The following is a 72,089-nucleotide window of genomic DNA, read 5'->3' as shown; positions in this document are numbered from 1 at the left end:
GGAACTAGAGAGGACCTTACACTGTACAACAACCAGGTTTGCAACCAGCCATTTTTCTGCATAAAGTGAAAAGCAAGCTTCCTGTTGGAGGCACCAGCAGGTTTTCATTGTCCATAATAAAGTCACAAATCATTCACTTCAGCCTGGGCTCAGTGAGATTATTATTCATAGCAGTGTGCGTTGGCCCAGGCTTCCCAGAACATTGTATCTTGCCTCTCTGTAGTTTTGTCTTTGCAGCCAAACAATAGTATTGCCCACTTGTCAGCTAAGCCTCTTCCGTGCCTTCCAATTGCTCTGCTAACTTGCCCTTCCTTGGAGTCAACTTTTCTGTTCGCATGAAGGGAGTGGAAACCATACCACAGAGAATATAGGCTGGACTTAGAAAGTAAGCTGTGGCAGAAAAGAGTAGGCTTTTTGAGTAGGAGGAAAGATAAGCCAGTGTTTTGAATACACTTATCACTCACTAAATGAGTGAGGGATAAGTGTACTTATGAGTACTCACTTATATGAGGGACACAGGTACTTACCTTTGTTCACTGGACAAGTGAACTCCCCCCCACTAATATGAGCCTTACCCCACTTCCCATAGCTCCCACCCCCCACAGCATGAACCCCCACCAGCCCCACAGACCCCAAACCACTGCAGCCTTAACCCCCTACGCTGCCACCAGCCCTGCATACCTAAACCCCCACAGCTTTAACCCCACCACCAGCCCCACAGACGCAACCTGCAGCAGTCTTAACACCCCTCCCACCCCATGGACCCAACCTACCACCAGGTTTTAACCCTCCCAGTCATGGCCCTAAACTTCCCCCAGCCTTTAACCCTCCCCAACCCATCCACCCACTCAAGGTTCATTTACCTTCCAAAAGCAGCACCACAGCTGCCACTCTTTCCCCAAGTTAGGAGCACTAGGAACCAATCAGAGACTTTTACATGTATTTTAACGGTAATTTTGCATCCCCCGAGGAGTCTTCACCTACAAGCAGAAAGCTAGGAACCAGTTGTGCTTGTATGGCAAGGGATGGGTGTATTAACCTGGAGCTTTGGAATGCTGGGTTCAATTCCTGGTTAAACCCCAGACTTTCTGGCCAAATATCTTAGGCCAGGCAGCTCAAAGGATATTGTTAAGCATCTAAGTACTTTTGTGGAATGGTGCCTCATTTCCCCCATGTGTTAAGTGGGGATAATAGCATTTCCCTACATCATAGGGGTGTTGTGAGGATAAATTTATTAAAGTGTGAGATGCTCAGATGTCACAACAGCAGGTACCATATAAATACCTAAGACAGATGGGAAGGATGGATTTTTTTTCTGAGATGGGAGATGCAGTAGAATGCTTAGAGGAAGAAGGAACAAAGCTTTGCAAAGATTTTCATGATGAGCTGATGCACTGCTGTGCCCAGTTCATCCCTTGATGAACATCTGTCTTCCACTATAACTGAGGGAGGGAAAAAACTGGAGGAGGAATGAATAGGCAAATTTTCTTTTCTGCCTGGGTCCCAAGAAAGTGAAGTGAAGGAACATCAAAGAAACAAGAAAGGAGCTTGTCTGAAGGGAGAGAGAGAGAGTTTCAAGTGATGAAAGCAATTTACAGTCTGACATCTGTATTTTGCATTTTAGGGGGCCTTACTGGAGAGAAACACACAGAGCTTTTTAACGGGTTTTGTGTAAGTGTGTACTGTGTAGGCAGTTAAGAATACTTAGGCCAATTATGGGAGAACACCTGGTGTATATGTGAAGAATAATTTAGACAGACTAGCTGAGTATTGAGTCAGGAAATTGGTAAGGTGGATACATTGTGTTAATCTATTATTAGAAATGACAACTTCAAAGGATCTGTTGCTGTTTCAGTATACGGCTAGGATTTTTTTCTAATCCTCAACAATGCAGCAAGAAGAAGGATGTTTGCACTGGCAATTTAACAAAGACCAGGTTTGATAAAATGTGGACATTCTTATGCCGTGGCAGTAAACACACACCTTCCCTTGATATGATGCACAGGCTCATTGCCCAGCCCAGGATCCTTCACAAACAGTTTTAAGCACCTCTTGCTTATCAATATCTCTCAGAGTTTTTTCAGGCCCTCCAATAGGAGTAGGGGCACAAAGGGACAATTACCTCCAGGCCCAGCATTTCAAAGCAGCCTGGGACTCCAACTGCCACCAGGGCCCAAGCTCCACTGAAACACTCTGGAGTGCTAAGGGCTCCTCCACAAGCAGCTCAGAGGGACATGGAGGGGTCCTCAGGGCTGGCTGGCTGCCTCAAGCCCCACCCCTTGTAACCTTAGCCCTGCCCCTTCCAAGGGCAGCAAACTGGCCACCTTCCTAACATGCCCCTGTGTTCTTGGCACCTCTCACTGCCGCTGGTCTTGTTAATGTGATCATTATCAAGTCCCCCTCACGCTCTATATGCAGCAATTCTAACTACACTATCATTCAACACTTTGTTTCCTCCAAAGACACAGCTATCTCACCAGTTAGAAACCTCACCTCCTATAGAATCTGCCAACTCCTCCTTCTTCCTCCTCTATACTTTCTTCCTGCACTTTTAACTAACCTCCACAGCTGGTGGGCTAATTAGCTGCTTAGCTCATCACTGCCACTCCCATCTGCTTAGGCAATTAAGCACTGTCCTCCATCAGGCCTTTCCTGGTGGAGTTAATTAATGTGAAAGTGATGAGCGTGCTGGGCTGGCTACTGGCTCTTAGCATTTCTCTTCCACTTGGTTCTTCAGACAGACAGCAAACTTGAGAAACACCTAGCTATTGACTTGAAGTGTGCTCTCAGCAGAAGGGGTTCCTGAGGCTTCTTCCTCCATTGTAGCAGGTGCTATTATCTCTCCAACTGCAGTCTGCAGCCCTGTGTCAAGGTCTACTCCAGGTCATGGGGGACTCTTGCTCAGTGTTGTCTGCAAGCTGGGTGCTTGTGTAGCCACTCAGGAAAGATTCAAATCCTGCCCAGCTGAGCACCTAAAGCTAGGTTTTTGTTTCTCCTGGTGGTGCACACACAAAATGTATTGTGTACAGGGATGGAAAAGATTAGAGGGAACATTGCTCTTGCTGTATCCCTGCAGGTGCTCTCAGTGCATGTCTGGTCCCGGGCATTAGCCCACCCAAGTGAGTTGTGCTGCACACTCTTAAGCTTCTCTTCCATTGTTAGCAGGCCCCACAGACATGGCTGGGCAGAGTCTCCTGAGCCCAAAGCTGCTCTTTCCCTTGCTGTTCTCCAGTGTGGGGTATATACACCCCATCACAGGGTTTACACTTAGCAAAACACACCATATTCCACTGTCTACTGCAAGGTATAAAACATACTTATTAACTACAGAAAGAGGGATTTTAAGTGATTGTTAGTGGTAGGCAATAAAGGTCAGAGATACTTAGCAAAGAAAATAAAAGACAAACAATCTAAAATGTAAACCTAACTACACCAAGCAGGATTAGATCCACAATTTTCTAACCCACTGGGTGCTAGAGTTCATCATGCTCCAGTTTTCCTCTTAAACCTGGACCAGTCTCCTCAGAAGTTTTCATCTTCTCAACATTCTTGGTGCCTCAAACACAGGTGGGGAAAAGAAGGGCAAAAATATGATGCCACTGTCCCTGGAGGTGGAATCCATCTTGAATTTTGTATTTTCCCACAGTGTTGGGGGAATCAAGGCAAACCTTCTCACCTTAGGGGAGTTCTGTTTAAAGAACTGGAAGCAAATGGTGATTGTCTTCAGCTGGCTTTACAGACTGCTCCCCACCCTGAGCGCAGAGGTGGAAAAAGTACCCAAAAAAGTCACTTGAGTAAAAGTACTACTACTACTTTGAAAAATGTAACAAAGTAAAAGTGAAAGTGATACTACTTGATTAAAAGTACAAACCTATTGTGACTTAATTGTATCCAAGTATCCAGAAGTAAAAAGTAGCTGCCCTATGATAATCTGTGGTTTACCACTTGAGTTATCATAGGGAACCATTATTTCTTCATATATATATATATTATATGTATATATACACACATGCTGTGTCTACACGTGCCCCTTCCTTTTGAAAGGGGCATGTTAATGAGCGGGTTTGAAACATGCTAATGAGACACTGCAACAAATATGCAACACCTCATTAGCATGATGGCGGCTGCGGCGATTTGAAAGAGCGGCTTTTTGAATTGCACACTGCCTGTGGAGACGGGACCTTCCGAAAGGACCCCCCCAGTTTTCGAAAACCCTTTTTCCAATCACTGGGGGGGGGGTCCTTTCAGAAGGCCCCCAGCTACACCAGCGACGTGCATTTCAAAAGCGGCACTTTTGAAATGCACGTGGCAGCCATTATGCTAATGAGGCACTGCATATGCATGACACCACCTTATCAGCATCTGCCGAAGTGGCTCGTTAGCATCCCCCTTTCAAAAGGAGAGTGCTAGTGTAGCCATGGCCAGTCAAAGGGATTCTGAGAAGGACAGTTTGGTCCCATTGAAACTGTGCTCCTGAGTGCTGTCAGGTCCCTGTAACTCAGCCCTCATAGAACTTAGCTGTTATCTTTGTCTTTGTTGCTCTGCTGAGGGGCTGTTACCCAAACTCTCTGCCTCTTTTGGGGAGGACCTGAGCTTCTGGCTCAGCAGGACAGGGTGGTGGGGCACCCCAGAAGTCAGGCAGCTGGGCTCAGTGGTATGATCAACCCACTAGGTGACAGTCTCAAAGGAATCTCCATGACCCAACTTGTCAAAGACACATCATTACTCTAGCAAAACTCCATAAACACAGGAAAAAAATCGCAAAAACCACAAGTACTATGACAAACACTAAGTTTAGTTTTACTAGAACTGATTACAAAGACAGGAAGAAAGCACCACGTGTTTGCTGTTATGAATTATTATCCAATGCATGCATGAAACCAATCTAACTTCAACAGCATATAGAAACAAAACATCAGCAGGTTTGGGGGTCTGCAAAAAATTTTACATTAAAATAAGGGTCCTCAGGAGGCAAAAGTTTGAGAACCACTGACCTAGAAGATGTTTGTCCACATACGTCCTGTTTGGCTTTGTACAAGTACAGTCCGCCAGTGTGTTCTTGTGAAATTGAGAAAGAGTTGAGCTTCATGCTTGGGCACTGGCATTGAATTGTAAATCCCTCAATTACAACTCCACTGCTTATTAAGGGCTATTGAACACCCTCTTGGGCAGATATCCTTGGCTTGCCACTAGCAAATTTATAGCATATGGCAGTAACACCCATACAATAAACTCTCATAACTGTTCACAATCTAAGGACAAGCATATTTGCACAAAACAGGAGGTTTCAGTAGATCTTGACTTTACATGGCATGCTTTGTAAGAAATATCATGTATGAATGATGAATACGAGGGTCCCAGGGTGCTGCTTTAAGGCCCACAGTGTCACACTGGGGGTTATTTAGGATTAGATGAGAGTTTGGGCTGAGCCCTCCATTTTCTCCAGAGCTTTTGCCTCATTACAATGCTGTCTCTCCTCAGCCTTTAACTCTGCTCACATTCCCTTTCACAAAATGTCTCAGATTCAGATTCAGATTCAGATACGCGCACCAGTGCTCCACTCCATGCTTCCTATGCAGAAGGTCGTTTGGCAATTGCAGCTCATTTCCAGAATTCCAACTAGAAAAATTAAGGTACTAGTTTATGTTCTGGAATCACTATTGTACATAGGAAAATATTCACAAGAGCCTCCCTCCCATGGCTTAGTGTGGAGATCCTAGTGTGGCCCCTGAGCAAACCCAAGTGTATCCCAAAAGGAAGGGGAACATCAATAATGGAGGACCAGAACCACAGCAGTGTCATATCTGAACAACAATCCATTGGCAAAGGCACCAAGTCAGCAAAAACCTGAAAAATAAGAGGTACCATTTAGGGCATGATGATTCCAAAGGGCCTGTGGTCCCAACTTAGGCAGCAGTGGTGGCCTGGAGCCCCAGGTCCTTTAAATCATAACTGGAGTCGCAGGTGGAACTGAAGGGCTGGCAGAGGGAGGCTAGCCTCCAGCCCTGCCTCTTCTGTTTGAGTCTCACTCCTTCTGAGACTGCAGAGCCAGACCCCACCCACCATCTTGGCCAGGGGCTGGCAAGTCTGTTAACCCCACTCTATGCTGAGATCTTGAATTGAATTGTTCTTGATCTCACAATGACCCTCCTGCTGGGTCCAGACAGCGGAAGAAAAATCTGCCTTATTTTACTTCTGAGGGCACCAGTACTGGACTGGGAAAATGAGGAGAATGAGGCTACGTCTACACTAGCCCCAAACTTCGAAATGGCCATGTAAATGGCCAATCTGCTCATGGAAATAAGGGAACTTCGAAATAGGCGGGGTCCTTTCGAAAAGGAGCCCCGTTGGGAGGAGCCGCGCGGCGGCGAGCCACATCAATTTCGAAGCACCGCGGCCGCCCGCATGCTAATGAAGCGCTGAATATGCATTTCAGTGCTTCATTAGTAAACTTCGAAATTGCCATTTGAATGGCCATTTCAAAGTTTGGGGCTAGTGTAGACACGGCCTGAAGGTGGGGAAAACTGGTTGGGACAAACAGACTGGATGGAGGAGGTGAGGAAGGAAAGTGAGAGAGAAACTGAGACTTGGAATGGTGGGGAAACTGGGAGCCAAGGGGCAGAGACTGCATCTGGTGGGAGGCTGAATCTGAGAACTGATGAGGAGACTGAGCAAGCAGTCTGGGACTGGCAATACACCTATCTCGTAGAGCTGGAAAGGACCTTGAGAGGTCATCAAGTCTGTCCACTGCCCTCACAGCAGGACCTATCACCATCCCTGCCAGATTCTTTTTTAAATCTATTTGCCCTAGATCCTTAAATGGCCCCCTCACAGACTGAACTCAGAATCATGGATTTAGCAGGTGAGTGCTCAACCCACTGAGCTACCCCTCCCCCCAGGGTGAAATGTGGGAGAGGGTCTGGAAGCCAGTGGGGTGGGGAAACTAAGATGCACTGAGGAGCTGGGAAAACTGGGACTAGCTATGCAAGGAGCCTGAGACTAAGGGAAAAGGAGGTGGGAGGAGAAGGAGGCAGATTTGATGAGGAACGTAGATGTGTCAGTGAGAAAACAGGAACTAGCAAGCAAGCTGATCTGGGACCCAGGAGCTGTTGGGAGCAGAAGAGACACTGAGATTGGACAAGGAGTCCGAGGAGAAAGACTGGGACTGGCAGCAAGTCTGGCTGAAAAATGAAAGCAAAGGGGAGGGTGTCACTGAAAGCTGACATAAGAGTCAGTGTGGACAAGGAGGGAAGAACAGGGTTTAGCCAGTCAAGGAACAGGAGGAGTGGAGGGGAACTGGAAATGAGTGGGCAAGGAAACAGGGAAGAAGAGTCTGAGGGGTGGAAATTGGGACTGGCAATGAAGGAGAATTAGGCTGGGACAAGGAGCTGGACAACAGAACAAAGACAGGTTGGAGTGGTCTGGGCAGAAGGAGTCAAAGCTGGGTGGGGAATAGGCAATGGGTCTGTGCACGCAGACCAAGTGAGTCTTTGCCCACAAAAGCTTATGCTCCGAAAAGTCTGTTAGTCTACAAGGTGCCGCGGGACTGGTTGTTGTTTTTACACGAATAAATAATCTGTAGTAATGTAATTAAAGACTGTATTATAAGGATGTACAGAAAGGGACCAAATGAAGGTTGCCCAGGCAACCTTAATGTTTATATGTATGTTACAATATAAAGGATGATCCTGTGGTTAAAACACAGGCCACAGGAGTTCTGGTTCTGGTCCCAGCTTCTCCATAGCCTTCCTGCATGACCTTGCACAAGTCCTTTGGAACCTGAGTTTCAGAGATGGTCTTCACCCTGTAGCTCCCATGAACTTCAACTGGAGCTAGAAGTGATCAGCATTTTTGAAAAATCAGGCCCCAGACCTTTCTGAGTCTGAATTCCCCCTCTGTAGAGAAGGGATACTACAGCACCTCTCCCTCGCAGGGGTTTTGAGGATATATCCATTAGTGCAGGGATGTGCTCAGAGACTCTGTCAACAGGCAGCACAGAAAAGTTAAAATAGAATAAAAATTAACTCAAAACTCAGGCAAAAAAACCTTTTATGGACTTTGTTTACAACAACAACAAAAAGAAAACAAAAAACACTCATGCCTGTATTCTCCTTGAGAATATGCACCCATGACCTAGCCACCTCAGTTGGTTGGCCCACAGAACAATATGGCTCTGGACAGAGCTGTAATTCAATGAAATCATTTACTGACTTGTCTCTGGATATGACAACTGACAAATCAGCTTAAACTCACAAGTGCTTGTTTTGGAACAACTCTCCTCAGAGAAACCCTAATGCACATGGACTTGCGGTTCAGCTCTCCCTTTTTAGATTCTTGTTCACCACTTAATGGTTCAGCTCAGTGTTTGAGTAGCTGTTTGAACCCAGAGGTCTGAAAACCGCGTGGTAACTCTTGCAAGTAAAACTTCTGAGATGGGTCAAACTGATGGATTTTGCAGGTTCCCCAAACCCTTAAGCTACTTTTTCAGGTTTGAAGAGTCTGCAAAAGCTAGTTTTCTTTGTGAACCTCTCTCACCTTTTCCAAGGATGATTCATGTGAAAGTATATTTTCTTAGCTGAAAAGAAGACTCCAACACAGGAGTTGTATTGGGGCTGGAACTCCTTCACTTCTCATCCTCCACCAACAAAACTAGGCCCTCACAAATGGATACCCTATATTTGGTGACATTCATTTAAACTGTTCTCTTCTCCCTCTCAGCTCCTTTATTCAATACCTCCCTAAGAGGAAGAACTCAACAACTTTAAACCTGAGTTTTCACATTATAACCTAAATAAGTTTGAAAGTGATCCAAATGAGTTTTACTGATCCATAATAATAGAGATTTCTCAAGTCAATCATACCGGCAACAATGGTTCACTAGCATCAAGCCCTTTTGTAGCACTGGGCTTTGGGAGATGCAGGGTGTGCAGTTAGTAGGCGGTAAGCCAGGCAGTGGAGTGTTGGTTGGTCCATCACAGGACAGAGCAGGCAGGAGAGGAGACTTGCAGAGTGCTCTGCCTTATGATAGCTGTCTCATCTTCTCTGCACGACAGTGTTGAATCAAGAGTGGAGCTGGGCAAAATATGGCCTGTGTGCCGACTCCGGCCCACCAAGCCACCAGATCTAGCCAGTGGACACGGTGGGCTCCCTGCTTGCCCTGCCCCCACTTTTCTCAGAAAACCAGCAGTGGGGACCTGTTCATCTTTCACTAGCTGCCCAGGGGAAGAGGGGAGAGGCTTCAAGTACTGCCCCCACTCCCTACACAACCCCATTGGCTGTTTGAAGCAATTCTTCCCACCCACTTAGGCTCACAGACACACATGGCCCCTGTTATGGCCAGGCAGGTAGGGACAGCGCCTGCAAAAGCAGCTGGGCTGCTGGCCAGAAGTCACCGAGGTATACCTCCGAGCCAAAGCCTGCCTCTAGCACCCCAGACAATCCCTTTCTCCAACTCCCTGCCACCCCACATAGCCCTAACCCTCTGCCCCCCTCCTCCCATACCCCACATATCTCTAACCCTCTGCCCCCCTCCTCCCATACCCCACATAGCCCTAACCCTCTGCCCCCTCCTCCCACGCCCCACATAGCCCTAACCCTCTGACCCCTTCTCCCATACCCCACATACCCCTAACCCTCTGTCCCCTCCTCTTACACCCCACATAGCCCTAACCCTCTGACTCCTGCTGCCATACTCCACGTACCCCTAACCCTCTGTCCCCTCCTCTTACACCCCACATACCCCTAACCCTCTGCCTTCCCATACTCTACATACCCCTAATCCTCTGCCCCCTCCTCCCATACCCCACATACCCCTAACCCTCTGCCCCCCTCTCCTCCAATCAAGCCTCACATAATCCAATCCCTCTGCCCCTGCTCCTCCTGCACCTGTACACCCTCCCACACTCTGTATCCCAGTCCCCTTCCTCAGGTCACAATCACATCCTGCCCTAGGTCACAACCCAAACTTCTACTCCCCAGTCCCCTGCCCCAGGTCATAACTACCTCCTTCACCCAAACTCCCTCCCAGATCCCACACCTCCTCCTGTACCCCAATCCCGATCCCAAGCTCTCTTCTGCGCCCAACCTCCGTCCCAGACCCTGCAGCTCCTCCATTAATATCATGGAAGAGTGCAACCCTTGACCATTTTCCAAATTCTTTGAGTGCCCCCCCACCAAAAGTATTGCCCACCCCTGGTCTAGGAGCTCCAAGTAAGATCAGGGTGCCACCTTGCTAGGCATGATGAAAACACCCCAGTCCCGTGCCCTAGATCACCACTGTGCTTTGCTGTCTCTGGCTATGTCTACACGTGAAGCCTACATCGAAGTACCTTATTTCGATGTAGCGACATCGAAATAGGCTATTTCAATGAATAACGTCTACACGTCCTCCAGGGCTGGCAACGTCGACGTTCAACATCGACATTGCGCGGCACCACATCGAAATAGGCGCTGCGAGGGAATGTCTACATGCCAAAGTAGCACACATCAAAATAAGGGTGCCAGGCACAGCTGCAGACAGGGTCACAGGGCGGACTCAACAGCAAGCCGCTCCCTTAAAAGGCCCCTCCCAGACACAGTTGCACTAAACAACACAAGATCCACAGAGCCGACAACTGGTTGCAGACCCTGTGCATGCAGCATGGATCCCCAGCTGCAGCAGCAGCAGCCAGAAGCCCTGGGCTAAGGGCTGCTGCACACGGTGACCATAGAGCCCCCGCAGGGGCTGGAGAGAGAGCGTCTCTCAACCCCTCAGCTGATGGCCGCCTGTTAGCCGGTGGCCAGGTAATGTGCGGTGAGGTACTTTCCTGGGTCCTAAGCAACCCAGTTTTTTACTGTTAGAGCAGGCAGCTCCTAGCACACTTACCCACGGCCAGGCTGTAGTAACCAAATGGTTAAAGTTCTTTTGTTGTGCCGGCTGTGTTGCAGTGACAAAAGGGTTAACAAAATAGTTAGGCTTGGATTTTAACTAGTTACAAGTTTATTAAAGCTACAGTTATAAGCGTGCGGTTACAAAAGGCTATTGTTTACTTTTTATATGCTAGCAAAGTACAGGTGTTAACAAGTTACGTTACAATTCAATACAAAGATATTTGTTATTATTTAACACAATGATATTTTGATACTAGTTACAGAGCTTTAATTTTTTAGCTGTGCATAAAAAAAAGTCAGAGACCTAGCATGGGTGTATCTTACCCTTTTTGCGTCTCTTGATACCAGCGTAGCCAAGCCGGATCGGTCACTCAATTCCGCGGAAAGACGAATACGAGGTTGGGCGTTCCCAGTAGTGGACCTCGGGAGGCAATTACCTGACCCGACCAGCAGGAAGTTGGTTGAAATGCACTCAAAGTTAGAGTTTTGCTGGACCCATTTTTTATACCCCCTTTTGGGTTATGTATTCTCTTTTTTATTTATGGTGCCAGATTATACTGGTTTGTCTTTGTGACTTCAGTTTGTTACAAGGGCATTTCTACTTAGTTTGCACTTGTAAGACAAGAGATAAACAATTTAGGAGTACAGGACATTCTTTTGTGTGGGCGGGGCACGTCCCCTTCTGGGTGATTGTGTGTGCATCATATTGATCAATGCCAGCTGGGGTGATTTCTTGAGGGTTCACCCCCCCTCTTGTTGACAGTCTGGCCTGTTAGCCTTCTAGCTGTACTTTCTGCTTCTCAGGGTCACGATAAGCCAGCATATCTGGGCCTCAATGAGGGCATCAAAGACTGTGCTGTCAGCAGCCATTTCCGTGCCCTGTGTGCTCCTCAGTGGGGGGGGGCAACGAGCAAGCTGGCTTGTAAGGGGGAGACTCTGTCTGGCTACATTCCACCCCCTGATGCACCACACTACATCCCAGAACGCAAGGTGGCGGTGATGCCAGCACCTTTTGCCCACCTTGGGGGAAGTCTAAAAGTGCCCAATGATCCGATCAGTATGTGGGCTATTGCGGAACTGGCTAGGATCACTTGTCAGCTCCATGTATTGGATTTGCATAGAGGAGATAGCCATATTAATTAGTTTTTTGACGATGCACAGTGTTATACAAAACACAACTACTATGATAAGAACAACCAAAATAGTGGTTACAATAGAATGCAGGAATGGAGAGAGAGAAAATCCTAACTGTTGGACTAACCATTTTAGCCATGAGGTTTTTTTAGTCTCAGCTGTAGCATGCAGGACTTGAACTGCATCTTTGATAGCAGAGACATTTTGCTTGATTTGTTCTGAGTGATTAACATAAAAGCAGCAGGACTGATTTATTACAGCACAGACACCTTTTTGTTGGGCTAGAATGGCAGATACATTTTGTTTAATTTGTTTTGAGTGTTTACCTAAAAGCAGTAAGATTGGTTAATTACAGCACAAACTTTTTCTTGTTGGGCCAGGACTACATACTTTGAGACCCACCCATTACTTGCTGACACTTAGACAGAGAACAATTAGACAGGAAGGCAGATGAGAATTATGGTTTAATCCAGAGAGTTTAAACCGGTTACTTTTACCCACACCAGCATGGGTGGGAGGACAGGATGGAAGGGCCCAGCTTAACCTTGGAGCTTTCTTGCACGCGATGGCTTTCACTCCGAGGAATTACAAGCAAGACACTTAGTTTCGCGAAAGTTTAAACTGGTTACCTTTACCAACACCAGCTTGGCTAGGAGGACGGGACAGAAGGGCCCAGCTTAACCTTGGAGCTTTCTTGCACGCGATGGCTTTCACTCCAAGGAATTACAAGCAAGACATTTAGTTTCACCCTTCCAGCACCCGGGACAACAAGGTTGTCAGGGACTCAAATTTCAGCAAGCCTCATTCCGTTACAGGGTACAATAACAAAACCAGAACCAGAACTTCCCACCAATTATTTAGGTTTAGAGGGACAAACTTAATTTCCAATGTGGTAGAGGAGTTTAGCAGGGTACACATCCAGCAATTCGTGGCACCAGCGGTGGAGACGATGGACTGGATGGCATTTCTGACGGGATGCTTAGGCATGGCAGAGGTCAGCGAGGTAGTCAGGAAGATGACGAGGAGTTGAGGTGCCATGCTGTCATCTGGGTTGAAGGTAGCTACAACACAACTAGGCCTATAGCAATTACTAAGAGTCTATTAGTATTAATATGGCATCTAGCAGCATGCATATATTATATACATTAAAGTTTTTTGGTGTGTACTGATGTTACAGGTGGCCATTGCCTTGCTTCCTCCCAGGGAGGTGTATATTTCAGGTGGTTCCTTTTTTTTTGGAGAGAAAACACAAGGTCAGCCGGTCTTGGATGTGATCCAAGCCTCGGTAATGGTTATTGGTTTCCTTTTAGAGTTTAAAGCAGTTTACACCCCCACCTTTGTATGAGTGCAGTACATGAGTCTGTGTTTACAGGCTAGGGTGTTTAATTACAATAGTATTTTCAGGATTAGATTTGGAGTCCTTGAGTGGCGCAACCAAAGTTGAGGAATTTTTCCCTGTAGGGAAGAATTCTCTGCTGATTGGAGTGCCCGTAGGGGTTTGCTTATTGTTTAGTTGCTGCACCACCTTATTTATTCTGTTTTTCCAAGTGTCAGCCGTGGGCTTTAAGTGGCTTTTTAACAGCCCATTTTAGCGCTTGACTATGCCGTTGGATGGGGGTCGGTATGGGCGGTGGTAAGTTCACTTAATTTCATGCTTAACAGCCCACTTTTGTACTACTTTGTTTTTAAAGTGTGAGCTGTTGTCAGACTGGATTTCATGGGGTGCTGGGACAATTGCTGTTAAGCAGTTTAGTCCCATAATTGTGGACAGTCCTGTTGCCAATGGGGCAGGGTGTGCAAAACCAATTTTTGAAACAACTTCCATTCCAGTCAAGAGGTACTTACACCTTTGCCTGGTAGTAGGAAGTGGGCCAATGTAATCAACCTGCCAGGTTGCCCATAGTGTTTTTCCCATCTTTGAGTTTGGCAAATTGCTGTCCTTCAGCTATGTGTTTTTAGGGTTTTAGCACAGATAGTACAGGCTTACAACAGGTCTTTAGCCTGTCGGTGAGTGATAGGCCACCCCCTGATATGTGCTTGCCGTACCAGCTTATCACTCCCTGTGTGCCCCAGAGTCTTGTGCAGCCATAGATACAAACGTTTCCAATTTACTTGGGCAGCAGAGATTTGGGCTGCTGCATCTGCCAGGTTATTTAGCTGTGCAGCTGGGGTGTTATTTTTTTGGTGTGCTGACACATGTCCTATACTTAGGGGTTGCTCGGTGGCATGGTGGTACTTACTAGGCATTTTCACCTTTTATAGGGATTCCTTAATTAAGGTGGAGTTCTGTGCGGTATTAACTTTCCGGCATGGACATTTCTTTTCCCATCCCGAGAACAAACAAACAATAACCAGCACAATTTTTAAAAGATTTACATTTGGGTAGCTAAATGAAGCTTATTTGTAACTTCAGGAACAGTCCTAAAGGCAGAGATTTGGTTGCCAGAACTGTCTTTACAGGTTTGCCCACGTCGTGGGCTTGGCAGACAGGGCAAGCCAGACAGTTGTTTGGGCCACTTAGGAGAATTTGGAAGCAAACCAATTTGCTTGAACAGCAGTAATTATTCCCCTGCTTTGCTTACATGAGTCAGGCTGTTAATAAGATAAGCACAAACATAAAATACAAAACCACATTTTTTATTTTAAAAGGAGATTTACGATGTTTAGGTTGTTCTTTAGTAACTACCAGCTTTTTCTGTTTTTGAAAGACAAAAGAATACTTTTCTACCCCCTTTGGGGTGGCAGGTTACATATTGGAATATTTTATTTACAAATATGCTTAGTTTTTTTTAAACCCTGCAGGCTACTTACTTTGAATTTTTTTTAGACCCTTAGAGTTAAGGACTTACTTACTTACTTTTAACCTTAAATTACATGCTTATTTTTCAAAGTGACATTTTATTGGACATTACCATTTTAAGTATTACAAAAGGGATTTAGATCCTTTGTACCTATATTGAAAGGTGTTCATATTGGAAGGCGTCCCCTTTTTATGGATGCACCAGCAGGACAAACAGACAGACAGACAACAAACAACATTAAACAAAACTCCATGACACATACACATACACCACAACATAAATGTTTACATAACTACACTTTGTAACACAAAGAGTTAAGAACTTGAACTAAAGCTTTTAGAGTTGGGCAGTTTTTTTAAGGTTTTATAATCTGGGCTTTTGTTCAAGAAGCTGTATCTTACAGCCAGATACAAAACTACTTTAATATTTTTTTTTTTTTTTTTAGTTTACAAGCAGTTTTTTGCTTACAGAGCTGCAACCGTGATTTTTTTGATTGTTTTTAGTTTTTTTTTAACATTTTTTGTTCCGCTTAGGGTTACGCCATTCTTTTTGGGTGAATTTTTTTTTTATGTTGGGGAAATTCATGTTGTTTATTACGACTGGTTTTATTTTGTCACTGTGGTACAGCCTGTGTTACAACCCTGCTCGCTGCGCCAATTCTGTTAGCCGGTGGCCAGGTAATGTGCGGTGAGGTACTTCCCTGGGTCCTAAGCAACCCAGTTTTTTACTGTTAGAGCAGGCAGCTCCTAGCACACTCACCCACGGCCAGGCTGTAGTAACCAAACGGTTAAAGTTCTTTTGTTGTGCCGGCTGTGTTGCAGTGACAAAAGGGTTAACAAAATAGTTAGGCTTGGATCTTAACTAGTTACAAGTTTATTAAAGCTACAGTTATAAGCGTGCGGTTACAAAAGGCTATTGTTTACTTTTTATATGCTAGCAAAGTACAGGTGTTAACAAGTTACGTTACAATCCAATACAAAGATATCTGTTATTATTTAACACAATGATATTTTGATACTAGTTACAGAGCTCTAATTCTTTAGCTGTGCACAAAAAAAAGTCAGAGACCTAGCATGGGTGTATCTTACCCTTTCTGCGTCTCTTGATACCAGCGTAGCCAAGCCGGATCGGTCACTCAATTCCGCGGAAAGATGAATACGAGGTTGGGCGTCCCCAGTAGTGGACCTCGGGAGGCAATTACCTGACCCGACCAGCAGGAAGTTGGTTGAAATGCACTCAAAGTTAGAGTTTTGCTGGACCCATTTTTTATACCCCCTTTTGGGTTACGTATTCTCTTTTTTATTTATGGCGCCAGATTATACTGGTTTGTCTTTGTGACTTCAGTTTGTTACAAGGGCATTTCTACTTAGTTTGCACTTGTAAGACAAGAGATAAACAATTTAGGAGTACAGGACATTCTTTTGTGTGGGCGGGGCACGTCCCCTTCTGGGTGATTGTGTGTGCATCATATTGATCAATGCCAGCTGGGGTGATTTCTTGAGGGTTCACCCCCCCTCTTGTTGACAGTCTGGCCTGTTAGCCTTCTAGCTGTACTTTCTGCTTCTCAGGGTCACGATAAGCCAGCATATCTGGGCCTCAATGAGGGCATCAAAGACTGTGCTGTCAGCAGCCATTTCCGTGCCCTGTGTGCTCCTCAGTGGGGGGGGCAACGAGCAAGCTGGCTTGTAAGGGGGAGACTCTGTCTAGCTACACTGCCATGACGGACCCCGCTATTTCGATGTTGCGGGACGCGGATCGGCTACACGTGCCCTACTTCGACGTTCAACTTCGAAGTACGGCGCTATTCCCATCCCCTCATGGGATTAGCGGCTTCAACGGCTCGCCGCCTAACGTCGATGTTAACATCGAAATAGTGCCCAACACGTGTAGCCGTGACAGGCACTATTTCGAAGTTAGTGCCGCTACTTCGAAGTAGCGTGCACGTGTAGACATCATTAGAATGAGATTAAAAGTTCACTGTAGCTAATGAACAGACTCCCTTGTTCTTCAGTGGTATGGGATCAGGCCCTTGTCCCTCTCATCCCATGTCTGAGGCTCAGGACCAATATTAATCAAAGACGATACAAAACACCCTACTAATTTTACACCCATTAATCTGATCTATCATGGCTGATTCATTGTAGCAAATTAGGATAATTTTATGCCTTTAATAAAGGCCTCCCCTTTGCATCCTGAGCAGAGCACTATGGAATTACTGGGGAGCTGACTTGGGGAGGCACAGCTGCCTGTGCCAGTTTTAGTATTTACATTATTAACTGCAATGTGATCTACATCTTTGAAAGCAGGAGCATATTTTCAGTCTGTTTTTTCATTTTCCCACTAACGTATGTCAAGAATAAATAAATAAAAAAGCCATGTTCATAGGCTCTGTTGCCATTCATTTCCAAGATGACATAAATCCTCTGGAGCAGCAAGGAAGGTGAGGCCATGAAAACATGCTCAGTGATTTCTTCTCCATTCTCCCAGACAAGTTCCTTTATTCCAGTTCATGTCCACAGTTTAGCAGCAAGGAAGCTCAGCAAATGAATTAATGCTCCAGAAACTGGCAATTAATCCCTTCAGGTCAAAGACAAGAGGTACTGGCAGGCATCAGGGCTTAAACAGAGACCCTTCAGTAGGTCACTAGCTATTGGCTCTGGATTATAGGAATTCATCTCCTAAAGCTAAAGATTCTAGCTTCTCTCTCCTGCTCTTCCAAACCCCCCACTTCTCTCCAAAGCGAAAGGCTCTGTAATGGGAGAAGTGGAGTCTCTCCCCCTCAGCTCTACCTTTGGATATAACGACTGGTCTCATCACATAAGGAACAGCTAATCTGTGGCACAAAAGAAGCTATATAAGTATCTGTATGGAAGTAAATCCAGCTTGATTTAATTAATACTGATGTTACACTCCCAGCTCTGTATCCCTGCTTTTCTTTGACTTCAAGCATCTGAGAAAGTGAGTTGTATCTCATGAAAGTTTATACCCTAATAAAATTGTTAGTTATTAAGGTACCACCGGACTCCTTGATTTTGCTGAAACAAACTAACCCGTATTGAAGCAAAGTACCCTTAAAAGATCACATCTTCTGAGGCTAAAGAACAATGTAAAGCACTTAACATTGTATTCTGTACCTTGCAGCTGCCACTCATTGGATTCCCAGGCAGTCCAATGTGTTCATACTCAGAAGCCTGTAGAACAGGGAATTGCGGGGGAAACAGCTCTTGCTTTGTGCTCTCTGTTCTGCCAGAATTATTGCCATTGCATTGCTCGTTGGTATCAGCTCTGTCATCTCCAGACTCTGGTTTATTCATCAGACAGCTATGAGCAACCCAAAGAAAAAAAAATATAGCTGATTGCAGCTTGTAACAGATAACCATGGCTTATATTTTATGTGCTATTTTACTGTGTGTTGTGAGGGGGGATGATCACATAAGAAATCTTTGCTTTCATGCTGATACCTTCTAGCAGATGCAATTTATTTTCTACACTTGCTGAATTCTCTGTTTAACAATGGCTGTAGATTAAAGCCTATTTACAGGCTCGGTATATTTCAGTTGCTGCTGAAAGGAAAGACAGAATAAATTACAGGATGCTAAGAATCAGATGGAAACCAGTGTATTGTATTTAAAATCACGATTTCTTTCTGAACAGCCTGAGCAACTTTGGATGGCACAGGAATAAACAACAGAAATCACCCCAATTGGCAGAGAATCCAGAGGAAACATGGCACAAGGGAGCCAGGCCATACAGATGGGCTCGCAGCAGACCAGTATGTGCTGTGCAGGGGAGCTCTGCTCTCCAAGGAACATTGAAGAGAAAGGGATTGTGGGTGAACCAGGGAGTGACAGGTGTGTAGCCACTGGGCCTGCATGGATGACAGCTCTTCATATGGCAGCAAGCAGCAGGTTTTGACACTCCTCCAGCCAAAGTCTGGTGCTAAGAGCTAAGGAAAGCATGAATAGGTTCCTTGATATGCCTTATGACGGGCAAAGGGGATTCTATTGTCACACCGAAGCCAAGCCCCTTTGGGATTCTCTGCGCAGCTCTTACATGAGACACCAGGAGGAGGATGCTTGTAAGTGCTCCACAACATGCGTAAAAGTTGAGCATTTTAGCATTTTGTGTTTAGGACCCATGTTTGACCTCAGGTGATTACATTTCGACCCAAGGATTTGGGGTTGTAACTGAACTGCATGTCATTGTTCAGTCTCAATTCTCTGTGAGCAGAACAGCAGCTTGCATTCAAATGGGTCATTTTGTTTTGTAGTTGAGCAAATTCAGTTGAAATGTACAAAGCTCCTTTTGGGGGCAAAGGAATGAACAGACTGGGTCAGACTAATGGCCTCTCTCTCCCAGGGTCCTTTCTTCCAAGACTAGCCAGTGTCAGATGCCTCAGAGGGAATGAACAGAACAGGGAGATTTATCAAGTGATCCATTCTGTTCTCCAATCTCAGTACCTAACAACTGGTGGATTAAGGTTGCAATTTTGCATTCCTGACCAACTTGCCTAATAGCCACTGATGGACTTACACTCTATGAATTTAGCTGATTATTTTTGATCCAAGTCATATTTCTGGCAGCACATCTGAGAGCTGCCGTGGGCTTTGGGGCATGAAGGGAGAGGGCCGGGCTCTGCCCACAGGAAGGGGTAGGACCAATAGTGGAAGGGGCAGAGCTCAAGGCATTTAGCCCTCAGCACCCGCAGGGTCACAGTACTGATCCCCCGCCCAGCTCCATCCCAGCCACATGCAGCCAAAGCTGCACTTCCACAGCAATTCAAAGCTACTTTGGCAACAGTGGCAGCTGACGCTCTGGGCCCCTTGAAAGGCCGGGACAAGGGGACAACTGCCCCTTTGTCCCTCAGCCATCAGCAGACCTGACATTTGACCTTCACGACATCCCCTGGCAACAAGTTCTGCAAGTTGACACAACGCTGGATGAAGTGGTGCTTTCCTGTATCTCTTTTAAAACTGCTGCCTATTAGATTCACTGGGTGACCCCTGGTTGTTGTATTATGTGAAGGCATAAATAAAATTTTCTTATTCAATTTCCCTACAGCATTCATGATTTCACAGCACTCTGTTATATCCCCCTTAGTGGTCTCTTTTCTAAGATGACTAGACACAGTTTTTAAAATTTTGTTTTCATGTAAAAGATACACAACACTGCTAAGCACTTTCATTATCCTTCAGTGTAATTATTCCAATGGTAATATATCTTTAGAGATGGGGCAACCAGAACTGCAGGCAATATTCCAGGTAGGGGAGTACCATAGATTTATGTAGTAGCATTTTGATATTTTGCTTTATTATTTATTTTTTCCTAATGGCTCCTTTTAGGGTTTTTTTGTTTTATTTTTGGTTTTGTTTTGCTTTTGTTTTTTGACTACCCTTAACATGGAGCAAATTTTTTCAGAGAATTAACCACAATGACTCCAAGATTTTTCTTGATTGGTAACAGCTAATTTACACGCCATCATTTTGCATCTACAGTTGGCCCTCTGATCTGTAATATTCATTACTTTTTATTTATCAACATTGTATTTCATTTGTCATTTCCTTGCTCGGTAATACTGTCTTGTGAGATCCCTTTGTCACTCTTCTCAGCCTGCTTTGTCTTTAAGTGTTACTAATACTTTAGAATCATCTGGAGACTTGGTCACCTCCTTGTTTATCACCTTTTCCAGTTTATTAATGAATATATCAAACAGCACTGGTTCCAGTACAAGTCCTTGAGGGACCCAGCTATACTCCAGTTCTGTTTATTCATACCCTTTAATTTTTATCTTTTAACCAGTTACTGATCCATGACAGGACCTTCCTTCTTACCCACAACATCCTGATTTGCTTTAGAGCCTTTGGTGTGAAATCCTCTTCATAGGGTTTGTGAGGAAGTAGAGAAAGGAGGGAAGAGCATCCCATTGGTTAAAGAAAGCCCCACCCAGCTTCACCTGAAACCAATGACAGGCCTGGAGGGAAGAGGAAAGGAAGGAGCCTGGCTCACTTTGGGGCTGATTAGCAAGGAGGCAGGTGCTTGGTTCAGCAGCCTAAGGGCACAAGCCTGAACCTGTCTGCCCAGCAGCCAACAGAGCAAATAACCCCCACTCTACGCATCTGGGAAACGGTGGGAACCTACTGACAGGCCCCAGTTAAGAGGAATCTGGAATCTTGTGGTCACACCCCAAACTTAAGGACTTGACTAGGGAGTGGGTTAGCATTACTGAGCTAGGAGCACAAGGGGAAGGAACCAGTGTGCCCCTTTTTCTGACCACTTACTCACTGACCCAGCCAGTAGGCTACTCAGCTGCCAAAGAACCAGATACAAGCTTTCCGAAAGTCCAAGTACATGACATCTGCTAGAACACTCTTGTCCACATGCTCATTGCCACCCTCAAAGAATAGATCGGTGAGGCTTTACAAACACCGTATTGACTCTTCCTTAACAAATCATGTTCACTTTGGCTGCATCCTGAAATACAATAGGAAGAAGGGTGCTTTTGAAAGGGGGGTTTCCTTTCAAAGGAATCCCATCCATACAGCTGCTTTGGCTTCCAGAAATGGCTCTTCTAGAAGCCGGATCACATATAAATATGCAAATGAGGCACTGAATATTTAAATCCACACCTCATTTGCATTTCCAATCTCACTCATTTGCATGCCTCTTTCGAAAGGGAGGAGCCACGTAGATGCAGCTTTTGTGTCTGATCAGTCTGTTCTTTACTATAGTTTCAACTATTTTGCCTGCTACTGAAGTTGGCCTACCAGCCTGTAATTGCCAGGCTTGCTTCAGGAGACTTTTTTTAAAAAACCAGTGTTACATTAGCTGTCCTCCAGTCAGCTGAGATATAGGCTGATTTAAGTAGTTGGTAACTTACCACAGAAAGTAGTTTGGCAAGTTCATATTTAAGTTCCTTAAATACTCTTGTGTGAACACCATCTGGTCCTGGGGACTTTGTTATTAATTAATTTGTTCCACAAACACCCTACTGCCCTCCTTCCTCAGTCTGAGACAGTTCCTCATCTTTGTGGTGTAAAAAGAATGTCTCTGTGTTGGAATCTCCCTCATAGTGGAGAGCAATGCAAAGAATTCAGTTACTTTCTCTGCAGTGGCCTTGACTGATGCTTTAGCTCCTTGATTGTCCGGTGGACCCACTGATTTTTTGGCAGGGTTTCTGCTTCTGATGTACTTTTAAAAAATGCGAGTAGTTTTTGTGTCTTCTGCTGCTTGTTCTTCAGCTTCTCTTTGGGCCTGCCTGATTATACCTGACTTGCCAGAGCAGATGTTCCTTTTCATTTTTCTCACTAAAATTTCACTTCCAATGTTTACAGGATGTCTCTTTGCTTCAACTACGTCTTTTACTTTGCCATTTCACTCCAGTGGCAGTTTGTTGGTTCTCTTATGGGTTCGTTTACTGTGCAGGTGGCAAAGTGTGTGTTTATCGTTCAGAGGTTGGAAAGCAAGTAAAAATTATTTAAGCAACCAGAGATGCTGAACAAAGCTTAAGCCCTTTAAAGCGGAGGCACAGAGGAAGGAGACAGAAACTACTTTTAACTCCCTGAGCCATTTTGCAAGCCCTGACTTGTGATCAAGCAGGGCACAAAGGATGTGATTCTGCTTTCTTTTGTACTGGTGGGATTTCATTGGAGTTACTACGGACTTACAGAGGTACACACTAGAGCAGAATCAGATCCCAAACCTTGCAAATCAGGATTATTTTGTATGAATCAAGTAATGTGTTGATGCAATGACCTTTTTTTTCACCCTTCTGATAATTACTCAGGGTCCATGATGTACACAGTAACATTTAGCACACTGGTAATCTCAATTTACTATCTAGGATGGTAGCCAAATCCCCTATCATTCCTTACAAAAATGATTCAGGCAGATTAAATCTGACAGGACAGCATGGGGTAATTTGTGCTGTGGCTGCGTGCAGAAGACTAGTTTTTAGATAACTTCTCATTTCCAGGGCTTTTGAACACTTAGCTTTCAAACTCTGACACATAAAAAGGGAAAATCATTTGAGAGAAAAAGCTTTCTGCCTTTCTTCTCTCGCTCTTTTTTTTTTTTTTTTTTTTGTTAATTCCCATGTGAAACAAGCAAAGGAAATGTAGATGGACTGCCATCTATTGGCATGTACATAAAATTCTTATTAAGGATGAACATTGCCCTGTCCAATGCAGTCAGAGTTCAAGACTTCAAACAGAGCATACAATGGTAACTCAGAATGAAATGCAAGGCAAAGAGTTACCTATAAACTAATTTAATAAAAAGAAATATTTTGAATAGGAGAATATATTTTTCTCCCTTATAAAAACACTTGGAATCTGTAGTCAGCTGTTTATGACTAAACAGTCGCATCTGGATTTCTCCATATGCAGTAGTATCATTTATATAACCCCATCAGTGTATGTAAATATGAAAAGGAATTCAGTGGCTGTGAACAGTGAAAGCTTTGGAATCTGTAGGCCAGAGATTCTGATGGTTTTAATTGTCCATTGACGTCAATGAAGCTTAAGTAGTCTTATGCCAGCTGAGGATCTGGCCCTGCCATGGAACAGATATAGCACAGGCAGCAAACAGGGCTTCTCTTTCCTACTTCTTTCTCCAACCTCTCCTGTATTGAATACCTAACCATTTGTGTCTCCAAGCCTTTGGGTAAAGGAACTTTTGTCCTTCCTCACTGAAAAATACACAGTTGCCCAAGTTAGAATGTAAACTCTTTAGGATATGGACTTTCCTGTATCTATTTTCTTAAAAGCTGAACAGTTGGCCATTAGTTTCCAGAGATCTCACTGTGCACAGCCACTGAATCCCTCATCATTATAAACCCCGAAGAAAATACAACATACCTGAGTTCAGGAGGGAAACCTTCCATAACTAACTTCTTCTGGCATCAAAACTGGCAGGTGTTATTACATAAGTAAAACAGAATACCAGTGAGCAGCAATAAAGCATCTCAAAAGTATTTACCAATTTGATAGCTTGATGTTAATGTCTGTGAGATCAACATGGTAACAGCCTCCAGAGGGTGTGTAATAAACAGTGTTATCAGAGTTTGAGGGCCGGGAGTATCAGATTCCACTGCTGACTGACAAAGAGAGAGAATGGTTTATTTACTACTAGGAAACCAATTTGTAGTGTTGTGGTGTTGCTATGTCTGTGTTTCCTACGAAATAATGTATAGCTTTCATACCCATGTGCTGTGTTACACTTCTCCCTTTGTCAGTTCCAAACAGGCAGGCACCAAAGCAAATATTGTACAGGATGGATTATTTTCAAAGGGTTTTTAACCTCTTCATTACTGTGGAGTAGAAACCCTACCCATTACAATCACAACTAACAACAATAATAATTGCTAAGAATACACTGAAAGCCAATTTCAGACAGTAATAATTCAACCATACAAAGCTGTGCTTTTTTTCCATCTTTATCTCCCCTCAGTCCTAAAACAAGCTTTACTAAAAGCAGCCTTGTCTGTTCACCCATCTTCTGGATGGCCATGACTCGAGCTTTGTGCATGAAAGAGGAATGGTCTGTGTAGGATGAGGCACTCTGGGACATTATGGCTATGTCTAGATGGGGCCCTAACCTTAAAATAAGCTACACAATTTGCACTATGCAAATTGCATAGCTTATTTCGAGTAAATTTCAAAATATGTTCTTCTGGCATAAGGCACTGTCTAAATGGCACCACATGCCAAAATAAAGCACTATTTTGTCATAGATGCCAGAATAGTGTGCCCATTATCTAGAAAACTGTTTGAAGACAACAATTGCATAGACAGAGGCAGTTATTTCAGGATACCACCATATCCTGAAATAGCACCCACCATCCTGAATGACACATCTAATCCAGTTTCCCATCTGTGGCAGTGGCTTATCCCAGGTTGTTTCAAATGAAAATGCAAAAGCCCAGCATCGGACAGATATGGAATAATCCGTCCAGGATGGAATTGTCCTTCTAACCAAATCAGTCAGAGGCTGGTGTATGGTGTGAGGCTGGATATTCCTTCCTTAACTTTTGTCCTTCCTGATGTAGTTCTGGATGCCCAGCTGTTTCCTGGAATCCTGCTAAGCCTGGGCCTCAGTGTTATCTTGTAACAATGAGCTCCACAGGCTTTGCATAGAGGGGAAATAAGCTTCCCTTTTATAACGTTTGAATTTGCCACCATCAGTCTCATTGAATGCCTCCATGTTCTTATGTAAGGAGAGGGAGTATAATAAAGTAGTAGTAATAATAATAAATAATAATAATAATAATAATACATGGTCTAGGGAAGGTAGCTCAAGCAATTCTATTTGTTGTACCTTATTCACTCTAAGGAAAATAATCCCCACTAGGTCAGTCTCTTTACATACAGAAGTTTGTAATCATTCTTGTCGCCAGTCTGTTTATCTCCACTGCTCCTGCTGTATCCATTTATAGCTGAGTGACACATTGCCTGTGATTGACCCAAAACTGCAATGACTCTTCAGGCCTTATGCAGACACAGCGGATTCAGCGCAAGGGGCTGCTCTAAGCAAAGAGTGGCAAACCCTAGCAAACAAATCAAACATACAAAACTTAACTCACACCCCAAATGAGTTCTAATACCCCCACATGGGAAAACAGGCAGTTAGCTGATTGTTACACTAAAGGCACTCTAATAGAACATAAGAACATAAGAATGGCCATACTGGGTCAGACCAAAGGTCCATCAAGCCCAGCATCCCATCTGCCGACGGTGGCCAATGCCAGGTGCCCCAGAGAAGGAGAACAGAAGACAAGTGATTTATCTCCTGCCATCCATCTCCTGCCCTTGTTATGAAGGCTAGGGCACCATACTTTATCCCTGGCTAATAGCCATTTATGGACCTGACCTGCAAAAATTTATCAAGCTCTTTTTTAAACCCTAATAGAGTCCTGGCCTTCACAGCCTCCTCGGGCAAGGAGTTCCACAGGTTGACTGTGCGCTGTGTGAAGAAAAATGTCCTTTTATTAGTTTTGAACCTACTACCCATCAATTTCATTTGGTGTCCCCTAGTTCTTGTATTATGGGAAAAGGTAAATAATTTTTCTATATTCACCTTCTCCACACCATTCATGATTTTATATACCTCTATCATATCGCCCCTCAATCGCCTCTTTTCCAAACTGAAAAGTCCCAGTCTCTCTAGCCTCTCCCCATATGGGACCCTTTCCAAGCCCCTAATCATCTTAGTCGCCCTTTTCTGAACCTTTTCTAATGCCAATATATCTTTTTTGAGGTGAGGAGACCACATCTGCACGCAGTACTCAAGATGTGGGCGTACCATAGTTTTATATAGGGGAAGTATGATATCTTTTGTCTTATTATCGATCCCTTTTTTAATAATTCCTAACATCCTATTTGCCTTACTAACTGCCGCTGCACACTGCGTGGATGTCTTCAGAGAACTATCCACTATAACTCCAAGATCCCTTTCCTGATCTGTCGTAGCTAAATTTGACCCCATCATGTAGTACGTGTAATTTGGGTTATTTTTTCCAACATGCATTACCTTACACTTACCCACATTAAATTTCATTTGCCATTTTGCTGCCCAATCACTCAGTTTGCTGAGATCTTTTTGTAGTTCTTCACAATCCCTTTTGATTTTGACTGTCCTGAACAACTTGGTGTCATCTGCAAACTTTGCCACCTCACTGCTTACCTCATTTTCTAGATCATTGATGAACAAGTTGAACAGGATCGGTCCCAGGACTGAGCCCTGGGGAACACCACTAGTTACCCCCCTCCATTGTGAAAATTTACCATTTATTCCAACCCTTTGTTTTCTGTCTTTTAACCAATTCCCGATCCATGAAAGGACCTTTCCTCCTATCCCATGACCACCTAATTTACATAAAAGCCTTTGGTGTGGGACCGTGTCAAAGGCTTTCTGGAAATCTAGGTATATTATGTCCACTGGGTGCCCTTTGTCCGCATGTTTATTAACCCCTTCAAAGAATTCTAATAGATTAGACAGACACGACTTCCCTCTGCAGAAACCATGCTGACTTTTGCCCAACAATTCGTGCTCTTCTATGTGCCTTGCAATTTTACTCTTTACTAGTGTTTCTACTAATTTACCTGGTACTGATGTTAAACTTATCGGCCTATAATTGCCAGGATCTCCTCTAGAGCCTTTTTTAAATATTGGTGTTATATTGGCCGTCTTCCAGTCATTTGGTACCAAAGTGGATTTAAAGGATAGGTTACAAACCACTGTTAATAACTCCGCAATTTCACATTTGAGTTCTTTCAGAACCCTTGGGTGAATGCCATCTGGTCCTGGAGACTTGTTACTATTCAGCTTATCAATTAATTCCAAAACCTCCTCTAATGTCACTTCAATCTGAGTGAGTTCCTCAGATTTGTCGCCTAAAAAGGCTGGCTCAGATTTAGGAACCTCTGTAACATCTTCAGCCGTGAAGACTGAAGCAAAGAAATCATTTAATCGCTCCGCAATGGCACTGTCTTCCTTGATCGCTCCTTTTATATCTTTATCATCCAAGGGCCCCACTGCTTTTTTAGCAGGCTTCCTGCTTCTAATGTATTTAAAAAACATTTTACTATTGTTTTTTGAATTTTTGGCTAGCTGTTCCTCAAACTCTTTTTTGGCTTTTCTTACTACATTATGACAGTTAATTTGGGAGTGTTTATGTTCCTTTCTATTTTCCTCACTAGGATTTGACTTCCACTTTTTAAAAGCTGCCCTTTTCTCTCTCACTGCCTTTTTAACATGGCTGTTTAGCCATGGTGGTTCTTTGTTAGGTCTCTTACTGTGTTTTTTTATTTGGGGTATACATTTAAGTTGGGCCTCTAGTATGGTGTCTTTAAACAGTTTAAACTCTACCTTTTAGTTTCTGTTTAACTAGCTTCCTCATTTTAGTGTAATTCCCCTTTTTGAAATTAAATGCCAGAGTGTTTGACCGCTGCGGTGTTCTTCCCAACACAGGAATATTAAAAGTTATTATATTGTGGTCACTATTTCCAAGCGGTCCAGTAACAGTTACCTCTTGGACCAGATCCTGCGTTCCAGTCAAGACTAGATCGAGAATCGACTCTCCCCTTGTGGGTTCCTGTACTAGCTGCTCCAAGAAGCAGTCATTTAAGGTATCAAGAAATTTAATCTCTGAATCCCGTCCTGAGGTGACATGCACCCAATCAATATGGGGATAATTGAAATCTCCTATTATTACTGTGTTTTTTATTTTGATAGCCTCTCTAATCTCCCTCATCATTTCAGCATCACTATCACTGTCCTGGTTAGGTGGTCGGTAATATATTCCTAATGCCATATTCATATTAGAGGAATGAATTGTTATCCATAATGATTCTATGGAACATTTTGATTCCTTTAGGATTTTTACTTCATTTGATTCTATATTATCCTTCACATATAGTACCACTCCGCCACCCGCACGACCTGTTCTGTCTTTCCGATATAATTTATATCCCGGTATGATAGTGTCCCACTGATTGTCCTCATTCCACCATGTTTCTGAGATGCCTATTATGTCAACTTCCTCCTTTGATATGAGGTACTCCAGTTCACCCATCTTATTAGACAGACTCCTAGCATTAGTGTAAAAGCATGTTAGAAAACTACCACTATTTATATGTCCGCCTTTCACAGACGCGTTGGAATTTTTTTATGCACGATTGTTTCACATCTGATCTTGCCCATATATTATTTCCCACGTTCCCTCTCTGACTAACTTCTAGGGAATCCCTGTCTATGGAGCCTCGTGTAAGAGAAGTCTCTGTCCGATCCAGGTGCTCCCCCGCACCAATCGGCTTTCCCCCACCTCTTAATACTGGGGTGACAGGTGACAGTAGGACATCCTGAAAGTAGAAGTTCACAGGGTCATCACTTCTGAAAATCAGACCTTTAAAGCACATTCTCCTTTCACTGACCCCAGGATACATTAAGAATAATCCCATTAACTTCAATGAATATAAGAGAGCCAAATAAGGCATTGTTTTAGGAGGGTTGTGGGATGAACTGTCTGGCTGACTGTTTGAACATCTGTTTTCTGGAATCCTGTGGAAGTCATAGACGAACCACGTGGATGAGAACACTATACTTAAATTGATTTCTCCTTTTGCTGTATAATAATTCTGTTACAATTACCCTATGTCAACGTCAAATAATTTCTCTCCCATAAGGAAATATCTTACCACTGGAACCATGGATGATCCCTTCTGGCTTTGGAATCTATCAGTTTGACTATTTTGCCAGCAGGTTCTGTGGTGTAGCGGCTATCACATCTGCTTTACACATAGAAAGTCCTGGCTTTGAGCCCCTGCAGAATCAGTAAAACATATTTTTGGGGGGCGGGGATAACTCAGTAGTTTGAGCATTGGCCTGCTGAATCCAGGATTGTGAATTTGGCCCTTGAGTGGGCCATTTGGAGATCTGGGACAAAAAAAAAAAAGGCTGGGGGCCCTACCAAGAGGGCAAGGGGCTGGACTCAATGACCTTCTGAGGTCCCTTCCAGCTCTACGAGATGTGTATGTGTCTATCTCCTGTGTAACCCAGGCCACAGAATTTCCCCCAATAATTCCTAGAGCATATCTCTGTTCACAGTTTGTGGTAAAAGGGAGGGGTAAATACCTTTCCTGGGCATTCTTGCCATTAATTTAATGAAAGTCTTTTCACAGTGGTCAGTGACTCCTAGCAAGTCTCCAAGAATGGTAGGGAAGGAGGCAGTGAGTTGGCAGGAGGCGAGGAGAGCCAATGGCAACAGAATGTGTGCTTTTTAATTGAAATCAGTGGCCTGCCTGTTCCTGTCTTTGTGTGATGATGACAGACATAAAATAACCCAGGGAACCAGGCATGGAGAATCCATGCCTAGTGAAGGCCTAAATCTTAATCCCTTTTTTAGTTGATCTGTAACTTCTAGCAACTCAGTAACATTCCACCAAGTGTGTTATCTTCATTTTGCTAATAAACATCATTCTTTTAAGATCTGATTCCTCTGTCCTAGAAGGCAGGCTGTTCTGTGTGCACATGCCTAAAACTGCTCAACCAAGCTTCTAAGAGCAATCACAGATGCAAGCTCTCTCCAGAGGGAGGGTTAAAGAGTTTGGAGGTACCCCAAAACAATCAGATCATAGAATCATATCATAGAATCATAGGGCTGGAAGGGACCTCAGCAGGTCATCTAGTCCAGCCCCCTGCTTCAAGCAGGATCAACCCCCACTAAGTCATCCCAGTCAGGACCTTGTCCAGCCAGGACTGAAAAACCTCGAGGGATGTAGAATCCACCACATCTTTAAGCAACTCATTCCAATGCTTCACCACCTTCCCAGTAAAGTAGTTTTTCCTAATATCCAACCTACACCTCTCCCTCTTTAACTTCAGACCATTACTCCTTGTTCTGCCATCTGACACCACTAAGAACAGTTTCTCACTCTCCTCTTTAGAGCTCCCTTTCAGGAAGTTGAAGGCTGCTATTAAATTACCCAAGTCTTCTCTTCTGTAAACTAAACAAGCCCAAATCCCTCAGCCTCTCCTCATAGGTCTTGTGTTCCAGCCCCTTAATCATTTTTGTTTTCCTCCACTGAACCTGCTCCAGCACATCCACATCCTTTTTATGCTGGGGGGCCCAAAACTGGACACGATATTCCAGATGTGGCCTTGCCAGTGCCAAATAGAGGGGAACAACCACTTCTCTAGATCTGCTAGAAATGCTCCTCCTAACGCACCCTAGTATGCCGTTAGCCTTCTTGGCTACAAGGGCGCAGTGTTTACTCATGTCCAGACACACTGTTTACTCATATCCAGGATTCCCACATTTCCCAGAAAGAAGGAATTCCCAAATGTGTTTTCCTGGCTTCTCAAAGACGTTTTCGCATTTGGCTGATGGCAACACCACCTATTCCAGGCCAGGGAATCTGTGACCTTGGGGAATTTTTGAACAAGGCCCTCACGGCAAAGCATTTTAAACTCTCTTGCAGACCCCCACCTTCTGCACTCAGAGTGCCAGAGCAGGGAACAGCCTTGACAGACACCTTGGCAATAGCTTTGAATACCTGCCATGTCTGTCAGTTATTAAAAAAAGCCTCACGAATCTTGACTTTGATTTTCTTGAAATGCTTAAAGATATTAGAAAATACTTAAAGGTGTAGTCTTGGGTGCTTGGAAATATGCAGTGGGTGTGAATACCACAGAATCACAGAGCTGGAAGGAACCTCAAGAGGTCATCGAGTCCAGCCCCCCTGCCCCAAGCAGGATCAACCCCAACTAAGTCATCCCAGCCATGACCATGTCAAGCCGGGACTTAAAAACCTCCAGGCATGGAGATTCCACCACCTCCCTAGGCAACGCATTCCAGTAGGAGGTGCACTAAATTATGTGCTCCAAAGAAGGAAGGTACAATTCTCAAATGACATAGAAGCCAGCTCTACACTAAAGGGGAAGATCAAATTAAGATATGCCACTCCAGTTACTTTAATATGTAGCTGGAAGCGTTGTACCTTAATTGGCTCTTCTGTGCGGTCTCTACTGCAGGAGGCCAAGAGAAGAAACATTCCCATTGACTTCCCTTGTACCTTGTGAGGAGGAGATGTACTAGTGACAACAGCGGTGTCCTCTGCATCCGATTTAGCCTGTTCCCACCTGACACACTGAACTGAACTCTGGAAGACTGAGCACAGCAGTGTCCATCTTTCACTGAGTGTAAGACAAGCCCTGTAACTCCCATTTTCAAAAGATCTGTAGAGCCTGGTTTACAGAGATATATAGGTGCTTCAGGATGCAGCTAGGCAGCCAGCAGAATTTACAAAGGCTCCTAACATAAAATTCAATGGGAGTTAGGCACCTAACTCACTTATGTGCTTTTGTAAATTCCAGTAGGTGCCAAGCTACACATTTAGGCGTCTAAATGCCTTTGTAAATTTGACCCATCAGAATGTAAGGTTCATTGAAAGACAATGGGATTTAGTTTTCTAATCAGCCTAGAGCTGGGAAAATAAGACTTTTGTTCCTGAGTTACTTAGGCACTTTCGAAAGTTGTACTCCATCTGTTAAGCACCCCAACTTCACTTTAGATTCCTGTCCATAACTTTCAAGCAACATCCTGAGGAATCCTGTACATGACATGCCTCTCTGTCAAACCTGTCCGTCCTCCACATGAGCCATGATCAACCTTCTCCACTCTGCTACCACAGCAGGAACTGCAGCTGGTGTTAAATGAAACCTTGCAGACTTCCTTATATATCTCAGGCCAAGAAGGCAAACTGTTCATGAAAGTCATTAACAACAACAAAGTCCCAGCAGCTTCCACAGCAAGTTCTATGGACCCCATGGTTCCTGGGCACCAGGGAAATTCCTGGTCTGCGGCTCAGCTCCACCAACATCCCACCTGCCTTCCCTGCGCACTGCCCCTGATTGTGTCTCCTGCCCCTACCTGGTGACCCTAAGCTATTTAAAATGGCCTGGACCACTCCCTCTGTTTGGCTGCCAGCCTGTATCTGCAGCATCCAGTGTGTGCATGTGTGTGTGTGTGTGAGAGGTCCCACCACCCCAAGGACCCCTCTGGCCAATGGGAAGCTGTGAGAGCAAAGCCTGGAGGCAGCAGTATTTGGGGATCCCACTGAGGAGCTGCTGCCAGACAGGATGTCCCACATAAGCATTGCACCACCCCTGCCCTTGAACGCTGCACGCATTCCCACAGCCTGTACTCCCACCTCCTCTGCCTGCCCCCAAACTCCCACCCAGAGCCTGCACCCCTAACTCCTCCTGCACCCAGACTCCCTTCCAGAGTCTGGATCCCAGACCCTTTCCCTACAATCTCTCCCAGAGCTCCACTCCTCACCTGCTACTCACTCCACACTCCTGCCCCAGCCCAGATCTTGCACCCAGCATCTAAACTCCATCCCAAAGCCTGCACCACAGATGCCCTCTTCCACACAAATTCCCTCCTAAAGCCTTAGGAAGGTGGCAGGGAGGGAATTCTGGTGGGGCTGGGGCATGGGCACTGTTCGTTCCTTGCACCACCAAGATTTCTGCAAACCAGCAGCCCTGACATGGAGATGATCAAAGGTCATTACCATTTTAAAACCTAGAAAGCTTCTCAGAGATCCCAAAAGCTGCTATGTCATCTCCCTCCTCTGAACAGCATACACATAACTGAAGTGGCAGCTCCTAGCTATCCTCTCACCCCACATCCTGGAGACCACAATCGCCCCAGAACAAGCAGGTTTTAGGACAGAACAAAGCTGCTGCAACCAACTGCTTGCACGGAATACTTGTATTAAGACAGTGAAAGCTTTTATTGACTTGTCATCAGCCCAAGACACCATTTGATGCAGGGGCCTACTGCTGAAGCTGTCTTCTCCTTCAGCCTAACCAGACCTTTTGACTCATTGGCTCTGTCTACACTAGCACACTACGTCGAAGTAGCCTATTTCGAAGTAAGGGCATTGAAATAGGCTACTTCGACGCGTATCATCTACACGTCCTCCAAGGCTGGTGCCGTCAACGTTCAACATTGAAGTAGCGACAGGGAATGTCGAAAGGAGCCTCTCCGGAAGGAAACGCAGAGTATCCACACACACAAGTGCTCCCCGTCAAAATAAGGGGCCAGGAAAGACCGCGGATGGGGTCACACGCTGGACTAGCCCTTCCGGGGCAACAGCAAGCCGCTCCCTTAAAGGGCCCCCCCCAGACACACCCGGGCTGCACAGCACAAGGTCTGCAGAGTGCTAGCCACACTCTCGCAGACTGACGCACAGCAACCGTGGACCTCCAGCAGCGGCAGCAGCATCACCTGGAAGCCTTCCGGGGAGTCACCCAGAGAGCAAGCACACTGCTAGGTGCTGCACAGGAGGCCACCCAGCAGATCCTGGCAGGGGAGCCCTCCCAGGGGGCAGATGGGGACACCCCTGACCACTGGGCTCCCTTCTTGTCCCCCGCCTGGTGCTCCGCGCCCTCTGGAGCTACCCCACTGGCTGCGAGTGGTGGGAGCAGCTGGTCACGGGGGAGTGGGATGATGACCAGTAGCTGGGGAACTTCCGCATGCACCAGCAGACCTTCCTGGAGCTCTGCCAGTGGTTCACCCCCACACTGAGGCACCAGGATACACGGGTGTGGCACACATCCCCGTCGAGAAGAGGGTCGCAATAGCCATTTGGAAGCTGGCCACTCCAGACAGCTACTGCTCTGTGGGACACCAGTTTGGAGTGGGAAAGGCCACGGTCAGGGCCATTGTCATGGAGGTAAGGAGGCCTGGGCATGTACCCACTGGGAGGCGGGGGGGTTGGGTGTGGGGCTAGGGAGGGAGGGGTGCCAGGGAGGAAGGGGCTGGGCCAGGGGTACCCGGTGAGGTGCTCGGGGGGGGCTGGAGGGAGGGGCCTGGAGCACCCTGAACACCCTCATGGGTGCTTGTGCTCCTACCCCACAGGTGGTCCGTGTGCTCAATGCCATGTTGCTGCAGAGGGTCATCCAAGTCAGGGAGCTGGACACAGCCATCACCAGATTTGCTGCCATGGGGTTCCTGAACTGCTTCGGGGGCCTGGACAGGACCCACATCCCCATCCACGCCCCGGACCACAGCAGAGGAAGATACATCAACCGGAGGGGCTACCACTCTGTGGTCCTGCAGGCCATGGTGGACAGCCAGGGCCACTTCCAGGATGTCTACGTGGGCTGGCCCAGCTGCACACACAATGCCCGCATCTTCCGCAACTTGGGCCTGTGCCACCAGTTGGAGGCAGGGACTTACATCCTCCAGAGGGAGATCCTTCTGGGGGACACCACCGTGCCCCTCTGCCTCATGGTGGACGTGGCCTACCCCCTCTAGCCCTGGCTCATGTGCCCCCATACACCAGCCACCTCAATGCCAGCCAGGAGCAATTCAACACCTGCCTGAACCACACCCACCAGGTGGTGGAGAGGACTTTCAGCTGCCTGAAGGGCCACTGGTGGTGCCTCCTTGCCCGCCTGGATGTCGGCCTCCAGAACATTGCCCAGGTTGTGGGCGCATGCTGCAAGCTCCACAACATTGTGGAGAGCAAGAGGGGGCCTTCGTCCAGGGGTGGGCAGTCGACACCGGCACAGGCTTCCCCCAGCCGGCCACCACACCCAGTCGCCAGGCCCACTGCGAGGGGGTACGGGTCCACAAGGCCCTGCGGGCCTATTTTGATCAGGGAGACCCCTGAGCACCTCCCTGGCCTTCCCCAGAGGGCCCCCCACTCACCACCCGCACTGCCCGCACATCATCTCCCCAACAAGCACACCTCTTAGGTTCTTTGGAAAATGAAACTGTGGATTATTGAAAACTGGTAACTGTGTTATGTTTACAACAAAAACTGCAACCAATATACAAAGGAGGACAACTATATACAAGGGGGACAACTATATACAAATGGGGGCCCAGAAGATGGCTCGGCCATCACCCCATCAGTCTGGGGTGGGTGTAGGGGGCACAACCCCCTGGTAGGTACGTGTCGTGACACCCCCCTTGACACCCCCCTTGTCCGTGGTTGCTGGCGCAGCCAGCTGAGGACCAGGAAGACCAGCAGGTATGGCCGGGATGCCTCCACCAGTCGCTCTTCAGCCCCAGTGGGCTCTTGTCCTGGGGGGCTGGCAGGTAGCATGGCAGGCAGCGCAGCAGGTGGCGAGGCAGGTGGGGCAGTAGGGGGGGCATCAGGTGGAGCGGTGGGGAGGGTGGCGGGGGACCAGTGGGGGGCGGGAGCCAGGCAACAGCCTCCCGGATCGACCTGGCTATATCCCAGAATACACCCATGAGCTCCTGTCATGCCACCCAGGGCTGGGTGGACTCCTCCCGGTCATACCTCAGTCTCTCCTCGGCCACCTCTGTCTGCTGCCAGAGACCCACCAGGAGCTGGGGGTCCATGGGGGCCATCCCCTGGGTTCAGCGGTGGCCTGACCATCCCACTGGCCTTGGGGGTGTCCCCAGGTGCTGGCAGTGGCTGACCTCTGGTGGGCTCTCAGGGACCACGGAGGGTGCCTGGCTGCCAGGGGTCTCAGATGGTGCAGCTGCAGAAAGGGAGAGAGGGAGGGGAAGGCTGTTTGTAAGGCTGTTAGCCCTTGGCCCCTTCCCCCTGCCCCCCTTTGAGTGCTGGGTCTCTGTCCCCATTGGTGGGTGTGATGTCCCTGTTGGGTGTCCCCCTTGCATGGTCCCCCTGCCCCCAGGGTTAGGGCACAGTGATGTCCATGGGTGTGTGTGCTGATGGGCACTGATGGCCATGCCGCTGTCCTGGCACCATTCTGTGGCTGGGTAGTTGCAGGTCGGGATCCGCTGCGGGGGTGTGGGGATCCCAGTCATGTCTGTTGCCCCTGCCCCCTGGCCCCAGGGTGTGTGCCCTGTGGGGTACATACCTGACCATCCATTGCCGCAGTTGGGGGAACCCCAGTGGGTGGACACCTGGCTGCTGCTCTGGGATGGGAGGTGTATGAAGAGACCCCCTCCTCGCTGTTGGACCCCTCCTCTGCCATCCTGAGTGGGGGCTCCTCGGGTGGGCCCTGTGGTGTGGGGCTGGCCTCCTGGCTGGCCTCCAGCTCTGAGGCCTGCTGGGGCTTGTCAGCCGTGGTGTCAAGGGTGCCCAGGGGGAGGAGGTGTCCTGGGGGCGCAGGATGGCCCTGAGCTTCCTGTAATAGGGGCAAGCAGTGGGGCGGCCCCAGACTGGCTGGCCGAGTCCCAGGCCCAGGCGTAACCCTGCTGCAACTCCTTCACCTTGCTCCAGACGTGATCTGGAGTGGAGGCAGGGTGATCCTGGGCACCCAGGCCCTCGGCCATTTGGGCCAACACTTCTGCATTCTGCCACTTGCTCCCATTACAGGGGTGCCTGGGTCCCCTCAGGAGGGGAGCCCTGGGGGTGCTCTGCGGGCTGGCTCAATGCCATGGGTGGTGGGTGGTAGTTCAAGGCCTCTGGAGGGCATGCAGGGCAAGCATGTGCATGTGCTGCTGCCTGCACACTCTCAGCTTCCTGCCACAGGAAATCCAGGTCCACGGTGCTTTAAAGGTGGCCGTGCGCGAGGACCATAGAGCACCACAGGGGTTGGACAGAGTGTCTCAACCCCTCAGTTGATTGCCGCCATGGAGGACCGCGCTATTTCAAAGTAGTGAAACACAGATCCTCTACACATGCCCTACTTCAACGTTGAACATGGAAGTAGGGTGCTATTCCCATCTTCGGACAGGAATAGCGATTTCGATGTCTCACTGCCTAACATCAATTTCAATGTCAAAATAGTGCACAGCACATGTAGACATGACATGTGCTATTTCGATGTTGTGCGGCTACTTCGAAGTAGCTGGCTAGTGTAGACGCACCCATTATGTCATTGCTCTCAGACAGACCCTTCTGTGTTCATCTAGGAACCCAGGTTAGCAAAAAAGTGGATTCTGCACAACAGCCTCCTACACAGCTAGTCCCTTTTTAACATGTACACAAATGATGTACCCAAAATGACAGGCCAAATATTCATGGGTGCTAAAGGCAGCACTTAGAACACAGGCTGCAACATGCAGGGGAGCTGAAGACACTCCTCTTGCTGATCTGAAGATGATGAAAAACAACTTTTGGTACTGGTGGCTCACAGCCAACTCATCAAAAAGGCTATCATGGGCGTTCCACCTCAGCAATCCTGAAGCTAACAAGATGCTGAATGTAAAGCTCTGTGGTGAGGCAATCACCCCAAATCTGACACCTCACCTACCTGGGAGTCGCTCTTGATTGAAGCTTTACCAATCAACAACACCCATGGACTGCGGGAATAACGGGCCAGAGGAGGCTTAGCATTCCATTGTTCAACCCTTGCCACCCCACCGCTGGACACCTGGGACATGGTGGCCCTGCCTGCACTCCGCCTATTCCTCTGCTCCACCCCTTCCTCCAAGCCCCGCATCTGCTGCTGCCTGGTAAGTCTGACCCTTCTCTCTGCCACTCCACACCCCACCCAGAGTTCCCCTCTGCATCTTCCACCCCTCTCCTCTGCAGCGGGCAGGGGGAGTGAGGAGGGATGTTAGACGTGAGGGGGGCAGGAAGGGTGTCACAGCAAATGGGGAAGTGAGGAGGGACATGGAGGAGGTGTCTTGCAGGAGGTAGGGAGCAAGGAAGAGCTGAGTGAATGGGGTGGAGTCTGATGCAGAGGCAGAGAAGTAGGGGTGGGGTCACAGGCAGTAATGTTGGACTCAGAGCTAGCCTCCCCCAGGGGAAGCTTCACCCACTGCCCATGACAACACTTCAAGCAGGTAACCCATAAAACAAAGAGTTGGCTCAATGTCATTCAGAATCTACCAGGGTTTTGCTGAGGTTGTGCTATTCGAGTGCTACAAACGGCAAAGCTGGATTTAGCTTATTCCATGTCCGAGTACTTCACACCAGTGCATGGGGAAGAAGTTGCACACAGCCCTCATTCATACCCAGCTAAATGCAGCTATGAGACTTGTAAGCAGCACCTGAGGGCTGCTGCTTTCACTTCCAGTCCATGCAAAAACCCTTCCTCCAGCTCTAGCATTAAGAACTGCAAGAGCTAGGGCACCCTGAGATACAGCAGTGAGTTTCAGATGGCCTGAGCAGCCCCTCTCTACTGTTATAAACTGTATCTAAAAGAGGTCACCCCTCTGCAGTCAGCATAGTGGAGCAGCACTTGGGTCCCACTGAAAGTCTGTGTTGAACTCTTAAACAGGGCTTAAGTGATGCATCGTTAGGTTGACCATATCTCCCTATCCCACATACGGGACAGGGAGATATGATGTGGGAGCGGGTGGCTCCCTGGCTGCTGCCCTGGCAGTCATCCCCTGTTGCCCCACGCCTCAGGGCACCTGGAAGAAGGCAGCAGCTGCGCCAGTTCTCCTCCTGGTTCCCACAAGGCTTGGGGAGCCAGGAACAAGGTGGCAGACACAGAGGTGGGCTCTTGGCTCCTCATGCCTCAGGGAGCTGGAAAGGAGGTGGCAGCTACTCTGGTGCTCCTCCCACTGCCCTAGAGGCTCAGGGAGTTGGGAACCGAGCACAAGCCACTGGGGTGGGCTCCTGGCTTCCCTGTGCCTCGGGAAGCTGTGAAGGAGGAGGCAGCCACCCCTGCACCCCAATATACCTCTCCCTCTACAGGGCCCCCTGCTGGCTCCATCTGGTGTGGCCATAGAGCACGAGTATCTGCTCTCCACATACTCTCTGGCCAGCAACTGTGCCTACACTACAGCAGGGGGCCAAATATGGGGCAATTAGCCCCTTTGTTAAAATAAGTTGGGACACTTTTCCCACCAAAAATAGGACTGGTGGCCACCGTATGCATAGTTGTCATGTTGCCCCTTCACAAGGGGGAATTTCACTCCCCGTGTGTATTTCCTGCACAACTGGCACAGAATATGCATTACAACAACATCTAGATAAGGAGTTTCTTTGCATGCTTTGCACCATTAATGTGTAAAAACAAGACACAGATACAAAGGCTCATTGTTGATTGCACGGAATCTTATTAGAATGTATAAGTATATTCTGAGGCATCTAATTCAGGGGCTGGAGTGAAGCATAGCCCCTTTGGAAGATGTTTCAAAAAGACATACCGTATGTGCCCTTAGAATCAGTTATGCAATGCTTCTGAGAGTACTGAAGTAAACTAATGCTCCCAATGCACTAATCCCTGCTGGAGTAGCATTTTAATGCATGCAAAATATGGATTTATTTAAACATTATGCTGTTGAAATGTGCATCATTTTTCCTCTACAGAGAGCCTATCATTTTGGACAGACGTACTTATACAAATAAAAACACCGGTTTCATTGTCCACACTGTTTTCAAAAGTTGTTTCATCCCTGACCTTGGCCCAATATTTCAGTAATCAACACCCTTGGCTCCCTGGGGTCCAGCAGAGGGTAACTGACTGCTTATGGAAACTACTTCAGCCTTTAGGTTTCAAGAGCTTCTGCCAAATAGTTCCACAGATGTTGGGTGGCATGTACATCTGCCTGGCAGCCATCTTGGCAACCCAAACTTTGTCCTCAAGTGTCCAATCCTGTTGCTCATTCTTAGACAAAGCTCTTACTTACTTCAACTGGCATTTCGTCTACCTAGGGACTGCAGGACAGAGAAGTAATTTAGTGGGTTCACCATGTTGGTAGCTTTATCATAGAATCATAGAACAATAGAGCTGGAAGAGACCTAAAAAAGCCATCAAGTCCGGCCACCTGCCCTAGGCAGGACCAAACCGTTCAAATCAGCCTAGCCAGGGCTTTGTCAAGGCAAGACTTCCACACCTCCAGAGATGGAGACTCCACTACTTCCCTGAGCAGACAATTCCAATGCTTCACCACCCTACTAGTGAAGAAGTTTTTCCTAATTTTCAACCTAGACCTTCCCAACCGCAGCTTGAGACCATTGTTCCATGTTCTGCCATCCGTGACCACTGTGAACAGCCTCTCTCCAGCCTCTTTGCAACTTCCCTTCAGTAAGTTGAAGGATGTTATCAAGTCCCCCCTCTTCTTCTCTTCTGCAGACTAAACAGACCCAATTCCCTCAACCTTTCTTCATATGTCACATGCTCCAGCCCCCTAATTATTTCAGTCACCCTCTGCTGGACCCTCTCCAGTGTATCCACATCCTTCCTATAACTGAGGGCCCAAAACTGGACACAGTACTCCAGATGCAGCCTCACCAAAGCCGAATAAAGAGGCATAATCACGTCTCTGGATCTATTGGTAATGCTCCTCTTGATGCAACCTAATATGCCATTAGCCTTCTTGGCTACAGTGGCACACTGTTGACTCACGTCCAGCTTCTCATCCTCTGCAACTCCCAGGTCTTTTTCTGCAGAATTACTGCTTAGCCAGTTGGACCCCAGCCTGTAACAATGCTTGGGATTCTTCCGGCCCAAGCGCAGGACTCTGCACTTGTCCTTTTTGAACCTCATCAGATTTCTTGCAGCCCAGTCTTCCAATTTGTCTAAGTCACTCTGGACCCTATGCCTACCCTCCAGCGTATCTACCTCTCCACCTGGCTTAGTATCATCCGCAAACTTGCTGAAGGTGCAATCCAACCCCTCATTCAGGTCATTGATAAATATGTTGAACAGAACAGGACCCAGAACCAAACCTTGGGGCACTCCACTAGAAACTGACCGCCATCCCGACATCGAGCCATTGATCACTACCCACTGGGCCTGACCTTCTAGCCAGCTTTCCATCCATCTTACCGTCCATTATCCAATCCACATTCCTCTAACTTGCTGACAAGAATATTGTGGGAGACCATATCAAAAGCTTTGCTAAAGTCAAGATAAATCACATCCATTGATTTTCCCCTATCCACAGAGCCAGTTATCTCATTGTAGAAACTAATCAGATTGATCAGGCATGACTTGCCCTTCATGAATCCATGCTGACTATTCCTGATCACTTTCCCCTCCTCCAAGTGCCTCAAAATGACTTCTTTGAAGAGCCCCTCCATGATTTTTCCAGGGACTGATGTAAGACTGACTGGCCTATAGTTCCCTGGATCATCATCCTTCCCTTTTTTAAAGATGGGTACTACATTTACCTTTTTCCAATCATCCAGGATCTCTCCCAATCTCCACAACTTTTCAAACATAATGGCCAAGGGCTTGTCAATGACACATGCCAACTCCCTCAGAACCCTCGGATGAATTAGGTCTGGGCCCATGGACATATGTACGTTTAGCTTTTTAGATAGCTGCTAACCTGTTCTTTCCCCACCAATGTCCACCTTCATCCCACAGTGCATCACTTATCGCATTTGTGTGGGAGCTGTCCTTGTCCGTGAATACAGAGGCAAAGAAAGCATTAAGTACTTCAGGTTTCCCTACATCATCTGTCACTGGGTTAACACCCTCATCCAGTAGGGGCCCTCTCTGATCACTTTCTTCTTGCTAACATGCCTGTAGAGACTTTTCTTGTTATCCTTCACATTCCTCGTGAGTCGCAATTCCAGTTGCGCTTTCGCCTTCTTGATAACTGCCCTACATTCTCAAGCTATATATTTATATCCTTCCCTAGACACCTGTCCAAGTTTCCACTTTTTGTAAGCTCCCTTTTTGTGCCTAAATTTTCCAAGGATTTCCCCAGTAAGCCAGTCCGGTCTCCTACCATATTTACTTCCCTTGCTGCGCATCAGGATGGTTTCTTTCTGCGCCTTCAATAGGGTTTCCTTAAAATACTGCCAGTTTTCCTGGACTCCTTTTCCCTTCATGGTAGCATCCCAGGGGATTCTGCCCATCAGGTTCCTGAAGGAGTCAAAGTCTGCTTTTCTGAAGTCCAAGGTGTGTAATTTACGGCTCTCTTTCCTTCCTTTGGTCAGGATCCTGAAGTCTACCATCTCATGATCACTGCTTCCCAGGATGTCACCCACCTCTATCTTCCCTATTAGTTCCTCCCTGTTTGTAAGCAGCAGGTCGAGCCACGCATGACTTCTGGTCAGGTCCTTCAGCACTTGTACCAAGAAGTGCTCCCCAACATTCTCCAAAAACTTCCTGGACTGCTTGTGTACCACCATATCGGTCTCCCAACAGATGTCAGGGTAATTAAAGTCCCCCATGATAACGAGAGCCCGCGATCTGGAAACTTCTCTCAGTTTCCAGAAAGCCTCATCCACCTCATCATCCTGATTTGGCGGCCTGTAACAGACACCAACCACAACATCTCCAGTGCTGCCTACACCACTAAGCTGGACCCATAGATTCTCAACAGGCTTTTCTCTCTTTATGTACTGCAGTTCTGAGCAATCATAGTGCTCTCGTACATACAGTGCAACTCCTCCACCTTTTCTCCCTTGCCGGTTTTTCCTGAACAGTTTATACCCTTTCATGACGGCACTCCAGTCATGCAAGTCATCCCACCAAATCTCTGTTATCCCAATCAAGTCATAGTTCTTGGACTGGGCCAGGGCTTCTAATTCCTCCTACTTGTTACCCAGGCTTCTGGCATTGGTGTACAAACACCTTAGGTAACCAGACGATTTCCCGGCCCTCTCTACTCGAACCAGGGGTTCACTTTTGTTGTACATTCCTCTTTGCATTTCTTCCCAGCCTCCAAGTTCCTTTCTCCCCTCAGGGTTTTGGTCACCATCCCCCAGCGAACCTAGTTTAAAGCTCTCCTCACTAAGATTGCAAGCCTACTTGCGAAAATGCTCCTTCCTCTCTCGGTTAGGTGGACCCCATCTCTTCCCAATAATTCTTGTGCCTGGAACAGCGTTCCATGATCGAAGAATCCAAAGCCCTTTAACTTTTCTTATGTATTTTGTTCTGTTTTAAATCACCTCAATACACCTACATCTTATGCTGTCTGCTTCCAAAGCTCATACCTGCCCCATGCAATGCAGCAGGAAATGAACTACTGGTCTGGTGGAGAGATGAGGAGAACAGAGTAAAGTCTCAGGGACAAACTGTAGATTTGGAAGCACTTTGACTTCCACATTGCCATATAATAGTAACAGAGAGGAAGCCGTGCTAGTCTATACACTATCAAAACAAAAAGCAATCAAGTAGCACTTTAAAGACTAGCAAAATAGTTTATTAGGTGAGCTTTTGTGGGACAGACCCACTTCTTCAGACCATAGCCAGACCAGAACAGACTCAATATTTATTATCGCACCGTTCTGGAAAGGGAAACAGCCGAGCTGGCTTTTATATTCAAATTCAGCACATTAACACATGGTTTAAATCATGATGGGAACTTTCTGAGTCACTATAGGAGCTCGTCTGCATACTTGGCTCAATCTAATTCTTGACCTTCCCCCCGCACCCCTCCACTCTCTGATTTGCTCACCTTGATTATCTTTTTCTGATTTGTCCTCCTTGCTTACTGTTTTTGGTTCTCTGTGCCTTAAATATTGAGTCTGTTCTGGTCTGGCTATGGTCTGAAGAAGTGGGTCTGTCCCACGAAAGCTCACCTAATAAACTATTTTGCTAGTCTTTAAAGTGCTACTTGACTGCTTTTTGTTTTGATTGCCATATAAGTGATTATTATTTAGCATTTGCTCTTGTAAGCCAGTAAATATTTACCAGCATTGCTGATCTTCAAGAACTGTGACTTTCCTATTCATAAGTGCTTTGCACATCATAAATGGATGACTTTCTATAGTCTTTTGTACTGGGCAAGTAACTTTTTTTAAAGTAAAAAAAAAATCACGCTTTCTTTGTAAAGTATGCACTAAGGGGTTGTTTTTTTTTTAAATACATACATTGTCCTCAAGGGCATATAGCACATAATTATACGAAACAGGTGTGATGGTATTCAGTTTTGTGATTTTATTTGTGCCAGTTTGTTATTTTTGCACAACCTGGCAAATGTAAATAATACTGAACAAGAGCCAGCTAAATTATTTTGCACACAATGGAAAAGGCTTTGTATTTTCCAAGATGAAAACTCATCTATTCATAAGTGACTTGGTAATTTCTCATTTATTTTTCCAAAGCATGCTTTGTTTGAGTGTCCAGTCTGAGATGCCTGAGATACTGACTTCCATGTAAAGTGCCTTGAGATCTGCTGTTGAAAAGCAGCATAGAGTAGGTAGGGCTAATTTATTTTTATTAAATGGTCTTGATTTTCAGAAAGTGCTGAGCATCCACAGCCTTTATATGGCAACTCAGCTTGACCATCCAAAAGCATTAGTTGCTTTTGCTTTTGCAATTCTTGAACCTAATGCTTGGACAACAGCTGCACAGTTGTTGCAACTTATCAGCACATAAGAATGATAGGCACAAGTAACCTTGCAGATGCAAGGCAAAGATCAATTTTAAAAGCCAGCATTGGTGCCCTCTATAGTTATGAAAGTAAATCTTTTCCAACAAATATTAGTTACCACATTCTCAATATAGGAAATAACTGTGGAAGCTCAGAAACCTAGTAATTTCTGGTGGATGCTGGTCACCACATGCTCCCAGAGCTAAAAGTGTTATTGAGGCAGTCACTGCCAATAAGAAGTAGGACCACTAATGAACACAGAAAATATTCTCACATTGTGGAGACATCTGATTTTAGCAGGAGTTCTAGAACCTTATTTCCTAAATCAGATGAAAGTTTCAGCTTGAGGGTTAAATTCTCTTTTGGTCTAAATGGGTTTCTGTTAAGAGTTGAAGTGATCAAAAATCCACCTGCTAACTGCAGGCATTGGAGTTCGTTTTGTTTTGTTTTTGAACCAAAGACGCTGGTTGGTATGAAAAAGTGAGTTCCTTTGGAGGCTGTCTTTTTAGAATGGAAGCCACCTGGAACAGAATGGCTGCAGATGGACAGCAAACTGAGGCATGTTGGTAGTTTTATAACTCTAAAAATATTTATCTAAATAAATATTGATCTAGAAAAATCTTACTTGTTGTCTTTACTAACAGTAATACATGTCTTTATTGTAGTGCGATAGAGCAACTTACAGCCTGCCCAGACTCCTGGGCGAGGTGTGGAGACAGGCAGCTCTACATTCCTGGAAGGGGCGGGGACATGGGCAGAATAGGTGAGACTGGGGGGGTGGCCCGCCCTCAGTGCCAGCAAGAGCATGTCCCCACCCCCACAGGAGTCACATGGAGTGTGCCATACAGCACTCTGGTGGCCATTTAAAGGGCACAGGGTTCTGGCAACCACCACTGCTGCAATAGCAGAAGTGGTGGCCAGACGTCCCAGGAATGCATTGGAATGCGCTGTCTAGAGAGGCAGTGGATTCTCCATCTCTCAAAGTTTTTAAATCCCAGCTTGACAAGGTCCTGGCTGGGATGACTTAGTGGGGGTTGATCCTGCTTGAAGCAGGGGGCTGGACTAAATGACTCCTGAGGTCCCTTCCAGCCCTATGATTCTGTGATTTTATGAACTTCTGAATCGCTCAGTCTTGGAGCAACTGCCCCTGGACCCCGACTTTTGGCAGGACTGAGTATGATCTGTTTAGCATGGAAACAAAAACTTCACGCTGTATTTCACCAGGCCAAATTAAATCCCCATTTTAACTGGAGTTGTATTTAATATTGGGTTGGGTTATTTTAAAAATTCCCATTAAACAAGATATAAAGGGCTTTGTGTGCCTTTGGGAATAATACAGGTTTGTTTGGTTTTTTTTTTTTTTTTGGTCTATAACTAAAAGGCTCAAATAAATACAGGAGGAAACAGAATAACCATGTGCCAAAACCTCTTCTGAAAGGAAGGAAAGCTTCTGAAGCTGCCTTTTAAATATGTTTTAAAACAGCTTTTTTAAAAGTTAGGCTTATGTTTAAATTGTCTTTTGAGATTTAGGTGTCTCCTCAGGGGAAGGAGAGTACATAAGTGTGGGACTTTTAAAAGTATTTTGTTCCAAACTGTTTGGTTTTGATACTTAAAATACTGGGGTTTTAATCTGTGAAATATGCCTTTGTGTGTCTTTTAAATAAGATTTTTAAAAGTTGGCTTTACTGTTTTGATTGTTTGTGATTTAGGAGCATATGCGTGAAGAGGGATGCAGTTTATTTAAAGTATTTTGTTGCAAACTGTTTTTTGGTGGAGGGGAAAACGTGCTTGTATTAAAAAAGGTTTGTCTTGTTCTGGAGAAACACTAATGTCAAAAAAAAAAAACCTCAAAACCTATGGGAGTAGTATTGTGTGAGGGTGTTCATTTTACAGCTTGAAATGGATTTTGTAAAGCAATAACTTTTTTATTACTTATAAATAGAAGAAAAAACGCCCTAATTATTATTTTATTTTTAAATTTTACAAGACTGTTTCATGTGTTTTGTAATAAGTTCCCCACCTTCTCCCTGCAGTTCAGTCAGAACAAGAGATATCCTTCAACCATGGTGTAAATAAGCCCACAAGTAAAAAAAAGACAGCTGAAAAGGAAACATCTCCAGTGTCAATAGAAAACGGATGTTTGAACCCTAGTAAATATACTTTTTTCTATTTATTTACTTGTTTAAACAATTAAAAAAAAAAACATGGCACACGCTCCTAAGTGCATGGGTAAGACTGGGTTTGGTGAAAAAGAGGGAGGTTGTAGAGCAGGCGTGGCCAACCAGTTAGGGATGAAGAGCCACAGATAGAGTGCGAAGAGCCATGTATTATCTATTGATCGATCTGTCTATGTATTGATCAATCAATCAAGCGAGTGATCTATCAATTCATCTATCAGTCAATCTGTATATCTACCATCTTTCAATCTATTTGCCTATCTGTCTATAGATCAATCTATCTGTCTATCTATCATTCGATCTATCAATCTATCTATTGATCAGTCTATCTACCTGTCTATCAATTTATTGATCGATAGACAGACAGATCAATCAATTGATGGACAGAGAGACTGGTCATAGATAGATAGACAGAGCAATCGATGGATCAATAGATAGACAGATTGATAGGTAGATAGACGGATAAAAATAAATATCTAATATCTGGATCAATGCCCCACCCCAGAGCCAGGCACCCCCAGCCCTATTCACTAACCTAATCCCCTCCCTTCCTCCAGAACCAGGAACAACCAGCTCCTGCCTATCATCCAATCCCTCGCCCCTTCCCCAGAGCCAGACACCTCCAGCCTCCCTGATCTATCTCAGTGCCATCCCCCTCCCTCACAGCCAAGCCCCACCTCCCCCTACCCTAGTGCCAGGCACTCCCACCTCCTGCCCCCTCCCCACACACACTAACTCAGTGCCAGTGACTCTGTCAGGACTGCCTCTGCACTCTGGGTGCAGAAAGTAGGGGCCTGCCAAACATTAAAAATGACTTGCCTGTAAAAGGCTTGGCTTAAAAAATTCCCCAAGGTCACAGATTTCCTGATCCTGGGGTGTAGCTGCCACCACCCAAGTAGGAAAAAGAACCCCTTAAGCCAGGAAGACACACTTGGGGATATCTCCCTGTGGACTAAGGCCCAGCTCTTATCCTTTCCTTAGAAGAGAGCCTGAGAAGAAAGGGCTGTGATCTTGATAGCTGGCCTTTCCGTCTAAGGCATTAATAGACACAGGCCCTTCCCAGGACACAGGAATCAGATCATTTGCTAAAAAAAGAAAGTAATTTATTCACAAAACAAGAGAAAATATCTCAGTCATACTGATTGCAGCGCAGAGAATTACTTCCCTGGGATTCAGCTTAGAAGTTGCAGAATAGAGGGGAAAGAATTAAGTCATTAAACAGAGCCACTGAAAAAATAGTCCACACCAAATTCAAAATAACCATCTAGAGTGCACCTAACTACACATTTCCCTTCTGTTTACATATCTACAGCTGATTGTGAGACAGACAGGATATTTACTGGATTCATTCCACCTTCTTAGTAGTAATCTTCCATCTCTGTTCTCCTCCGCAGCCACACAAAGACATCCCAGACTGCAATTGTTCTCAGTTCAAAAAAGTTTCTCTTCCTCCCACAAACTTATCTTACTACCCCTCGATGAAAGCTCTGTTAATCCTTTACAGGAATTCATTCTTGACACTCACCAAAGCTGCTGCTGCTGCTGCTGTTATCCCAGAGCTGCCACCTCTGCTGCCGCCACTGGCCCAGAGCCACCGTCACACACTACTCCCACCAAGCACTGTGTGCACAGAGCATCAGGCAGCACTCCTGGCACACAGCTCTGAAGAGGAGCCACATTTAATGGCTCAAAGAGACACACGTGGCTCGAGAGTTGTGTGTTGGCCACCCCTGTTGTAGAGCTAAGGGTGTGTGTGTGTGTGTGTGTGTGTGTGTGTGTGTGGCTCTCCATCAAGAAGGTGGCCATGAGGAGTGCTTGGCTTGAGGCGGAGGCAAGGCTGCTCCCAGCACAGCTCCTGGAGCTCTCCTGCAGGGTAGGTCATCACAATAAGCAGCAGACAGCCTGGAAGGTGAAAGGGGCAGGCTGGCTGGGGGCATGATGTCCCTACCAGTTCGAGGCTGCCCCAGCACTGAGTCTCTGAAGCAACAGAGTGCCATTCAGGCAGGGCAGGCTGGCTGCAGCCCTGCGCATGTGAGTAGCTGCTATTCTTCTTCCTCTGACCATCCAGGGAGTGAGGAGAAAGTGCGCAGCCTGTGTACATTCCTCTCCCTCCTGGCTGCAGAGGGGAGGGGGCAGAGGAGGAATGCATGCAGGGTGTGCGCGATCCCTCTTTCCCTGATCATCAGGGGAAGGGGAAGAAGAACATGCCAGTGGTATGCACAGCTATAGCCCCCACCACACCCTTCCAAATGGTGCCCTTACCCCCCTACACACACCCCAGCTCCTGTTCAGAGACCCACACAACCTCTAGCCCCAAGAACTTCCTCACCCCCCCAAATGATTCCTGCATCCCCACAGCCCAACCCCCTACCCTGATTCCTGCACCCTGGCCCCCTGCCCTGAGCCCCCCATATCCCAACCCACTGCCCTGAGCCCTCACATATGCCATCCTTCTAGTCTGAGCCTCCCCCGACTTCCAGCCCTCTGCCTGACTCCTGAGCCCCGTACCTTCCAGCCCCTGTCCTGAACCCCACCCCCAACTCTCTGCCCTGAGCCCCTCCTCACCCATACACCCCTAATCCCTGCCCTGAGCCCCTAGTCTCTAAGCTCCTGCTCTCACACCTGCAGCCCCCAACACTTCTCTACCCACTTCCTTGAGACCCCGCCTCACACACACACTTAAATTTCTTACAGGTACTGTTGTATCACGTGCACCCATCCACCTACCCTGAGATCCTTTCAGGGGGTACAATACAACAGTACCTGTAAGAAATTTAAGTTACTCTCACCCCGACAACAACCCTAACACAAACCAGCACAAGAGCACAACCAAAGCATGGGACAATCAAAAGCTCAGATACGTCAAAACAAAAGACTTTGGTGAAAAGCAACAATGAAAGTACACTTCCAGTTATCTGAGGCAGACATCAGTCCAAGCCCTGAGGAATCTGTGACTGAAAACACAAAGATTCACAAACGAAGTATGTGCTTTAGAGGTTGTGCATAAAAAACAAGGGCTGATGGAGGGGTGTCTCTTTACAAAGTCTCTGAAAATTGTTATGAACAATTCTCTCACCTCAAGAAGCTAGGCACATAGCTTCACTATGCTAAACGCAATTGGTAAAAACATGATGCTTTGTTCAGCAAACTAATGGCCAGTGTATCCTCGGGGGGTTTTAAAAGAAAGGATGCCTGGAAACTACATCAAAAATTTAAAAGCTCTTGAGAGCAACATTGAATGATACTTCAGCTTTCCTGAGGGTGTTTCTAGTGTTCAGCAGGCATGGCTAGATGTAGAAAAAGACACAGGTAAATGAAGCAGTCTCAGAAAGTACACATCAGCTGAAAGGCAAACCAATGGGGGGTTAGTGTTTGTGTCTACAGGGCTTGGGGGCCAACAGATATTAAGAGGGCAAATATTAAGGGTGAAGGTCTTTGTAAAAAAGTTCAAAAAATCTAAAGAGGTGATTAACAGAAAAAACAAAAACAAAAATAGGTGCCCTGTAGTGGAGGACATCAAACTGTAAGGTCTCAGAATGAGGGGGCTGCATCTAACCTTGGTCTCCAAGAGGGCATGGTGACTCTCACATTTTGATTTAGAAGATTCACCAGAAGGTTCTGTATAGAGATTCTCATCTACTCCTGATTATCCTTATGATGACTGCTTGGATGCTGACTCTCAAATAACATCTGGTTTAGAAGATATACCTGATGGATCGGCAGAGATATCCCAAAATACCCTAGAAATGCAGACACAGACTCCCAAACAGATGTGTCTATAGAGCAAGTCAGATGCTGGCAATGGGAATTACCTAGATTTAGACCTGCTCTGTATTGTTAGAAATGTTGTTTTCTTAGTCATGTGTGAATACACTCAAACGGACAGATTGTAGAAGCCATACACAGGAGAAACCACTTAGTTCTTGATAATGTTCTTGAATACATGTTATGAATATAGCTCTTGATGGGCAATATATATATACACACATATGTATGTGTGTGTATATATATATATATATGTACACACACACACACACGCACACACACACATATATAAGGAGAATCTGGGGAAACTACAGGTTGGTCGCCCTCACCTCATTCCCTGGGAAAATCAAGGAATCCATTTTGAAGCACTTGGAGGAGATGCAGAGCATTGGGAACTGTCAAAATGGAGTCACTAAGGGCAAGTCACACCTGACCAATCTGATTGCCTTCTGTGATGAGATAACTGGCTCCAAGGATATGGGGAAAGTACTAGATGTGATGTATCTTGACTTTAGAAAGCTGGAAGGATCACTGGGCTCAATGAGTAGTTATAAACAAATCAATGTCAAGCTGGCAGCTAGTATCAAGAGGTATGCCACAGTGTTCAGCTGTGTCTGGTTTTGTTCAATATCTTCATTAATAATCTGACTTATGAGATGGAGTGCACCTTCAGCAAGTTCACGGATGCCACTAATCTGGGTGGAGATGTATGTATAATGGAGGATAGCAATAGAATCCAGAGCAATCCAGGCTATTCAAGAACTGGGCCAAAAGAAATCTGATGAGGTCCAACAAAGAGAAAAGCAGAGTTTTGTACTTAGGATGAAAGGATCCCATGTACTGTTACGGGTTGGGGACTGACTGGTTAACCTGCAATTGTGCAGAGAAGGACCTGGGGAGCACAGTGAATGAGAAACTGGATATGAGTCAAGAGTATGCCCTTGTTGCCAAGAAGGCTAATGGCATATGGGGCTGCAAGAGTAGGAGCATTGCCAGCAGCTGAGGGAAATGATTATACCCCTTTATTCAGCACTGATGAGGCCACATCTGGAGTATTGTGTTCAGTTTGGGGCTCCCCATTACAGAAAGAATGTGGACAAATTGGAGAGTCCAGGGGAGGGCAATAAAAATGATTAAGGGGTTGAGGCACAAGATTTATGAGGCAAGGCTGAAGGAACTATGTGTATTTGGTCTGCACAAGAGAAGAGTGAGTGGGGAGATTTGATAGCTGCCTTCAACTACTTGAAGAGGGTTTCCAAAGAGGATGAAGCTAGGCTGATCTCAGTGGTGGCAGTTGACAGAACAAGGAGCAATGGTCTCAAGTTGCAGAATCAATTACAAATTGCTGTGCTTGCTTGCAGATGTACTCCAGAAAGGGACAATTCTTTCTGAAACCTTTTGAAGACACTAGCCAAAGAACATACAGGTACCTGGTGATGGATTTAAATCAGGAACGCACAATAAGCCAGATGTGATTTGTCAGGGTTAGTCCCTGACAGGCCACCAGCATGTTATCTACCTGCTTGTTCCCAGGTACAGCCACTTGCATCTCCTATTGACCATGGATCGTGGTTCCCAGCCAATGGGAGCTGCAGGAAGCTGGGAATGGTGATCTGTGGCAAACAGAAGCTTCAAATGGCTACAACTACAGTCTGGCAGGTAAATAAAGAGCTGATGGCTGAATCTAGCAAACCACCTTCATCCTGCAGGCTGCTTATTGCCCATGCCTGGTTTAAATACTTCCAAATGAGAGCCATACAGAATAAGAACCTGACTGACTGGCCAGAGGTTTATACTTTGAAAAGAACCACTGCTGAGGATAAAAAGAGATGAATTATCAACACATCCTTTTTTAAAGTCCATCTCTGTGAAAAGTACATTGGCCCTTTCAGAGTTATTCGGCATATCACCCCCACAGAAAAGGACAGCTAACCTGTGTTCAAAGTCTGGTGTTTTAGTAATAGCCATCTCAGAAATAGCACTCACTACCTGAAAAGGAAATGTACCAGACACAGGATCAAGTGTGTGTGCTGCAAAAGAGATGCAAATTTATAAAATCTCTAAGTAATGAAAGGATCACACTTAAAAGAAAGAATCAGCTGGTGAAACAGTCCAGGGGGATTATCAGATCTCTCAGTCAAATTTTGCTAAATTTACCTGTGGTTTAGCCACCATCTGGAGCAATTAAGCATTCCCTATCTAGTGAAGAAAAATATCAAAATCATAGCAACTCACTTACTGACTGCTGAAATTAAGACTGTTCTTCAAAGGACTGACTTAGCTGAATATGAAAAAGGCTAAACTTTACACCACTGTGCTTCAAAGATATCTGGCATACATCAGGTACAGCAGCGTGGGTAAAGAGAAAACAAGTCTGTTTCTACCAGAACAGGAACAGTGTGACTGCCAAACAAAGGATTCTGATTCTGTTGTGCAGTAGGTGTTGGACAACATGAATAGCCATTATAAGAAAAATGCAGCAATAATGCTAAATAAACTGGACTAGGATAAAGACCTTTCCTCATGGAGAGGCACACAGGCTTTGTGTACAGTCTCAATTGTTAATGGTGTTAACATTTTTGACTTAGGGCTGTCATCCAGACACATTCTGTTCCTAACAGATGCACAGCTAAAGGCTGGAATGTGTTTATGGATGCCATGGCAGAGCTGAAATTACAATATTCTGTTAGGGGCAACACAAGCAACAGAAATCTTTTAGGACACCTGAAGGCATTGACTACAGACACCAGAGCTGATCAAAAAACATCACTACCACCCTTTTTTTGCCTCCTAAAAAATGGGCTGTCCAGGAGTGTCTTCATAAAAAAGGATGAAAACTTTGTGGAGAAGTTTTCCTTGTCACTGAGTACTAGTTCTATAAAATTTCTGTAAGGATACTAATTGTTGTTTTGACTTGTGAGGGGTCTCAACAACCTGACATCCAGCCAACGAAGAGTAGATGCCATGGATAATTCACCACACTCACCTTGGTCCCCTTGTCAAGTGTGACTCAATTTTTTAGAATTTTGCAATGGAGTTACAGTAATATGTTGTTGAAATCCATATAACTTATGCCATTCCCTGTTGTATAAAAATCAAGTGGACAAGCCTCCATAATGGTCCATAGAGGCAATATCTCAGTGATCTGCATAGGGATTGTTTGAGGCGGATTAGTAAGGCCACACTGGATGGTTCCAGGTATGCAGGTGAGCTAATCTCCACAGTCTGAAGAAAACTGGTCAAGCCAATTTCAGTTACAAGTCATTAAAACACACATATACTGCCCCCTCCCAACTATCCTGACTTGAAACATTGACAGCTATATAGCATTTCTATCCATCTTGCCTGCTGAAAAATTACTTCACTGTTGTTTTAGCTATAAAACGTCACAGGTGGTGGAGCAGAACTCTACCACACTGCCTTTCTTCTAAGGTACTCAGACAGCCCAATATGATCCTAACAGGGCTGAATACAGTGGCGCAATGATGGTCTCTTGAAAGGCACAAGTGGTTTTATATTGCCCTACTAAAAATATAGTTGGAATAGATATGCAGGTTTGGTCCCTACAGCCAAAGATACAGGCAACTAAAAAGAAAGGATGAAGATGAATGATGAAGCTTAGGAGCTTAACGTATACAGTCAAAACTGAGCTTGAGGCAAAAGGATTAAACAGTGTAAATAACATGGAAAAAATAATACCACGGAAGGAACAAAATTATCTACGTTACATTAGAGTGGGAAGTATTTATTATGACTTGAAGATAAAAGAATGCAAAACATTCAGTCAAGGCATTATGAAAACTCTTATGAGAACAATTAGACATTGGATTAGCCCCGAGCATAGCTGAGGCTCCCTCAGAGGTGACATTCATGACAAATAAATCATTAAAAGGGAAAGAAATGACTGGTAAGAAACCAGATGATCCAAAAAAGTCTTCGTGTGACCTCAACACCTATGCTTAGAAGCCATCTCTGAATACAGAAACTTCATATGTGATAATGACTCTTTATAAGCTACAACCCAACACAGTAATACTGAAGATGCTACAAATGATGCGAGGCATTGTCTTTGCTGTGCCCTTCTGTTATAATGCCTCCTGCAAAACGACAGAAATGGGTTGTATCAGCTGTGCTACAGCAAAGCTTCCTTTCCTGTAACATCTACAAACAAGTTTAAAAACAATCTAGCCAAAGAAAGGATAAACAGGGCTGTTCGGGTTGACGCCAACATTCTTTACTCCACACAGCGGCCCAGGAAGATGACTGAGGCCAGGGAGATTGATTTTGCCACATCTTCACTGATGTGGCAAAATCGAATTACGGCAGATTGATTGCAGCACGTTGAACCCACAGTAAGTATAGACATACCCCTAGAGAGTGCCGACCCTCTGCTGTTGCAGTACCTGGATAAAAGCTGCTGAGTGTTTGATCCTGCAAAAGATAAAGCTGTTTGGCTAAGAGAAACACCTGTAAGGGCTAAGGACTTCACCCTCAGCTGAAGTCCTCTCTCTTCCACTTACAAAGGACGTGCACATCATTTTTTCAACACCTCCAGCTAGCAGTGTGGTCAAAAAGGGATGGTTTGAGGTTTTTATTTCTGATGCTCCAAGGACACACCCCTTTTCTTTTCTCTGGGGAACCTGTTACACCAGGCTGAAAATGTTAACTTGCCAAGTTTCCATGCCTTCTGTTGATTGGTCACCACTCACTGTGGGTGTTCCCTGGTGAGGCATCTGAAGACAGGGAGTTGGGTGCACTACCAACACACAATGAAGCAGACCAGGTAGATACAGATAAATTATATCCTTGTGTTGTTTTTTAACCATGCTAGGTTAATTATTAAACTGAATTCCTTATTGGGCTTTAAATTAACTCCTCTAATCCCTTCATTATTCTTCCTTCTTCTCTTTTTACTACCACAAATCACGTTGTACTTGCTGTGTGGAAAAGGGGGTGGGATTCACAATAAAATAATAAATACTCTGTTGCTGTAATCCTGGTGAATGTCAGAACATCAGCAGGAAGAAAATATGAAAGCAGCAGACACTGAGCTTTAAGAAGCTGACAATTTCCAAATTCTAACACTGATAAGCTTTTCTTTTAAGCTGTTCCTTTCTGGTTTACTTCCCTCTGCGGCTCTGTTTGCTTTATGAGTTAGGAAGAGAGACTGGCTCACCCTGGCAGCACCATTTCAATTTAGGGAGAAATAGATGGTGTGGAATGCTATTTTTCCTTTCTCTGCTCATTTTCACCATTTTGTCCTTCCTCATGACACATTAAAACTCTCCTCAACATCTCCAAACTGCCCACTAAATAAAGAAACATGGCATTGTTACCATAGAAACTACTAGCGTTGAGATACAGGACAATTTCTTAAAGAAAACACAGAAGTCTGCCATATCATAAGAAGTCTGATACAGCGCTTGCACAAAGAAATGAGGGCCAGCTGTGCTCAGGACCCTGAATCTCCGTCTCCTATAATTTTTACTCTGCACTCTGGAATCTAACTGCTGATAGAAGAGTAGGTGGTTGAAGTGACTTACTGTGTCTCTAGCCATTATTAGGAGGCAGTACATAATACTAAATGAGAATAATTAACACTTAGTCCTTGACATCTTCAGAGCACCATATCCATATTTGTTAATCAAGTAATAGGCGTGTGCACTTGGGCCCTGCAACAACCCAAATCAACACAAGTTTCCAACTGTGTTCACTATGTGCACCCATGCACGAATGCATGTAGGACTTAAAAGAGTAACAAAATGATTTATTAGGTGATGAGCTTTCATGGGACAAGGCCAGAATTTCCAGATCTGAAGAAGTGGGTCTGTCTGATGAAAGCTCATCACCTAATAAGTCATTTTGTTAGTTTTTAAACTATTACAAGCCTGCATTTTTGTTTTGTGAAGAAACAGACTAGCACAGCTGCCTCTCTGTGACTATTCATGAATGCATGTGTAAGAGATCCCCAGAAAGTGAAATAGTGTAATATCGGATCTTCTTGAGGCATCTTCATTCTCCAGAACCTGGGATGCCAGGAGCAAAACAAATCTTTTGTTATGTCAGTCCCATCAACTCCCCTTTGGCACTGAGAAAAAAAAATCTGTGAAAAAATTATCACGAACACAAGCAAATAACAGAACCCACACACATTCCCAGCACACATCTCAGGAGCAATTGCAGGCACTATGCTATTAAATGAGGCTGCCAAAGGGGGTAGAAAAAAATCAATGGTCTTTGTCCTGGCTATTATGAAATGCTGCTCTCCAAAGAAGTAACCCCATCCCACTGAATAAGTCTGTGGAAAGACAACTGCTCATTAAGGAGAAATCTGCTGCCACCTTCTGGTTGACAGAAGCATTTGCCATTTTTACCTATTGTCCTCATTAATCTTCTATGTTTTATACTTTAATGATCATTTGTTTCACATTTTTAAACAATGTGCACTATATATACAGATTGTTTTTTCAATATATTTGGCAATCCTTACTTTTCTGTGTGTGGATATGATGATTTCCTGTATTGCACACATGAGTTCTGGATCTTAAACTGTGCCGTTTTGAAACAAAAAAGCAGTCCAGTAGCATTTTAAAGACTAATAAAATAATTTATTCGGTGATGAGCTTTCATGGGACAGACCCACTTCTTCAGACCATAGACATATCAGAACAGACCCAATAGCTAAGGCACAGAGAACCAAAAATAGTAATGAAGGTTGACAAATCAGAAAAAATATTATCAAGGTGAGCGAATCAGAGAGTAGAGGGACACAAGGGGCAGAGGGGAAGTCAAGAATTAGATTAAGCCAAATATACAAAACAGCCCCTACAATGACATAGAAAATTCCCATCCCAGTTCAAACCATATGTTAATGTGTCGAATTTGAAAATAAAGGAGAGTTCAGCAGCCTCTCTTTCCAGACTGTTGTGAAAATTTCTCTTCAGTAAGACGCAAACTTTAAGGTCATTAACAGAATGGCCCACTCCATTAAAGTGTTGGCTGACCAGTTTGTGAATCAAGAATGTTTTTAAGTCCGTTTTATGCCCATTAATTCTTTGTCTAAGAGAGTTAGAAGTCTATCCAATATACAAAGCATCTGGGCATTGTTGGCACATGATGGCATATATGATGTTAGTTGAGGAACATGAGAATGTCCCCATGATTCTGCAAATAACCTGGTTAGGTCCAGTGATGGTACCTCCAGAATAGATATGTGGACAAAGTTGGCAATGGGTTTTGTTGCAAGGAAAAGTTCCAGAACTTCCGGCTCTGTGGGTACATGGGAGCTGGCACATTGGTCCCCCAGTGGGAGATCCCAGTGTAGGGGGGGATGTTACTATGCTGCTTTGCATGCTGGCAGATGCAGCCTACCCTCTCCAGCCGTGACTCCAGCAGCTGAACATGGTACACCTCAACCCCACCTGGGAGGTGTTCAACCAGTGCCTCACCCATGCCTGCAATGTCATGGACCGGGCCTTCAGGCGCCTTAAGGGGAGGTGGATGTGCCTCCACCCAAGGTTGGAGGTTGGGGTCCTCAATGTGCCCCAAGTGGTGGGCACCTGTTGTGTCCTCCACAACACTGTGGAGTGTAAGGGGACACCTATGTGCAGAGGAGGGGTAACGTGGCCAGCTACAAGCAGCCAGGTGCCACCCTCATCCGCCAGGCCCACCAGGACAGCCTCTGCTTTAGGGAGGCCCTCAGGCAGGCCTTTGCGGATGGCTGCCTGTGACCCACCTGCACCCCAGCCCTCTATGCACTTCTGCCACCTGCTGTCCCTGCCACCACCATCTCCACCCTCACCACGGCTCCCACCAGCATCGCACCCACACATCCACCCTCCCTGCCCAAGGAGCACAGCATGAGGGGGTGCATGGCACATAAACATTGTCAACAACTGGATGGGTATGTGCAACTATGTAGAGGTGTTGGGACATGGTGTGGAGAGGGGATGGGGGTACCTAACTGGGAGGGGGGTGGGGAAGCTCTAAACCTGGAGAGGGGCAGGGGGGCTCATTCCAGGGCTGGGGTGGTGGGCTGTGAGGCCCGTCAGCCTCGGCATCCCCTGCCTCCCTGGGTGTGGGGCCCCTGGCGCGGTGGGAAGAGGGCAGGGAGCACCAGCAGGTAAGGCCGGGGGCGGGGGCCTTGGTGTGGGGGATGGGAGAAGAGTCAGTGGGAGGGGCCACTGGGGGGCAAGGAGGTGGGCAATATTGGCTGCATGCTCCTGGAGCATCATGCCAATACCCTCCAGGATTTACTGCAGCCTCTCCCATGCCGCCCTCCACCGCTCCAGCTCAGACTCTGCAAACTGCAGGTGCCGCTCAGCCACCTTGGCCTGGTGGTGGCTGGCGAGGTCCTCCTTGGCCTGGTGGGGGGACCCCTGTTTGCAACCTTGATGGCGTGCAGTGTGGGGTGGGGCTTGGCCACCCTCAACATCTGCCGGGTGGCTCTTGGGGACCAGGGACAGTGCTGGGCTCTCCCAACCCACGGATGGTGCAGCTGTATGGAGAGGGGGACAGCATGTCAGTAATGTTCTATGGCTTGGGGGGGTCTGGCCATGGACCCCCCCCATGAAGCACCCGCCCTCCCTGGGGCGCCCGCTCCCCAAGCTGCATATCCCGCCCAATGATGTAGCATCTGGGGGGCTTCTCAGACAAGTGGGTCTTCCCAGTCCATGATATGTGGCCTCTGGGTGCTGTCCAGCACTGACCAGTCGCCACACTGCTGTCTGCTGGGCGCAGGTGCTGGCCATTGCCAGCGGGCTGTCACGGGGTGCCATGTACCACAGAGGGCCGGCATGTGTGCATCTGAGGACCACTGGCCGTGTGTGCAGCTGCCTGGCCAGTGCGTCACCCCCACCCCATGGACCAGGTGTGCACCCCACCATGTATTTACTGGAGAGTCCCTCAGTGATGTCCAGGGATAACCAGCTCCAGGTCGTCTGGCTGAACGAGTAGGAGGGAATGTAGATCGCGAGGTCCCCCTCCTCATTTGACCCCTCGCTGGTCACATTGGCCTCCTCAGTCCCTGGTCTGGCTGCAGCTCATCTGCTGATATATACAGGACTTCCGGGGTGGGGAGCTGTCCTGGGGCCCCAGGATGCCCCAGAGCTCCCAGAAGTAGAGGCAGGTAGCTGGGGCTGCCCCAGAGCAGCTGGCCTGGTCCTGGGCATAGCCCTGCCACAGTTTTTTAACTTGACTGTGTACCTGTTCCATGGTATGCTATGGGTGGCCCATCATGAGGAGGCCCTGGCCAGGCAGCAAATGTTGTGGCATTTTGTCACTTGACACCCATCTCATGGAGGACCTCCTCCTCTTTTCAGAGGCCCAGGAGGTCCTGCAGCTCCTGCTTCATCCAGAAGGGGGCCCTTTTTCCCCCTCCCTTTCCCTCTCCCTCCCCCCATTGCAGAACCCTGGGAGCCCTGCGAGGGCTTGGAGGGGGATCTCATGCGGGGGCTGTGTGCTGACCATTGTGGCCTGATGCTGCTCCCAGGTGTTGCTCAGAGTGTGCAGCTGGAGCTCCTGCTGGGGCTGCTCCTAGCATGCCCTCAGCTTCCAGCCACAGGGTTCCTGCATGTGTTCTGCTTTAAGGTGGCTGGACACAGAGATCATAGAGCCCCGCTGCTGCCAGCTGACCAGTGCCATGGCAGACCCCTCTTTTGAAAAAGCAGGATGTGGAGTGTCTACACATGTACTCTTTCAACTTAGTTTTTCAAAGAGGACCATCTTCCTGATATGGGATCGGAGTTCAGATTTCGACATCTGCACCCCGTTCTTTAGATTTCCTTTCGAAAGAAGGTGTTGCATGTGCAGATGCTCCTCCCACTCTTTTGAAAGAGGGCCACATATTTTGATGTTTTGTGCACGTGTACATGCAGCTTTTGCGTCCAGCTCTGTGAAAGTAAGAGTGACTTATATAGGGTTTGTGTGGCAGCCCTTCTGAGCTTTCCTCTTACCCTACTAAACTCAATGGTAAAACTGTCATTGATTTGAGTGGTAGCCAGTTATGGATCTCTGAACTCAACTGTCCCAAAACCAAAGTAAAGAATATAGCAAAGACAGCAACCTAAATAAGGAGTAAGTCCAACTATTTATACTTCTTAATGAAAAGTGTCAGATTGTACAGTCAAAAACCCTATAGTCATTTCACCTGTGGAGGCAGAGCCTCATCCAGTGTAAAATGTCAATGAAGATATGATGAATAACACCAAATGAAAGTGTGGCCATAATTCTGGCCATCTGGTCTTGCCCATCCTTGTAGTATTTTGTGCACACCTATCGCAGAGCATGAGCAGGTCTTCACTACAGTGGAAGGGTGAATTATAGTATACAATGCCAGCTACATTAATTACATAGCTGGGGTGGACATACCTTAATTCAGGCTTCTGCACCAACTCCACTAAGGGAGGCTGATGAGATCATGTGCTCCCATCAACTTCCTTTACTCCTAACAAGGGGCAGAAGTATGAACGCTGACGCAGGCACCGTGTAAGTTTATTTTAGCACATCCCTAGTGCGCTAAATCGAACTCCAGATGCAGCAGGGTCAATCTTCCCTGTAATGAAGACTTACCCTACGTGTATGCTGCGGTTGTGGGAGGTGCACCTTGTGTAGACAGACTTGAACGGGGTATAATGAAAACATCAGCACTCGGGTACAGGTAGCAATGACACTTTGGCAGCATGCACACCATCACAAGTTTTACAAGCCCACGCAGAATCCTGGATAATACTCATGTGTCTAGCTGGCAATGGAGCTCATGGTGCCACAGTTTCACTATTCTGGGATCCTGATTAGCTAAGGGAGAGACAGCTGGGGTATATCTACACAAGTGCAGGCATGCCCATGACTGTAGGGTAGACATGCCCACATTGAAGATTTTATCTTCAAAATGCCCCTGTGAAGTATGGAAGCATTATTAGTCCATGGAGGTGAACAGAGGCACAAAGTGATTATGGATAACATTTTCAAAAGTGCCTAAGTGGCATAGGAGGTTAAAGCCCATTTTCAAAAGTGATTTAGGAATGTTTAAAGGTATTCAGGTGACGAATACTCACTGAGCTGCCTAAGCCACTTTGAAAATGGGACCTAATCTCCTAAACTGTTCTGAAAGTTTTACGCAAAGGGCATGTCTACACTACAGAGTTATTCTGCAATAGTTTATGCTGGAATTATTGTTTCAAAATAAGCTATTCTGGAATAACACATCCACACCACAAGGATGCCTCAAAATAAGCAAAATTTATTCTGAAATAAGTAACAGAGGGGTAGCTGTGTTTGGCTGTATCTGCCAAAACAATCAGAAGTCCTGTGGCACCTTATAAACTAACAAACATATTGGAGGGTAAGCTTTTGTGGGCAAAGATCCATTTTATCAGCTGCATCATTGCATCTGATGAAGGAGGTCTTTGCCCATGAAAGCTTATGCTCTGATATATATGTTAGTCTATAAGGTACCACAGGACTTCTTGTTATTCTGAAACAGAGTGTCCATACCCAATAGAGACTATTTCAGGTTAGAGCCACCTGGAAGCACTCCAGCGAGGGCGCCAGGGTGGGTATTTCCCTTGGCTGCTTGGTTGGGAAGCTGCTCTGAATGGCCATCTCACAAGTCACTCCACCACTGCCTCCCCTCTCCCAGCACATAAATGGGATACATTGGGCACATGCAGCCTTGTGCTCTGGATGCCCTTGTGGATGCCACAGCACACTCAGCATGGAGCAGGAGCAGCTGCAAACCACTGCCAGGATCACGGCCTTTGTGCTGTATCTGATAACATAATTCCTTCAAGCCACCTGCATGTTGCTCCAGGGGACAGTGATGAGGACCACCCCAATGCCTTCATCCAGGTCCTGGTGCTGCTGCTACTGCACAGTAACCTCAATCCCCTGCATACTGAATTGCTGCTTCTGGCAGCATGTCATCAGCTCTAACTGGTGGGACCATTTCATCCTGCAGGGATGGGATGATCAGCAGTGGCTGCAGAACTTCCACATGATGAACGCCACCTTCTGGGAGGTCTGTGAAGGGCTTGTCCTTGCCCTTGCAATGGGACACTTGCATGAGACTCACCATCCCTGTGCAGAAGTGCATCACCAGCACTCTCTGGAAGCTTTAATTTAACTGGGAGTCTTTAATCATCCAGGTGTTTGTTGGGAGACCAATACAGCAGCACACAGATAATCCAGGAAGTTTTTGGAGAATACTGGGATAATTTCTTGGTACAAGTGTTGATGGAATCCACCAGGGGCCGTGCACAACTTGACCTGATGCTCACAAACAGGGAAGAACTGGTAGGAGATATAGAAGCGGGTGGTAACCTGGGCTGCAGTGATAATGAGGTGGTAGATTTCAAGATCCTGACAAAAGGAAGAAAGGTGAGCAGCAAAATAGATCCTTGATTAAAAAAAATCAGACTTTGACTCCCTGAGAGAATTGATGGGGAGGATCCCTTGGGAAACAAAGATGAAGGAGAAAAGAGTTCAGGAGAACTGGCAGTATTTTAAAGAAGTCTTGCTGAAGGCACAGGAACAAACCATCCTGCTGCATAGTAAGAAACGCAAATGTGGTAGGCAACCAGCTTGGCTGAACAGGGAAATCCTTGTTCAGCTGAAACTCAAAAGAGGATGCATATAAGAAGTGGAAATTTAGACAGTTGACTAAAGAGGAGTATAAATATATGGCTGGAGAATGCTGGGGAGTAATCAGAAAAGCAAAAGCACAATTGGAACTGCAGCTGGCAAGGGATGTGATGGGTAACAAGAAGGATTTGTACAGGCATGTTAACCATAAATGGGTTATCAGGGAAGCTGTGGGGCCATTACTGGTGAGAGTGGTAACCTAGTGACAGATGATGTAAGAAAAGCTGAAGTACTCAATGCTTTTTTTTGCCTCAGTCTTTGTGGACAAGGACAGCTCCCACACTGTGGTGCTAGACAATGCAATATGGGAAGGTGGAGGGCGGCCATCAGTAGGTAAAGAACCAATTAAGAGCTACCTAGAAAAACTAGATGTACACAAATCCATGGGTCTGGATTTAATGCACCTAAGGGTACTGAGGGAATTGGCAGACATCATTGCAGAGCCTTTGGCCTTACCTTTGAAGACTCTTGGTGATCAGGAGATATTCCAGGTGATTGGAAAAAGGCAAATGTAGTGCCCATCTTTAAAAAAAAAAGAAAGAAGGACAAGACAGGGAACTATAGACCAGTCAGACTTATATCAGTCCCTGGGAAAATGATGGAGGAGATCCTCAAGGAATCCATTTTGGAGCACCTGGAAGAGAGAAAAGTGATCAAAAGGAGCCAACATGGAGTCGCCAAGGGCAAGTTGTGCCTGACCAATCTGATTAGCTTTTATGATGAGGAAACAGGCTCTGTGGACATTTGGAAGTCAGTGGATGCAATACCACATGACTTCAGCAAAGCTTTTGATACAGTCTCCCGCAAAATTCTTGTCCATAAGTTACGGGAGTATGAATTGGATATATGGACTAAAAGATGGATAGAAAGCTGGCTTGAAGGTCAGGCACAATGGGTAGTGGTTAATGGCTCAATATCTGGATGGTGGTCTGGTTCAAGTGGAGTGCCCCAAGTCTCAGTTATGGGGATGGTGTTGTTCAACATCATTATTAATAACCTGGATGAGGGACTGGATTGCATCCTTGTCAAGTTTGTGGATGACACTAAGCTAGGGGGAGAGGGAGATATGTTGGAGAGTAGAGATAGAATTCAGAGTGACTGGGTAAATTGGAAGATTGGGCCAAAAGAAATCAGATGTGGTTTAACAAGGAGAAGTGTAGAGTCCTGCACTTGGGATGGAAGAATCCAAAGCATTGTTATAGGCTGGGGACCAACTGGCTAAGCAGCTGTACAGCAGAAAGGGACATAGGGATTATGGTGGATGAAAGGCTGGATATGAGTAAACACTGTGCCCTTGTAGCCAAGAAGGCTAATGGCATATCGGAGTGCATTAGGGGGAGCATTTTGAGAAGATCTAGATAAATTGTTGTTCCCCTCTATTTGGTGTTAGTCAGGCCACATCTGGAGTATTACATCTAGTTCTGGGCCCCTCAGTATAGAAAGGATATGGATGCATTGAAGTGGGTTCAGCAGAGGGCAATGAAAATGATTAAGGGGTTGGAGCACATGACCTGTGAGGAGAGGCTGAGGGATTTGGGCTTGTTTATTTTACAGAATAGAATACTGAGAGACAATTTAATAGCAGCTTTCAACTTCTTGAAGGGGAGCTCTAAAAAGGATGGAGAGAAACTGTTCTGAGGGGTGACAAATGGCAGAACAAGGAGCAATGGTCTGAAGCTACAGGAGGGGAGGAATAGGTTGGTTATTAGGAAAAACTACTTCACCAGAAGGGTGGTGAAGCACTGGAATATGTTGAATAGAGAGGTGGTGGAACCTCCATTCCTAGATGTTTTTAATCCCATCTTGACAAAGTCCTGGATGGGATGACTTCGTTGGGGTTCAGCCTGCTTGAAGCGGGGGGCTGGACTCAATGACCTCCTGCGGCCCCTTCCAGTTCTATGATAAGCTCACTGTGTGGGCAGCTACTGCTCAGCCAGGAACCAGTTCAGCACGGGGAAATCCACCATCAGTGTCATGCTCTAGCAGGTCAGCCATGCCCTCAACCAGGTGCTGCTGTGCAAGGTCATTACCTTGCAAAATGTGGATGACATTACAGATGGCTTTGCTGCCATGGGCTTCCCCAGCTGTGGAGGAGCCCTAGATGGCAAGTACCTCTCCATCCTGCCCCTGCTCCAGCAGGCCACAGACTATATCAAGCACAATGGCTACTATGCATGGTGCTGCAGACCCTTGTGTACTAATGTGGGATACCAGGAAAAGGTTCTCAACACATGCATCTTTCTGAACTCCTGCCTCTTCTGGAGGATCATGCCAGCACCTTCCCCATCCACAACATCAGAATCAGGGAAGTGAACATGCCCATTATCCTTCTGGGTGACATGACCTACCCCTTGCTCATGAAGCCCTATAGGGGCAGCTTGGACCTGGCAAGGAGGACTTCAGTGACAGGCTAAGCAGGTGGCACGTGGTGGTGGAGTAAACATTCGGCCATCTCAAGGGGAGGTTCTGGTGTCTCCTCACCTTCCTGGATCTCAGTGAGTGCAACATCTCCTTTGTGGTGGCAGCCTATTGTGTACTCCACAATTTATGAGAGTGGGCAAGGGGGGCTTTCCTGCCCGTGTGGGATGCTAGGGAAGAATATTTGGCCGGGGTTATGAGTTGCTGGACAATGATGTGCTCTTTGGGTGACACCAAGGGGCTGTACGCATGGCTTGCCAGTCTGGCACAGTCAGGTGAGTAGGCTATTCTGTGACCTCCAGGGCGCATGGGCTGTGAGAGGAGTGTGCCCCTCCAAGCCAGTGCCTGCCCCCTAGGCAATAGGGAAAGGTGTCTAACTCACCTGGCATGCCCTCACCAGGATCCTGAGGGACGTCCTGGGCGGGGGAATGGCTCTAGCAGCAGCAGAACCTCTTGGCTGTCAGGCATGGTGGCGTTACTGGCCTCATTGTGCTCCTCTTTCCCCCGTTATCATCCTCAGGCACCTCAAGGGTGACATTGGACATGTCCCAGATGGACTCCACAATTGCAAGAAGCAGTGATATGGACTCGTCCAGCTGCTCATAACAGCAACACCTGTGGGGTGCCACCCCAGGGCACCTGGACCCATCCCAGGGCTGGTGTAGCCCTGACACATCTCCTTAATTTTGAGCTGGCTCTGCTCTAGGGGTGGGCGAGCTCCTCCGCCACCAGGCTAGCAGCAACCTAGCTGTAGACCTGGGCATTTCGCTGCCTGGTACAGAGATCCAGGAGAGTGCTCCTCTCTCTGAACTCTGTGAGGTCTGGGATCTCCACAGTGGTTCAAGATGGCTGCTCTCCTGCATCCTGAGACGTGGGGTGCCTTGAGAGCAGCTCCAGCCTGGATCATGGCTCCCTCTGACTACGCTATGCTGCAGCTCAGAGTTTTGGGCAAGCCACGTGCAGCAAGCCCTTCTGCCCGTGGCCTGCTCCTTAAGGCTCTGCGGAGGGTGAGGGCAGGCAGCGAGTAGCATTGGCTGCAGGTGTGCCTTGAGTGGGCAGGGCTGCAGCTGTTCCAGGTCCCTCAAGCCCCATGACTTCAATATAACAGCCCCTGCCCATGCACACTAGTGCTATTTCAAAATTATTTTGACATAGGTGCTTACTTCTTTCAAAACCAGGACTACATTATTCCAAATTAACTCCCACCTATTTCAGAATAACCCCTCCAGTACATACCAGGGCAAAGTGATTTTCTAAAAGCCACGCGAAAGGCATATGAGTAAGTCAGGAACTGATCCCCTTTCCCAAGTCACAGAGAAGCTCTTAAACACCCATCCCATTTTTCCAGCTCAAAGCCAGCCTGTGCTTTAGCATCGGGCATTGGACATTTGAAGCAAGGGCTCTTTACCCTCCCTCTGAGAAAAGCTGGCATTTTTAGAAAATTGCAACACTCAATAAAAAAAACCCACGCTGTCTAGGAACGCCAGCTGTTCTGAACAGGTCTGCTTCTCCTGGAGCTGTGACAGCTTCAAATGTTCTGCCTGTCAAGTCTGAGCAGACGGCTGAGCTGGACAATTTTTCACAAGATCTACAAGCTTTAGATTCTGACCTTCCCAAGTATTTGTATTTGCATTTAAAACCTCTGGTAAATATAAGCCAACATAGCTGCAGCAGGAGGGATTGGTTTCTTAACACTAGAAAAATGCTAAATAAAATATTTATCTCACTTAGGTACTTACAATTGCTTACTCTGCCAGAGTATCTGAGCAGCTCCTCAGTGTGTTTATCCTCACAACCCCCAGTGATCAAGGACACACTCGTCTTCAGATGGGGAACTGAAGCACAGAGAGTCTAAAGCCTAGATCCACAGAAGAACTTAGGCAACCAAGTCCAACCCTGAACACCTCAAAATTCTTGCTCACATATCAATGCTACCAATACCTAGGTACCTAAGTTTACACCATTAAAGTCCCCTAGGTACTTAAGCATTCTGCCTGTGACCGACCATGAGCACAGTCAGCCAAAGCATGAGCTTGCCTAGCAGCTCTACACAAGCAGAAACCAAAAGGCCCAGGCCTCAGAGCAGAAGCCCTCATGCCAGGCCACAGTGCCACTTGTTTGCTCTGCAAACCCTGAGCTATGCTAGAAAACAGGGGTTCTGCTTTTACACTGCCTGGCTCTAGTGACTGTTTCTGCACCGATGTACCGCACATGCCCAGTGGTGGGTGGGAGGCCTGGCCAGAAACTGACCGAACCTCCCCACTCAAACCATCAGCCAGTGGGGAACCAGTAACTGGGGCAGGCCGGGGTGGGGCAGAGTTGGAGCCTGCACTGCAGAGGCCATGGAGCCATGCAGAGCAGTAAATGGCCATAGCAGCTTTACTAAAAGACTGCCCCCCTTGCTGACCCAGCTCAGTTACCCACATTTTGGGACATTGTATTAGTGTTCCAAAAGCCTCACACATTGCAGCTGTGACACATTTGAAGATCAGGCTGAGCCCAAAGAGCTCAATGAGGCATTCCCTAGTCTCTCTCTCTTGCACAGGGGGTTTGCAGGCCCCCTCAAAAATCCTGAGAGGCCTGGCCAATTCCAGCTTTTGAGGCCTTGCCATAATGAAAGTTAAAGCTGATGACACATGAAAACAAAATCAACACCACCCACTCAAGCTTATCACAGTGGCTCAGAGTAAGACAAGACATGATTAATGAGCATTAGGTGCCTAAATACCTTTACAAATCTAGCACCTACTCAGACTCATGTTGTAAACGTGATAATGAATAGCATTAATGCAGTGTTTAAAACTAAAATGCAGGACAGATCACTGCATGGATTCTCAATCACAAACTGGACCTTTTCGGTTCATTATTTTCCAAGCAAAAAAATTAAATGGAAAGAGACCCTTTAAATATATTTAAACTAATATACCCACTTGCAGTCACAATCAGGAAACAGGAATAAGATACTCTCAGAATATTTCACTCTTGGGGCCCAGTGTCACTTGTGTCAGAATTTAGCCCCATGGGCTAAAAGAATCACCTTGTAAAATGCCAGGATACTACTAGCAACACATGCCTTGATTAAAGAGCTTTCAACTGAGACAGATTGTTCTGCATTAACCAGTGCATTTGTCCTTATCCTTTTATATTTTGAAATTCACTCATCAGGAGGCATGGGGGTGGGACAACTGCATTTGAAAAAAGTGCTAAAGAGCTGAAGAACAGATAGGGGAGCAGTAGGTATATTGTTGCACTCATCTGTTTTCCTACATTGCTGCTGCACATGGTTTAGCAGGAAAATGGGGGCTACTGCTACCTATCTGAATAAAACTGCACTAATTTCAAGCACTGACAACACGAAGAGTTGACATAACATGCAAGCACAGGACTAGTTACATCTTTTCAGCTTCACCATCAGCAGTGGAAATGAATGGATGAAACTGGTCTTTGGTACCACCTGTCTCAAAGTTAAAACATCCATTAAACTTATGAAAACATACACAGTAAGAATGAGCTGTTTTTCAGCAGGGCAATTTGAAACACCTGTTTTTTTCTCTGTGTGAGGGTTTCCTGGGAAATCAAAGTAACCCTGGCATGATCAAGCCCTCAGTTACAGAATTCTGGACTCATTTCAGGCTAATTCTCATTGTAGTTTCTCACCTGAGTGCATTAAGTATCCATGAATAAAGTATCAAAGTTCAATGATGGATGAACTTTCATCATACCATATAATTCTATTTAAAAATACGTTCAAAGAATCATGTTAAGCTTCCAATACCTAGCAGCCAAAAGCTAGCAAATGCCAAAACTAACTTTGCCTGTGCAAACTTAATGTGGACCCACTGTGCAAAAACATTATGATTCAATCTGTAACTGCAAAAAAAATCACATCCTACTTTATCCACCTGACCACTCCTCACTCAGTGCATAGGGTGCACCTGTTCTGAAAGTTAATCCTGTGATTTTCGTACCCTTATGTCAGGGCCTACGCTATGCATCCTGTGGCTCAAGCAATCCTGCCTGCTCCAAGGAATTCCTACTGGACTCATATTTGTGGCTCTTCCCTTTAGAAACTAAGGCCAGTGATTTATACCATGGTTTCCCAAACTGGGTGGCATGAAGAAATGGTGGGGGGGGAGAAACAGCATGAGGCAATCCAGCCCCTCCCCAATCATTCCCCACACCCAAAGAAAAAGCCGACCCTTGGTTCCTGCTCTTAGCCCCTGCCACTTCACGTGGGTGAGCTAGTGTAGCCACTATAAAAAGCTGGCAAAGGCTCACATTGAGCTAGTAGCCTCCTGCAAAGGTGAGTGTGGGAGGAAGACGACGATGACGGAGTTTGATGAGGGGCTCGTAGTGCCTGGCTTTGAGGGACAGGAGAGGCTCAGACAGGTGGCTGGCCCATGGTAGAAGAGATGGGGGTCTGTGAGGGTTTCCTCAAAAGTCAAAAGGGGGGAGGGGTGTGATGCCAAAAAGTTTAGGAACCACTGATTTATACAATGACTCAAGACTGCATTTTAGTACAAATTACTGTGCCTTAGTAGTAGGAACAAACTAAACATTTTTTAATAAAAGTCTATATGTCTATTCCGTGATCTTTAGTGTGCAACACAATGCGGTATAAGTCAATATGCCTCCAACTTTAATCAGATGCAATGCAAGCAGCACTCACCTGATGATTACAGTATACAGTTGTAGTTGCTTGCAAGTAGTAATGGCAGTTACAGAAAACTGTGCAAAATTAAGTTGTCTAATTTTTTTTGCAATCTGAAACAGATGTCAAAAGACAAAGCATTATACACCCAGCAATTCTGAGAGTAGCAGTCTCAGGAGCAATTTAAGGCTGGCTAAAAACCTGAGCAAGGAAACTGAAGCAAGGCCTACTCTGGTTACTGTGAAGCTGAACTGTCTGCAAAGGTGAGAGACATTAGAAGACACAACCTTACCTCAAAGCTGTGTTGTAACTAGTTAATCTTGTGCCTGAGGCAAGAATACAAAATTGCTCCCCCTCATGTTTATATATTCCTAAGTTATTTTGTAGAAAAAGGGAAAATACATAAACACCACATTTACTTACTATAAAAAAAAAAAGCAGTCAAGTCGCACTTTAAAGACTAGCAAAATAATTCGTGGGACAGACCCACTTCTTCAGACCATAGCCAGACCAGAACAGACTCAATATTTAAGGCACAGAGAACCAAAAACAGTAATCAAGCAGGACAAATCAGAAGAAAAATGATCAAGGTGAGCAAATCAGAGAGTGGAGGGGTAGGGGAGGAAGGTCAAGAATTAGATTAAGCCGAGTGTGCAGACAAGCCCCTGTAGTGACTCAAAGTTCACATCCTAGTTCAAACCACGTGTTAATATGCTGAATTTCAATATAAAAGCCAGCTCGGCTGCTTCTCTTTGAATAGCGGTGCAAAAGGTTTTTTTGCAGTAACACGCACCCTTACCACCGGACTACCCAGTTACGTGGACTCCCTCCTCAAACCCTATGCCACCAACGCTCCCAGCTATATCAGAGATACCACCGACTTCCTGAGGAAATTACAAAACATCGGAAAAGTTCCTGATAACGCCATCCTTGCCACAATGGATGTAGAAGACCTGGTCCCGGCGCACCGGGGGCCGCTACCGGCCTCACACCGTCCACAGGCACCGCTTAACGGTTTCACGCCCTCTTGAACTCTCTCTTCAAAGTTCTTTTCAACTTTCCCTTACGGTACTTGTTGACTATTGGTCTCGTGCCAGTATTTAGCCTTAGATGGAGCTTACCACCCGCTTTGGGCTGCATTCCCAAGCAACCCGACTCCAAGAAGACCCGGTCCCGGTGCTCCGGGGGACGCTACCGGCCTCACACCGTCCACGGGCACCTCTTAATGGTTTCACGCCAGTTCAAGATGTGAAACCGTTAAGAGGTGCCCGTGGACGGTGTGAGGCCGGTAGCGGCCCCCCGCGCACCGGGACCGGGTCTTCTTGGAGTCGGGTTGCTTGGGAATGCAGCCCAAAGCGGGTGGTAAACTCCATCTAAGGCTAAATACTGGCACGAGACCGATAGTCAACAATGGATGTAGAGGCTCTGTACACTAATATTCTACATAAAGACGGATTACAAGCAATCAGGAATACCATCCCTGATGCCACCACAGCCAATCTGGTGTCTGACCTCTGTAACTTTGTTCTCACACACAATCATTTCCGTTTTGGGGACAATTTATACCTCCAGAATAGTGGAACCGCTATGGGCACCCGCATGGCCCCACAATATGCTAATATATTTATGGCTGACCTGGAACAACGATTTCTCAGCTCTCGTCCCCTATTACCCCTCCTCTACTTAAGATACATTGATGACATCTTTATGATTTGGACCCATGGTGCAGAGGCTCTAGAAGAATTCCACAGGGACTTTAACAATCTACACCCCACCATCAACTTATGCCTCGATTACAACATGCAAGAGATACATTTCCTGGACACTACAGTACTAATCAAGGATGGCCTGATCAGTACCACACTGTACCGAAAACCTACTGATCACTATACTTATCTACACCCTTCTAGTTTCCATCCTGCACACGTGACTAGATCCATTGTTTACAGTCAAGC

The sequence above is a fragment of the Carettochelys insculpta genome, chromosome 1 (assembly GCF_033958435.1).
Source record: "Carettochelys insculpta isolate YL-2023 chromosome 1, ASM3395843v1, whole genome shotgun sequence".
In the NCBI taxonomy this organism is placed as follows: domain Eukaryota; kingdom Metazoa; phylum Chordata; order Testudines; family Carettochelyidae; genus Carettochelys; species Carettochelys insculpta.
Note: the sequence above shows the minus strand (reverse complement) of the source record.